Here is a 53,783-nt window from a genome sequence, read left to right on the forward strand (position 1 = left end):
GCCCTATGGGACTCCAAATCACGGCCGGTTGTGATACAGCCTGGAATCAAACCAGGGTCTGTAGTGACGCCTCTAGCACTGAGTTACAGTGCCTTAGACCGCTGTGCCACCCGGGAGCCCTAAACCCAATACAAAAGACCCATGGGTAGAGTAGACATACCGGCACTGCTAAAACCATGTAATGTTTTACAGCTTTGTCATTCTATATATCATTTTAAATCATCTTATTTAATTATTTCATATTTTAAGGCCACAGAGGACCAGATATGATTACAGACACCTGTGATAATCTGAAGTACCCAAAAAAAGGCCAGTAGATGTCACCTTATAAATTCCTAATAAACCGTGAACGTTACCAAAATTCTGGTAGTTTACTGGTAATATACCTTCCATTTGCAACCCTGCACAGGACAGGTGCATTGTGTCATGTGACCTCTTCACCACCTGGGGGTGCTGTTACTAGTATATCTGATATTCAGGCTTCTCATTATTGTTTGTCTTTATTTGTAGATGCAGATAGGATTATTTTTTGGTCATGAGTGATATGTAAAAAAAAAAACTACATAAATGTCTCTATTGAATTATCTCATAGCTCAAGTTCCTTGGCTTTCATGGAAAATCTGTAGATGTATCATAAAGAATTACAGCTATTGTATCATCAGAGGGACTAGCTTGCTTGCTATAGGGAGTACATGTGACTAAAAGCAGATATGTCACACTTATTGTTAACAGCGGGAACTATATCCATTCTCTGAGTTTCTGTAGTGCTAGCTGAGCAAATACCACAGACTGTGTAAAGGACCCATGGTTCACTAGCAGTGTCGGCATGTTTACTCTACCCATGGGTCTTTTGTGTTGGGTGAGGCCCTACATATAGACCACTTATACCATTTAAATATTACATACACCTTTATTTGACCGTGGGGTCCCACATACAGTCCAGCATGCCCACTGTCTCATGGAAATGGCTGGAGTTAGGGTTAAGTTCAGGGTTGGAGAGAAGGCTGGGGCTAGAGTGTACAGTAGATCATGGTTGGAGACAGGGTTAGCTTAGAAATAGCACAGCCCATTACCTCTGTTTAGTAAACACACAATTTACCCTAACAAAACTGGACACTTAGCACAAGTATCACTTATAACACAACTGACCAACGTCATATAAATGCAATCAAGATAATTAAGCATATTTAACAAAACTAATCAGAGAGCATGGCATGTTGAAATAGTTTTTTATGCAGTCTAATGAATATCATATAAAAAAAATTGCTAAACTAAAGAGTAATTTCAGTTACAAGACTATACCCAGGGGCGAAAATCTGATATCAACTTTGGGGGGGACAATTACATGAAGTTTTCTCAAGAGCAGTTCCTGAGGGGGACACCAAAAGTAGTGCTGTAACACATAGCCTACATTGTAATATGGTAAATGTATATTGAGGAACCAAAGAAATAAGGTGTTTGCCGTACTCTTAACTACCGGTACCCAGAACTACACAACTACTCACAACAGCAATACCATTGCCTTTAACAAATCTTAGTTCAGTCACCAGTTTAAGTTGAGAGTGGGGGTATCCATGGCATTTTCCAATTATGTTCCTATTTTACAAGTCAAAAAAATTGAGAACCTTTCATAATGTTGCCAAACAAAGACTCAACAAACTTACCTGAGACTCCGCCTCTGCCAGTCTGTCCCTGCATATCTGTCCCCAACTCTGCTGTCTGTGTGCCATCTGTTGCCTGCTCTGCCTAATGACATCATTGTGAAACATTTCCATTAGAATTTCATTTCTTTCTTATGAACATTTTATCAACTAGTCTTTGAGATATTAGGCTACTAGGGTTCTTACTTTGCGTTTTGGTGTACTGAAAAATACTCTGATGTCCGTCTTTTATTTTTCTGCCATTTTTCTACCTGGCTGGCTGGCTACACACACACACAGTGTGTAGGTTATTTACAGTAGGAGATGGGCTTCTATCATCTTATCTTTTATCATTCTATTTGGGCTTCGATCTAAAAGGTAGCTAGCAAATGTGAAACGGATTAAAATGACGAGTTGACAGCTGTATGAGTTCACCATTTACACAACATATGCTGCTACCTTTTGTAATTTTAATAGTTTGTTTCATATTGGCTGGCTTCCAACAATAGCTGAATTTGCAAAGCAAGCGAGCACCAATTCCGTTTCAGTGGTGTTTGCTATAATCTTTGCTACCCGGGTTAAATAAAATTAATAAATAAAAGTTCCCTTGCGACAATATAGCTTTTGCAACGAGACCATTAAATATATTTAAGACAATGGTAGAAGAGAGTGTAGTTCTGTTCAGTTTGGACTTCAGTTTATCGCTAACCTTATCACAGGGACTTTGAAGCACTAATTTACATCATCTGCATGCTGATCTCGGAATAAATTGACGATAGCAAAGATTCCATCTTTGACGAGGCCACATAAATGGAATAGGTACTAGCTAGCTTAATAGTTAATATTTGCGCACTAGCTCTGCATATTCAGCTAGTGTGTGTGCGCGATTGACTGGATTAACCTCACGTCAGTTACGTTCATTGAGTGCCTTTCAGACAGTAGACACGACCTCTCTGTTACCTTGCCAGTGGATCAAACCATTGTGAGGAAAAGGGTGGGGGGGTCGCAATCTTTTGAAACATAACGCGCTATTATGTGTCTATAATCAGCACAATTGCTTTCATTGCGTATTATTAATATTATTTAAATTACATAGTTATGTTTCAGTGATATATTGGGGGGGGACAAATCATATTTTTCCCAGGATGGGGGGGTCGTGTCCCCCCCGTCCCCCCTGAGATTTCCGCCCCTGACTATACCTTTCACTCATTTTGTACCATATCACATTAAACATACACTAGCCTTGACAAAATTAATTGTTCAATAGTTACAAAATATATATAAAACATATATCATTGGTAAAAATGGGAAATGGTATGTAAAGGGATGGTAAAAGATGGGGTGCCCAGACAGTGGCTGTTTGGTTAGTCAAGTGTACTTTAAAAAAAGGAATTACAGACATACAGATATCACCAATGGACTACAGTATGTGACAATATTGCATATAAAAAAAACAAGAATAAACAACAGGATGATGAGTTCCTTAAAGGCCCAATGCAACCATTTTTATATCATTATCAAAAATAATTTCTGGCTAACAATTAAGTAGTTTACTAAAATACATTTCCATTAAAATGGGCAAAAGTATATTTTTTAATTAAAACTATTTCTCAAGCAAGGAGTGGTCTGAGTGAAAACTAGCTGTTATTAGCAATGGAACTGCCATTGTTATTGGTCTATTAACAAATGTATATAATGGCGTTATCTATGTAGGACCTACCACTGCAGCAATGTCTATCTGGTAGTTTTTTAAGTGGGCTGTATTGTCTTTAAAATCAATGATGACCTTCGCCAGGGCTACTGATGCAGTGAGGTAGAATAAGGCTGCCAGTCCGTGGATTGCAAAGTCCTGGATAGACACAAATGAGACCCTTCGACATACACAAAATCACATACATGGACACTCACACAAAATCATATTAATTGACAAACATACTGACAAACTTACAAAACACTTACCCACTTGCGCACACAGACACATACACACACACATCCTGCCTCAGAGCTTACCGCTGCCACCCATCCGCCCTTGTTTTTGTGTCCCCTGGCGGTGAAGATGACGAGCCGGAGGAAGGTCATAATGAAGCAGAACACAGACACAAACAGCCCTGTGGGTTCTTTGTCTTTACATGGGTGTATGTCACCAGGATCCACACCAGACCCCCGAATATCTGTACACTCGCACGCACGCACGCACACACACAAACACAACCACAACAGCCTGCTCAATCACAACTAATCAAAACAATCCAGTCTCTACATACTACTCATCTGCACTCTACAAAGGTCTCCTGAAGCCTTCATTGACTTGGAATGACATCAAGTGCAAGGCTGTGTCCCAATAGTCTTCAATTACTCTTGTCGGGGATCACTGATTTGTTATGGCTGGAGAGGTAAAAGCAATATGGTGTGAATTCAACTCTTTCCCCCTTCAGTCAGTCTTCTTAGTTCCAACTGAAAACCAGGTAGTAATAATAATAACAATTGATTGGATGTATATATAAACGCTGCTGAAAGAAGTGAGAACTTATCTAAAGCAACTTCTACTGCAGAGCATATTCATTTGAACCATTTTGTGATAACAAGGGACTGACAAATGTCTGTGAAGTACAGAAAAGAGACAGACATTGTCTTTCATTATATCCAATCTTTAGATAAAATGATGATCTTTCTGTGATGTAGCACTTAGATAAGTGGCATCTACATCTTATGCAATGATGAGGCTATCATCTGGCACTAAAATGACCATACATTACATATGTAAAATGAACTGATTACAAAGTTAAAGCTGCAATCCTTAATTGAAACAATAACAAAGTGGTCACCCTGCCTGTGTTTTGGTAAAAAGCTGAAGGATGGGCTTGGAGAAATGTAACCACTCTCAAATTCAAAGCGAGAGCTATGTATTCAATGACTGACCATCCATAATATCAAAATTCCAGTTTTAACCATGTTTTGAGGCTATACAGTGTTTGTTTATAATTACTTTGTTTACAAACAGAGTATAATAAGCTTATATTTGAACTAAGCTCATTAGGCATTTATAAGTTATATTGTTCAAGAATCAATGCCGTTTATTCAATTTGTAGGAAAAATGTATGTAGCAACTAAAAATTGTAGCTTTAACTTTTTCGACAATTGACAGGAAAAATGTGAAAGAGATGATGCCTATTTGAGTGGAATAAAAGTTGTATTGTGAAATTAGGGATGACGAACGTTCAGGCAGCTGCACATACTCTATAATATTATAAGCTCTAGTCAGTGCGCCCAGTTCAATTCTGTTTGAGAGACTTTTTAAACTCTCTAAATGGTTAAATGAGTAAGAAATAGATGTAATTGTTTCAGTAGTTTGTGAGTGGGCAGTACATAGATACAGTATACAGTGCATTGGGAAAGTATTCAGACCCCTTGACTTTTTCCACATTTTGTTACGTTACAGCCTTATTCTAAAATGTATTAAATCATTTTTTCCCCTCATCAATCTACACAGAATACCCCATGAAACAGCCACATCTAATAAGTGTTCTGCTCTCAGCTGCGACTGGACCACTGGCATTGCTCTTTACTCTAGAAATATTGGAATGAATTCGCTTCACATTAACAGAGGGAGATAAAGAGATTTGATTGTTTCATGTAATATTTGGGTATGCATTCATGATGTAATTCAGAGTGCACTGTGAGAAAGGAGTATTACTTTAGAATGGCAAATACCTTGTATAGACTCGTACCAAGCACTTAAAGGCAAACTTGTGGATGAACCCTTGCCCAAGAACCCTTGCCCTGTGGCCAAGAATGCCAACGTAACCTGTATAAATGACTATTGCCCCATAGCACTCACATCTGTAGCCATGAAATGCTTTGAAAGTCTGGTCATGGCTCACATCAACACCATCATCCCAAGATAGCACTCACATCTGTAGCCAAGAAATGCTTTGAAAGGCTGGTCATGGCTCACATCAACACCATCATCCAAACACACTAAGACAGTCGTGAAGAGGGCACGACAAAGCCTATTACCATTCAGGAGATTGAAAAGATTTAGCATGGGTCATCAGATCCTCAAAAGGTTCTACAGCTGCACCATCGAGAGCATCCTGACTGGTTGCATCACTGCCTGGTATGGCAACTGCTCGGCCTCTGACCGCAAGGCTCTACAGAGGGTAGTGCGCGCGGCCCAGTACATCACTGGGGCCAAGCTTCCTGCCATCCTAGACCTCAATACCAGGTGGTGTCAGAGGAAGGCCCTAAAAATTGTCAAAGACTCCAGCCACCCTAGTCATAGACTATTCTCTGTGCTGCCGCACGGCAAGCGGTACCGGAGCACCAAGTCTAGGTCCAAGAGGCTTCTTAACAGCTTCTACCCCCAAGCCATAAGACTCCTGAACATCAAAGGGCTACCCAGAGCCCTCTTTTACGCTGCTTCTACTCTGTTTATTATCTATGTATAGTCACTTTAACTCTACCTACATGTACATATTACCTCAATTACCTCAACTAACCGGTGCCCCCGCACATTGACTCCATACTGGTACCCCCTGTATATAGCCCCGCTATTGTTATTTTACTGCTGCTGTTTAATTATTTGTTACTTTTATTTTGTATTTTTTACTTATCTATTTTTTACTCAACACTTGTTTTTTCTTAACTTCTTAAAGCATTGTTGGTTAAGGGCTTGAAAGTAAGCATTTCACTGTTGTATTCTGCGCATGTGACACATTGGATTTGATTTGATCCCAGACACCCTGGACCCAATCTAATTCGAAAACCGCCCCAACAGATCCACAGATGACGTTTCAACTCCTATGGGTTAAAGAGCACATTTGTAAATATTACATAGGCCTACACAGGCAACAACTATGATGGTTGGCAAGTCCGAGCCAACCAAGCTAGTTGGTGAAGTTAATAGTGACGTTTCCGTTGATGGCACAGGAATGGAAGAACTGTCCATGATCCTGGCACTGGTTGGTGACAGCCAGTGATTGCCTCTTTTTTGGTAGAGAATGGGATGTCCCACTCACATCTTTGCCAGCTGAAATGGCACTCCCGCGCTTTCTGTTCTCAATGTTAGGCTGCCAATAACTCTTGAGTGAGCTCTCACACCGATGGCCACTCATAGCCATTACCGCATCGGAAAGGTTTTGCATTCTAAAGTTGCGACCCAACCAGGCTGGTCGTCAGTTATTTTGTCATGTTTTGACCCAGTCGTTAATTCTATGTTCAATGTTGCATTGTGAAACAAATCATATGCATGTAGCTGGCTAGCAGAGATACAAATCATATGCATGTAGCTGGCTAGCAGAGATACAAATCATATGCATGTAGCTGGCTAGCAGAGATTGAATTATATGCATGTGGCTGGCTAGCAGAGATTGAATTATATGCATGTAGCTGGCTAGCAGAGATTGAATTATATGCATGTAGCTGGCTAGCAGAGATTGAATTATATGCATGTAGCTGGCTAGCAGAGATTGAATTATATGCATGTAGCTGGCTCGCAGAGATTGAATTATACGCATCTAGCTGGCTAGCAGAGATTGAATTATATGCATGTAGCTGGCTAGCAGAGATTGAATTATATGCATGTAGCTGGCTAGCAGAGATTGAATTATGATGAGCGACAACTCCTCCCGACACGTTAATCCTCAATAGGACAGTGGAGATCTAATTTCAATATTTTAACTATGTTGCAAAGGTCTGAGAAACAGACAGCAAGGTTTATACAAATCTCCGCTGTTGCAAACCAAATAATAGTCTAAAAGAAATGGGAGAGAATGTCTATATGTTTTTTTACAGTGGAGATAAAGTGTATAAAATAACTGGTTAGGCTGATGATTGCGCAGTGAGATGGAAATAGGCCTTCAGTGGTAACTTGTGGAATAGACACCAGATGAAACGCTTTTTTTTCTCTCCAATTGGTAGTTACAGTCTTGTCTCATCGCAGCAACTCCCGTACGGACTCGGGAGAGGCGAAGATCAAGAGACATGCGTCCTCCGAAACACAACCCAACCAAGCCGCACTGCTTCTTGACACAATGCCCATCCAACCCAGAAGCTAGCCGCACCAATGTGTCAGAGGAAACACCGTACACCTGGCGACCTGGTCAGCGTGCACTGCGCCCAGCCCACGATGAGACAAGGATGTCCCTGCCGGCCAAACCCTCCCTAACCCGGATGATGCTGGGCCAATTGTGCGCCGCCCCACGGGCCTCCCGGTCGCGGCCAGCTGCGACAGAGCCTGGACTCGAACCCAGAATCTCTGGTGGCACACCACTGCGCCACCCGGGAGGCCCAGAAATGCTGTTTTAACCTATCAGCATCCAGGATAAGACCCACTCGTATAATGAATTGGTAATGCCAGAGAAGCCAGTGTTTTGAGGATATATTGGCATGGGTGTTGTTAGGCTCGGGGTGTGGTATATGGCCAATATACAGTACCACGGCTAAGCACTGTTGTTATGTACAACGCTACGTAGAGAGCCTGGATGCAGCCATATACCACAAACCCCTGAGGTGCCTTATTGCTGTTATATACTGGTTATCTGTTCTGTAATTAGAACAGTAAACAAGTCGTTTGTGTCATACCCATGGTACATGGTCTTATATACCACAGCTTTCAGCCAATCAGAAAAATCTGAATTCAGGGCTTGAATGATTCGGTTTATAATTCTAGTTCTAGTATACCAGGGAAGTAATTACGTTATCAGAGTGCATGAAGTCAATGGCACACTTTATCCATTTTCATCCAAGGTGTGGAAAGTGAATGATACTCCGGTTACTTTCAGAAGTAATATGTGACGTAATTTCTGCTGGCAATTGTTACCATAGTACTTAAAAATTTGTTGGGCCATGGTGATTTCTGTTTTGTGAAATCTTTATCTAAAACCAAACGCTGGATGTCGCAAGTTCCGGGCCATATCAAACTGGTATTCATCCTTTCTTCACTGGCGCATTTGTTGAAGGGGAGAATGTGTGTACTCAATTCATGACAAGGAATGAGGCAGAAATGCAAAAATAATATACTTAATTTAAACCATGGTAGAAAGAATACAAAGGGTAAAAGGGCAAGGTGCTTAAAAATAGGAGCATATGTTTCGGCTTCTAAGCCTTCATCAGTGCTGTATCAGTGCTGTTAATAGAGTTTGGAAATTATTGTGTATGCAGCAGTGTCTACTTTTTCAGACCCACTTATTGAAATTGTGGAATTGGTCACATACAGTATCTCTATCTACTATTATCTAATCATGCATATGAGCAAGTGCTAAATACAGTTAATCTGGGAGGTATTCAGACCCCTTCCCTTTTTCAACATTTTGTTATGTTACAGCCTTATTCTAAAATGGATTAAATACAATTTATTTCTCAGGAATCTACACACAATACACCATAATGACGAAGTGAAAACAGGTTTTTAGAATATTTGGCAAATGTATTAAAAATAAAAAAACAGAAACATTTTATTTAAATAAGTATTCAGACCCTTTGCTATGAGACTCGAAATTGAGCTCAGGTGCATCCTGTTTCCACTGATCATCCTTGAGATGTTTCTACAACTTGATTGGAGTCCACCTAGTAAATTCAATTGATTGGACACTATTTGAAAGGCACACACCTGTCTATATAAGGTCCCACAGTTGACCGTGCATGTCAGAACAAAAACCAAGCCAGGTGGTCGAAGGAATTGTCCGTACAGCTCCGAGACAGGATTGTGTCGAGGCACAGATCTGGGGAAGGGTACCAAAACATTTCTGCAGCATTGAAGGTCCCCAAGAACACAGTGGCCTCCATCATTCTTAAATTGAAGAAGTTTGGAACCACCAAGACTTCGTAGAGCTGGCTACCCAGCCAAACTGAGCAATCGGGGGAGAAGGGCCTTGTTCAGGGAGGTGACCAAGAATCCAATGGTCACTCTGACAGAGCTCCAGAGTTCCTCTGGAGCTGGAGATGGGAGAACCTTCCAGAAGGGCAACCATCTCTGCAGCACTCCACCAATCAGGCCTTTATGGTAAACTGGCCAGACGGAAGCCACTCCTCAGTAAAGGCACATGACAGCCCGCTTGGAGTTTGTCAAAAGGCACCTAAAGGACTCTCAGACCATGAGAAACAAGATTCTCTGGTCTGAATGCCAAGCATCACGTCTGGAGGAAACCTGGCACCATCCCTACAGTGAAGCATGGAGACTAGTCAGGATTGAGGCAAAGATGAACGGAGCAAAGTACAGAGAGCTCCTTGATGAAAACCTGCTCCAGAGCATTCAGGACCTCAGACTGGGGTAAAGCTTCACCTTCTAACAGACAACGACCCTAAGCACACAGCCAAGATAATGCAGGAGTGGCTTTGGGACAAGTCTTTGAATGTCCTCGAGTGGCCCAGCCAGAGCCCGGACTTGAACCTGATCGAACATCTCTGGAGAAACCTGAAAATAGCTGTACAGCAATGCTCCCCATCCAACCAGACAGAGCTTGAAAGGATCTGCAGAGAGGAATGGGAAACACTCGCCAAATACTGGTGTGACAAGCTTGTAGCATCACATCCAAGAAGATTTGAGACTGTAATCACTGCCAAAGGTGCTTCAACAAAGAACTGAGTAAAGGGTCTGAATACTTATGTAAATGTGATATTCGTAAGTCGCTCTGGATAAGAGCGTCTGCTAAATGACTTAAATGTAAATGTAAATGATATTTCTGTTTTTTAATTTGTATAAATTAGCATTTTTTTGTTGTTGCTGTTTTTACTTTGTCATTATGGGTTATTATTGTGTGTAGATTGATTAGGGGGAAAAAACAATTTAATCAATTTTAGAATAAGGCTGTAACAAAGCAAAATGTGGAAAAAGTCAAGGGGTCTGAATATATTCCGAATGCACTGTATATTTTACATGTGTAGATCATACTGTACATGCTTGTACACGTATGTCTCTATTTTACTGTCATGACAGTTATTCAGCAAAGCTTAATGCAGGCCCTGCCTCCTCTCCAATCTGAGCTGCTATTCCTCGCGCACCTGGAACCAAATGCTTTAATTGAACTTTTAGCATGTATTACCTTTTATGTGGCATAAACACAACCCCTCACAATGTTTTAATCTGACTAGACTACTTCAAAAGTCTCCTGTAGGCATGTGCATGTTCATCCAGAATATAATTCCAGCATCTCTAAAAATGTCTTGACATTATTAATTAACTACAATACAAAATACGTGAGACAAAATGTGATCTTTTTGTGTCTGGAAAATGAATGTGAGAAATGGAGGTCAAAACACTTTTATGTGCAAATATTGACCTAATAACCGTCATATCAAAGTAAACTTGAATCACGAGATGATATGGTGTGTGGTCCTCCCACTACGACTCGGGAGAGCACACAGTTTATTAGGCTACAGATTAAATAAGTTATGATGAACTTCATAGGGTGGTGAAAGTGAACGGTGATGAGCTTGATGCTCCTTTGAATAAATATCAAGGGTCTTATTCTGGTGACATGATGATAGATGCTTGGCTGCTGTTTGACAAATAAAAATAACCTCATACTTTTATCATAATAATAGCATCATATCGGCAGTGGTGGAAAAAGTACTCAATTGTCATACTTGAGTAAAAGTAAAGATACCTTAACAGAAAATGACTCAAGTAAAAGTGAAAGTTACCCAGTAAAATACTACTTGAGTAAAAGTCTAAAAGTATCTGGTTTTAAATGTACTTAATTAAGTACAGTGGTAGAAAAAGTACTAAATTGTCATACTAGAGTAAAAGTACAAAGTAAAAGTAAATGCTATACATCAAATTCCTTATATTAAGCAAACTAGACGGCACTATTTCCGTATTATTTTTAATTACGGACAGAAAGGGGCACACCAACACTCAGACATAATTTACAAACACAGTAGGTGTGTTTTGTGAGTCCGTCAGATCAGAGGCAGTAGGGATGACTAAGCATTATATTGATAGTTGCCATAATTCTGTCCTGCTTGAGCATTCTAAATGTAACTCGTTATTTTTGTGTGTCAGGGAAAATGTAAGGAGTAAAAACTACATTATTTTCTTTAGGAATGTAGTGGAGTAAAAGTAGTCAAAAATATAAATAGTAAATTAAAGTACAGATACCCCCCAAAAAACGACTTAAGTAGTACTTAAAAGTATTTTTATTTAAGTACACCACTGCATATCGGCTATAACCGCACTGTATCTGCAAGCTGTTGGCTAGAGCACACATGCCAATACCAGAGTGGACCCATTCGCTATACCCACCCAACATTTTTTGTGGCAAAACCATCAATAGGGTTACAGTTGAAAATATGATGGAAAGCCATTTCATTTGTATTTTTTATTTGGTACATGGGAATTTAATCACAAAGAATATTTTTATGTGCACTACGTCATCACACACAGCTTTTTATCTGCAACAAGTCCATCTTTGGTGGGAAAATGTGCATATTGTTTTTATGCAGAGTTTAGAATATTCACATGAAAATATGTTGCCAATTGGATGGAAACCTAACTAGTGCTAAAGTAAATTGTTTGCATTCCAACCCATTCTGCCATGGGGCTGAGCAAAAATGCTGTAGTTTGAAAGGTAATATCTGCCAATTCTACATATTTTTCCCATGTGTTGGTAAGAACCTTTGGCAGTTTTAAAGCTAATTTCCTGCAATTCTACACATTTTGCCATGACTTATGCCAGGTTCGTGATATCTGAATGAGTGTGACTAGCAAAATCAATGACTGCCCGCTGGAGGTCAAGGACCCTGGGCACATGCCCTACTGTACGTGTCTGGTTGTTGATGATTAGGACAACTTCAAGGTTTAGATCTGAGTGACTATCAGTGACTGACATAACAAGTGGAAAACTGCTGATGCATTACCAAATGTCGAAATTGCACCTTGTTTATTCTACCTTTCTAACACTCAACAGTAAATTGAGTACCCCCTCCAAAAAAAAAAGTCGGTATTCTGCATATAGGCAGAGGCGCTTCGGTCATGACGTCAAGGTTAAATGCACGAATGAGAACTGGAATTTATCTGTGGAAAAACAGTGCCCTCTTGCGTGTAGAATGAATCTACACAAAGGAGGAGGCCGTGGTTAGTGACTCAGTGAGACCATTGTGCACTAGTGCATTTTTGCATTTGCCTAAGATCCTACAGACACACTGTTACTTTGGTGCTGCTACTGAAACGGCTATTTCTGGCACATTTCATCATTTCATCATTTCTCAACAGGCGCTTATCGAGCGCCGTGCGCTCCTCACGTTACCACGCAACAACCATCCATGGTCATGCAAGACCGCGCGCGTTGCGTAATGGGAGAATCTCGGTGATGCTGATTCAGAGGAGTAGAGGCGTATAACGGGGAGAATGGAGAATGGTGCAACGATAACCGACACATATGTCATAAATACGACCTCGCACAAGGACTGATGCACCTCTCAAATGCCTCGCGAACCGAGGCCCTACAACGACGTCAGAAGATCAGGTCTGGATACAATGTTTTGCTCTTTGTTGAATTGATGTAGATGATCTTGCGGACATAAAGCACATCCAAGACATTGGCACTTTGTCAATAATGATGCTGAATACAAGGTCGCTCGCTTTGCTATGATAACTTGGGCAACGCCACTTCGATGCGCTGTTTCTAGAGAATAAAGCAATCTGGAATCACGTTGTCACTCCACAACACAGTTATTGGCAATGATGCCAGATGACGTCAGGAGCTTGAACATGACAATTAGTATATTTTACATCTATATAACAAGAAACATGAATAATTTAGAAAGAGTCATCATAATGCAGACTTACGTCAGTGATTTGAGTCGCTCACAACAAGAGGTGTAGTCTTTTACAAGCATCTAGTCGGGTCCCTTTCCATCGGTTTTCCCGACTATAAACGACATTTCCCAAAGTGCAACTCGCGGCTTACCATGCAGTGGAACGTTGCATGGCGGCTGATTGACTGATATTGATCCAATGGGTGATTCCTGAAATATGTTTTAGGGGCGGAGAAAAGGTACATAACCTGTCCATTGGGCCAGGGGCGCAGGACGATGGTGAATGTTGATACTTGGAAAACGTCAAACCTAGAATTAGAACTCTGTATGGGCTGTGCGCATCGCCTGCCGCTTGGATGGTAACCCTCCCTACCCGTTGAGAGAGCGCCGAAACTGCAGTGCGGAGAAATGTAACAGAAGGAGGAGAATGATAGTAGAGCTTATGGGCCTGGGGACTGCTGTTAGTTGCGATGGAGGAGAGGTTGTGTCTTATGGAATGATATCTAAGGAAAGCCTATTGGAAACAGTTCGGGTCCCACCCTGTGATTCTAGCAGTAAGGTGAGAGCGCAAATTACAAGTAATTCATAGGCCCAACATTAGACAGTGCAGTGGCCTACTAAAATGTTACACCCTTTTCCTAATTCTAAATATAAATGTAGCTGTAAAATGTAGCCTAGTTACATACTTGAAAAATGATCACTGGGTTTTCTTAGTAGCTACTATGATAATGGCTTTTGGGTGTTGCAATTGACCAGTCTATTTTTTGTGATGAGGTTCGTTATAGATTTGGAAAAATATAAAGACATGGTTTAAATGTTGGCCTACTAAAACTGTTTTGCCAACACTGGGTGTGTGGTATTGGAGTCGTTCAATCCAAAGTCCCCTATGCAGGTGTACTTTACTTTAATCAACCAAGTGTACATTGACATTATTTAACCACGAGGTAATTGCATGACAGAGTTAATTAACTTGAACATTGCTTTATTACTTTGCATTGTTGCATTGAGTGTACCGTTAGCACATTAACTGTCTAGGGCAGTGGGAAGCTTCCACGCCAGTATAAGGCTCAGGATGTTCTCTCCTGCTTCTGCATTTGATTTGGGAATGCTTTTAGCCCAGCCGTTCTAATACAGGTAACTGCCAAAATAAACATTCTATCATGCTTAGGGTAATGTATAAAAATGCCCAGTTGTCCATTATTTTGGCTACCATGGCTAGAAGAGATCTCAGTGACTTTGAAAGAGGGGTCTCAAAGGAGCATAGGGAGTTTAAAGGGTGTGTGTGTGTGTTTGTCTCAGTCACCAGATCTCAACCCAATTGAACACTTGTGGGAGATTCTGGAGCAGTGCCTGATACAGCATTATCCACCACCATCAACAAAGCAACAAATTATGTAATTTCTTGTGGAAAAATTGTCGCATCTCTCCAATAGAGTTTCAGACACTTTTAGAATCTATGCCAAGGCGCATTGAAGCTTTTCTGGTGATTCGTGGTGGCGCAACACCCTATTAAAACACTTTATGTTGGTGTTTCCTTTATTTAGGCAGTTACCTGTAGGTATGCTGTCTGGCAGGCAGCGCAAGCCTAAAGCAGTGTTTCCCAACTACAGTCCTCTAGTACCCCAAACAGCACACATTTTTGTAGTTGCCCTGGACAGACCCACTTGATTCAACTCATTGAGGGCTTGATGATTAGTGGAATCAGGTGTGTCTGTCTGGGGCTACAACAAAAAAGTGTATTTGAGGACTGGAGTGGGGAAACACTGGCCTAGAGAATGCCAGCAAGTGTGTTAAATGAGGGGTGCTGCGGCGCTGTCCTTGGCCAGCACGGTGCTGTAATGAGTGGTGCTGTCCAATGTGCTGAAAAGACAGCTTCAGTCACACCTATGCCTATGGATTCCATTTGTAGCGAAATTGCATGCAATCTATCAAATATTTTTGCGCTTACTGTCGCTGTCCCTAGTGCTGAATCTGTAAACAACACATTTGTTTTAAACGCGTGTCCCAGTGCTTTCTGTGGTGCTGAATTGTTGTTAAGCGAGGATAGCGGTGCTGTCTGTGGTGCTGAAGTTTTGTTAAGCACGGATAGCGGTGCTGTCCATGGTGCCAAATTGTTTACTTATGACCACATAGACATATTTGGGGTTCAGAGGTGTTAGTGACATGTTGACAGTTTACCAGGAGGCTAAGGCTAAATCTGTAGGCCGAGGCTAAGTCTGCTGCTCTTCCTGACAGATTGGTTTTGTGGCCTCATTGTATTGTCAAGCTTGTACCCTGTTGTTTTAAAATTAGTTACGGTAGTCAGTTTAGATGATACTTTTTCATTGATAATGTATGTGTTGTATACTGTATTTGTGTATGTTGTAGCTTACATTACTGTGTTCTTCTTCACAGGTAAATGGCTGAATCAAGTTGGGAGCTGCTGTGTCTCTGTCTGGCCGGCCAATGCAGTGCGTAGGGACGGCCGCCCAGCCCGACGAAAACATGAACGGAGCGGGGGAGCAGGTGGACATCCTGCCCCCAAACTGCTTGGTAAAGGACCGATGGAAAGTGGTGAGTTTGGTTTTATCTTCAGAGACATTTTGACCATGTAATTGACTCTCAGCTGAGCGACTGGTGGAATAATTAAACAATTGATGAATGAAACACATGATGCAAGAGTTGAGAATCCCTGATTTAGAATGTTCCTTAACCTGATGAGAACTAGCCGGGTCACAGATCTGTTGGTGCTGTCTTGCCAAATTATATGGTCATTGTTAGGCGTGACAGTGACCATAAAAGTTGTCAAGACAGCGCCAACAAATCTGGGACCAGGTTAGTGGAGAATTAGCATTTTCTAAATGTTCACATCAAAGAACAGGCAGCAAACAGTAAGAAGCAGGCATCCACAATCCTCACTTTTCTACTGTGTTTATTCCACCCTTGCCTCTCCTCTGCCACCATTCCCAGCTGAAGAAAATCGGCGGGGGAGGTTTCGGGGAGATCTACGAGGCGTTAGACCTGCTGACCAGGGAGAATGTGGCTCTCAAGGTAGAGTCAGCCCAGCAGCCTAAACAGGTCCTCAAGATGGAGGTGGCTGTCCTCAAAAAACTGCAAGGTAAGGGCCTATGTGTTTGAGCAGTAACACACGATCACACGTACAGCTGTGTGTTTGTGTGGTTAAGTGGTAACGCCACTAATACAAGCATGTGTTAGAACCTCAAAGGTTGTGGGTTCAATCCTTGTGACCTTTGCCACTTTCTCTTCTCCTGCACTATATATCACCCTTTGTGATGAAATTCCACTCTCCTGTTATGAAAAAGAAACTGCAAGGGTAAGGGCAGGCAGATACCAGGGATGGATAGGGTTCACTAAGGACATGATCAATCAATGACAACATCACCTTGTACATGAATAAGCATGGCACGGTTAATTAAGTTGTCTGGCTATGGTCTGATGTGATGTGAGGTAAACATCTGTCTGTCTAGCCATTTGATTAGTGTGATTGGCAAGGTTGTAGGTGTGGTGATTGTTCTGTTCTGGGGTTTGATGAGTTAGGTGGTCAATCAGTTGACATGCCTGCTGCACTGGGGTTTATACTGCTTTGTGCAAAATTATATTTTGGCAGTGAGTGTTTCACATCGTCGATCTCTTAGGCAGTATTTATTTGGGGGGATTTCTGTGTCTGCCAGCTTTGCTTGTTCTGGTCTGTTGCCCCAAAAACAGATACAAAAAGAAAGTAATCTTAATCTTAAACCTCCAACTGAATCAGTTGTTTAACTGTGATGGTACAAGTAGATTCGTAGCTAGCTCATTTTATAATGACTGTATAATAACATTCACACTAACCTCTCACTTCTTTCACAGGAAGAAATCATGTATGTAAGTTCATCGGATGTGGAAGGAACGAGAAGTTTAACTATGTGGTCATGCAACTTCAGGTAACCATTTATCAGAACACTGATACAATTGCTTTAGGTTGAGAGAATTGTAGCCAAGGCTACAACTAAGTCGAAAAAAATGAATGAAAAATATTTCTCTCCCTCTATCTCCCCGCTCTCCCTCTCTCCGTCCCCCCTCTCCCTCCCCCTGTTTTCTTTCATTTCTCCCTACCCTCCCTCCCTCTGACCCCTCTATCTCCCTCTCTCCCCCCACCTTCCCCCTCTTTCCCTCCCCCTTCTCTCCACCCCAGCAGGGGAGAAACCTAGCGGACCTGAGGAGGAGTCAGCCCCGCGGCACCTTCACCATGAGCACCACGCTACGCCTGGGCAAACAGATCCTGGAGTCCATAGAGGCCATCCACTCTGTGGGCTTCCTGCACAGAGACATCAAGCCTGTAGGTGGCCCTCTCTGTAGCACTTTACCTAAAGCCTGCAGGTATAAGGCATTATGATGTGTGGTTATAATGCATTGTAAGACTAATTAATCTATTCTAGAGTCCATAGAGGTCATTGACTCTGTGGGATTCCTGCACTGACATCAAGCCTGTAGGGGGCACTGTACATGTCAGAGATAGAGAGAGGTGGGTGAGAGAAAGAGCAAAGATGTGTGATTTAGAGAGAGTGGTGTGTGTGTGTGAGAGAGATTGTGAGAGAGAGATAGGGTGTGAGCTAGGGTCATGTCTATACAATGACAGAGAGAAACACTGCTTTGGGCTTCACCTGTTGATATGCCTGTGATGTCCTCGACTCAACTCTGTTTCTCTGTTGTTTTTTCCCAGTCAAACTTTGCCATGGGTCGACTCCCCTCCACCTATAGAAAGTGCTTTATGTTAGACTTTGGCCTGGCTCGCCAGTACACTAACACTACCGGAGAGGTCCGACCGGTAAGTAGCCGTGGAAGGATTCTGTTCATTTCATTTATTATGTTATGTAAATATGTAAACCTGTTGAATCATTCTAGCAAGAATATAGGACATGGGGTATAAGGTTTGCTATTTTGGTGTTGAGTTAGGAGGGGTAGTTCACACAACCTGGGGGTAGTGGCAATGGGTTTTTCGCACAGGAAATGCTTGGTCCTCAGGGCACTGTGGGTAGGAGAATAGGAAAGCACAGGGCATGTGCCTTTTTGTGATGTGATTAATAGTTGGCTAGCCTGATACAGACGGATCTAGAGTTGGCTAGCCTGATACAGACGGATCTAGAGTTGACTAGCCTGATACAGACGGATCTAGAGTTGGCTAGCCTGATACAGACGGATCTAGAGTTGGCTAGCCTGATACAGACGGATCTAGAGTTGGCTAGCCTGATACAGACGGATCTAGAGTTGGCTAGCCTGATACAGACGGATCTAGAGTTGGCTAGCCTGATACAGACGGATCTAGAGTTGACTAGCCTGATACAGACGGATCTAGAGTTGGCTAGCCTGATACAGACGGATCTAGAGTTGGCTAGCCTGATACAGACGGATCTAGAGTTGGCTAGCCTGATACAGACGGATCTAGAGTTGGCTAGCCTGATACAGACGGATCTAGAGTTGGCTAGCCTGATACAGACGGATCTAGAGTTGGCTAGCCTGATACAGACGGATCTAGAGTTGGCTAGCCTGATACAGACGGATCTAGAGTTGGCTAGCCTGATACAGACGGATCTAGAGTTGGCTAGCCTGATACAGACGGATCTAGAGTTGGCTAGCCTGATACAGACGGATCTAGAGTTGGCTAGCCTGATACAGACGGATCTAGAGTTGGCTAGCCTGATACAGACGGATCTAGAGTTGGCTAGCCTGATACAGACGGATCTAGAGTTGGCTAGCCTGATACAGACGGATCTAGAGTTGGCTAGCCTGATACAGACGGATCTAGAGTTGGCTAGCCTGATATAGGTTGATGTGGAGTTGGCTAGCCTGATACAGACGGATCTAGAGTTGGCTAGCCTGATACAGACGGATCTAGAGTTGGCTAGCCTGATATAGGTTGATGTGGAGTTGGCTAGCCTGATACAGGCTGATGGAGAGTTGGCTAGCCTGATACAGACGGATCTAGAGTTGGCTAGCCTGATACAGACGGATCTAGAGTTGGCTAGCCTGATACAGGCTGATGGAGAGTTGGCTAGCCTGATATAGGTTGATGTGGAGTTGGCTAGGCTGATATAGGTTGATGGGGCGTTGGCTAGCCTGATACTGGCTGATATAGAGTTAGCTAGCCTGATACAGGTTAATGTAGCCTGATATAGGTTGATGTAGTTGGCTGGCTGATGGAGAGTTGGCTAGCCTGATACAGGCTGATGGAGAGTTGGCTAGCCTGATATAGGCTGATGTATAGCCTGGGCCACAGGGGAGATTCTTTCTGCTTTTCTTTTTGCTGACTCAGCCTCCACTCATCGATTAGAAGGGCAGGTCTGTACTGCAGATTTAGAACAGCAGCTAGACCACATACACACACACACACACACACACACACACACACACACACACACACACACACACACATATACAGTATACATATACACACACACACACTGTTGTAAATTCTAACATGCCGTTTCTAAGGTAATATCCCTAGACTACCTGGCAAATGGAATGGGTGTTATTATCAAGGTCAAAACTGTCATCCTCCACTCTTGAGGCAAAATGGTGATGCAGATTCCAGTTATTGTGTCAGAGATGCCAATGACCATAAGAAACTACAAATATTAGGAAGATATCACAGGAAAATGATACATTTAAATGATGCGAAGGGCTTTGTAAATGCATTAGTTCATAGTTTGTTACTGTAAATTACTGCAACATTGCTTCAAATATTATGTTCACAAAGTGTTGATGTTAAAGCTTTTACAGTTGTTTTGCTGCAATGTGATGCTGTCCTTTTTTCACCTGTGTGATTTTATGTTTTGCAGTTTTGCTGTTCCTTTTTGGCCTTTTCTGTTCGAAGCGCATGCTTGTGATCCGTCTCATCAGTAAGGTGCTTGATCCCATTTCAGTTTTTATTATCTCTCCCTGCCTGAGATATTTTCCATATCCTTCCTTGTCTCTTTTGAGGTTTTAATTTAAATACTTTATTTCCATCAATCTTTTTCTTTCTAGTTGTCCGTGTGAAATTCTTTTAGGTTTCGTGCTGAAAAGAGAATTTACCTAATTTTATTTTTCCAGCCCAGAACTGTGGCGGGATTTCGGGGCACTGTTCGTTATGCTTCAGTAAATGCTCATAAAAACAAAGTAAGTGTCTTTTTGGGTTCGAAAAATGCAATGCACTACAAATTAATTTAGACCTGAGGGTTTTGTGTAACATCAGTTTGTCAGGAAATCCAAAATAACTGTTGCAGATGTACTTCAGGAATTCTAATAAGTCATGAAAATAATTAATTGATTAATTAATTCTTTAACTTCTCAGGAAATGGGTCGCCATGACGATCTATGGTCGCTATTTTACATGTTGGTAGAATTTGCAGTCGGTCAGCTACCATGGCGAAAAATAAAAGATAAGGTGAGCTACTGTCTACTGCAGTTTCAGTTATTTCCAATATTTCTTTATCCTGGTCCAGTGGACCCAAAGGGGTGCACATTGTTATTTTTGCCCTAACACTACACACCTGGTTAGACTAAACAACTCATCATCAAACCTTTGATTAGTGGAATCATGTGTGTAGTGCTAGGGCAAGAACAAAAATCCCTCCTTTGGGTCCCCAGGAACAGGATTAAGAAACTACAGTAGAGAATGGTTACTGGTGTCTACTGGTGTCTTGCTGGGCTCAACTGATTTCTAATGGTTTCTACTGTATCTCTTGTGTGTCACCAGGAGCAAGTGGGTCAGATTAAGGAGCGCTACGACCACAGAATGCTCCTCAAACACATGCCTTCTGAGTTTCATATTTTCCTGGATCATGTTTTAGGCCTTGACTACTTTACCAAACCAGATTACCAGGTACGTACTGTTCACTTGAAATAGAAAAGGAGAGCCGCACACTCTAGGAGCTCAGATGAAATAATTTAATAACCAACGTTTCAACAGACACTGTCTTCATCAGGGTATAATGACAAACACTGCGGGTCACTAGTTTATATAGTGGCAAAGGACACACATAGGTGTCTGTAATCATGGCCAGGTGTGGCCTGATATCATTGGTTAATTGTTAGACATAAATACGTACTGTTCACTCCCTGCAAGTGGATTCACCTTGTTTATCCCCACTGAACCTCGCTTTTCCTGCGTTCACTTCAATAGCAGAGTGAACAAGACCTGGAAGTGTGGCAATGTGAGACTAACTCCCATACCATACACACTCTCTCAAGTTAAAGTAATAAAACTACAGTATGTAGAAACTAAACAAAAGTAAATCACTTTTAGTACTTAAAGTAAAGCCTATTATTTTATAGCATTGTAGGTTTGATTGAATTCCACCTTTATACCTTACTTTTTACACTTCTCTGTGATCCTCTTTGCAGTTGCTGATGTCGGTCTTTGAGAACAGTATGAAGGAACGCATCATCACAGAGAACGAGTCTTTTGATTGGGAGAAGGGAGGGACGGATGGAGTTCCTCTGTCCACCTGCACGTCAACGCCCCCTCAACAGAACACACGACAGACCCCCGCTGTGGTCGGGTAAGGGAATCAAAATGAGCTATTTAGCTTTATTACAAACGCATCAAAATAAAGATGAAGGCTGACGTTTTACATATCTCTAACCGATTGTGTTTTTTTGTTTGTTTCTTTGCGTTGCATGTAACTTATTTTTGAACTTATTTTGTACATAATGTTGCTACTGCCGTCTCTTATGACCGAAAAGATATTCTGGACATCAGAACTGCGATTACTCACCACGAACTGGCAGAATCCTTTTTTCCCTTTAACGAGTCCGACGAGCCCGACGTGAATGACATACTGCTTTCCCAGGAACAGGCCCAGATGCCCGACATTTGCGTAAAGAGAAGGCAGAGAAAAAGGGGCCGGAGGGCGGGCTGCCTTTTGAGAATTTGTAGGCGATCGAATAAACCCCCACTGCCTTCCATTCTGCTAGCAAACGTGCAATCTTTGGAAAATAAAATCGATGACCTACGCGGAAGATTAAACTACCAACGGGACATTCAAAACTGTAATATCTTATGCTTCACAGAGTCATGGCTGAACGACGACATTATCAACATACAGCTGGCTGGTTATTCGCTGTATCAGTAGTCTGTAATAGTCTGTAATTGCAATTGTAATTGTAGTCTGTAATTGCACACAATTACAGACTACAAGGGGAGGCACAGCCGAGAGCTGCCCAGTGACACGAGCCTACCAGACGAGCTAAACTACTGATATGCTCGCTTCGAGGCAAATAACACTGAAACATGCATGAAAGCACCAGCTGTTCAGCAAGACTGTATGATCACGCTCTCCGCAGCCGATGTGAGTAAGACCTTTAAACAGGTCAACATTCACAAGGCCACAGCGCCAGACGGATTACCAGGATGTGTACTGCGAGCATGCACTGACCAACTGGCAAGTGTCTTCACTAACATTTTCAACCTCTCCCTGTCCGAGTCTGTAATACCAACATGTTTTAAGCAGACCACCATAGTCCCTGTGCCGAAGAACACTAAGGCAACCTGCCTAAATGACTACCGACCCGTAGCACTCACATCTGTAGCCATGAAGTGCTTTGAAAGGTTGGTCATTGCTCACATCAACACCATTATCCCAGAAACCCTGGACCCAATCCAATTTGCATACCGCCCAAACAAATCCACAGATGATGCTATCTCTATTGCACTCCACACTGCCCTTTCCCTCCTGGACAAAAGGAACACCTATGTGAGAATGCTATTCATTGACTACAGCTCAGCATTCAACACAATAGTGCCCTCAAAGCTCACCAATAAGCTAAGGACCCTGGGACAAAACACCTCCCTCTGCAACTGGATTCTGGACTTCCTGATGGGCCGCCCCCAGGTGGTAAGGGTAGGTAACAACACATCCGCCACACTGATCCTCAACACAGGGGCCCCTCAGGGGTGCGTGCTCAGTCCCCTCCTGTACTCCCTGTTCACACATGACTGCACGGCCAGGCACGATTCCAACACCATCATTAAGTTTGCCGATGACACAACAGTGTTAGGCCTGATCACCGACAATGACGAGACAGCCTATAGGGAGGAGGTCAGAGACCTGGCTGTGTGGTGCCAGGACAACAACCTCTCCCTCAACGTGATCAAGACAAAAAAGATGATTGTGGACTACAGGAAAAAGAGGACCAAATGGAGCAGGTTGAGAGCTTCAAGTTCCTTGGTGTCCACATCACCAACAAACTAACATGGTCCAAGCACACCAAGACAGTCATGAAGAGGGCACGACAAAACCTATTCCCCCTCAGGAGACTGAAAATATTTGGCATGTGTCCTCAGATCCTCAAAAGGTTCTACAGCTGCACCATCGAGAGCATCCTAACTGGTTGCATCACTGCCTGGAATGGCAACTGCTCAGCCTCCGACCGCAAGGCACTACAGAGGGTAGTGCGTACGGCCCAGTACACCACTGGGGCCAAGCTTCCTGCCATCACAGGACCTCAATACCAGGTGGTGTCAGAGGAAGGCCCTAAAAATTGTCAAAGACTCCAGCCACCCAAGTCATAGACTGTTCTCTCTGCTACCGCATGGCAAGCGGTACCAGAGCGCCAAGTTTAGGTCCAAGAGGCTTCTAAACAGCTTCTACCCCCAAGCCATAAGACTCCTGAACATCTAATCAAATGGCTACCCAGACTATTTGCATTGCCCCCCCCCCATTTTACACCGCTGCTACTCTCTGTTGTTATCATCTATGCATAGTCAGTTTAATAACTCTACCTACATGTACATATTACCTCAATTACCTCAACTAACCAGTGCCCCCACACATTGACTCTGTACCGGTACCCCCACTGTATATAGTCTCACTATTGTTATTTTACTGCTGCTCTTTAGTTACTTGTTACTTTTTATTTCTTATTCTTATTCATATTTTACATTTTTTTACACTGTATTGTTGGTTAGTGGCTCGAAAGTAAGCATTTCACTGTAAGGTCTACACCTGTTGAATTAAAATTTGATTTGATTTGAACAGTGTATCCACTACTTATCAACAAGATTAAACAGCAGAAAGGAATTCAAATGGGACCACACTTAAGAACATTTTGGACACATTAATATTAAAACATCCAGCTAGCCAAGAGATTGTACAATTCCCATTACCTGTAGCCTAATTTACATAAAAAATCCGGAACAAATAGTCCAAAGCTGGGTTGTGATAATTCATTCAGGATTAGAATGCAACTATGAGAATTTGTAGCACACTGTTTGCATTTGAAATGGTACAGGATATTTTCGACAACACAAATGTATTTAATCGCCTGGTCGTTTTGTAAAAGAGAATGTGTTCTCAATAACTTACCTGGTTAAATAAAGGCAATCAATAAATAAATAGTAAAAACATCAGTGTATGTTCTGTGCTTTCCCAGGGTGGTGAACGTGACTCTGATTCCTGGGGAGCTGCCGAGGGAGAACACAGATGACGTTCTACAAGATGAGCACCTGAGTGACCAGGAGAACGCTCCACCTGCAGTACCCAGCAGGCCTTGCGAGGGGACACGACCCCAGGCGGAAGGCGAGGCGTGGAACGACACCGACTTCAACCGCAACCAACTCAGGATCAGCATCAGCAAGGTACAGGAGGGAACATCTAATACATCCTCTGTGTATCTCGCTTTGGTGATGGCAGCACTGTAAAACATGGCCTTACGTTCTTTAAATATACTCAAACGTTAGAAATAAATTAAAAGGGCTAGTTTACTTTCTTGTTGGTTTTCAATTGCCATCTATTACGTTCAGAGGATATAGACATACCTGGTTGTAGATAGAGCAAGACATATATTTCAGTTACTGTGTTTACCATGAATTTACAGTGCTCAAACATGGTAAAGCAAATAGTAACGCATTTACAGTACAATTCAAGCTGCTATATAGCTATAATACTTATTTGAAATTAGTCAACAGAATAGGTCTAACTCTTGACAGTGCTTTCTAGCAGTGGTAACCCTAGAAACCCTCATTCCCCCAGGGACAGTTAGCTGCGGAGGAGGAGCCTGCTAGAGGGGTGTGTCCTGAGGCCCCTGTGGGTGGAGCTCCCCCAGAAATGACTGGTGCTCAGGTCTGCGCTCTGCGGTACCGAAGGATCAACAGCCCAGAGTCAGACCGTCTGTCCGCCGCAGATGGGAGACCAGACGTCTACGATAAACGAGGGTGAGGGCTCTATACAGTGCAGACAAGTTATAATACACTTTTGTGCAGATGTATACTTTCTGTACACCATACATGCATGAAATTGATTTTATAAAGACCTTTTTGCATCAGCACCAGCCTTAAAATCAAATGAAATTGTATTAGTCACATGCGCCGAATACAACAGGTAGACCTTACATTGAAATGCTTACTTACAACAATGCATTTTTAAGAAAATACTTTTTTTTAAAGTAAGCGATAAGAGTAACAAATAATTAAAGAGCAGTAAATAACAATAGCGGAGCTATATACAGGGGGTACCGGTACAGAGTCAATGTGCGGGGGCACCGGTGTCGAGGTTATTGAGGTAATATGTACATGCATATGTAGGTAGAGTTATTAAAGTGACTATGTATATATAATAACAGAGAGTAGCAGCAGCGTAGAAGGGGGGGGGGGGCAATGCAAATAGTCTGGGTAGGCATTTGATTAGCTGTTCAGGAGTCTTATGGCTTGGGGGTAGCTGTGTAGAAGCCTCTTGGACCTAGATTTGGCGCTCCAGTACCGCTTGCCATGCGGAAGCAGAGAGAAGAGTCTATGACTAGGGTGGTTGGAGTCTTTGACAATTTTTAGGTCCTTCCTCTGACACCGCCTGGTATAGAGGTCCTAGGTTGCAATAAGCTTGGCCCCGGTGATGTACTGGGCCGTACGCACTACCCTCAGTAGTGACTTGCGGTCGGAAGCCGAGCAGTTGCCATACCAGGTAGGGATGCTCTCGATGGTGCAGCTGTTAAACCCTTTGAAGATCCATGCCAAATATTTTCAGTCTCCTGAGTTGGAATAGGTTTTGTCATGCCTTCTTCATGACTGTCTTGGTGTGCTTGAACCATGTTAGTTTGTTGGTAATGTGGACACCAAGGAACTTGAATCTCTCAACCTGCTCCACTACAGCCCCATCCATGAGAATGGGGGCGTGCTCAGTCCTCCTTTTCCTGTAGTCCACAATCATCTCCCTTTGTCTTGATCATGTTGAGGGAGAGGTTGTTGTCCTTGCACCACACAGTCAGGTCTCTGACCGTGTTGTCCTTGCACCACACAGTCAGGTCTCTGACCTCTTCCCTATTTTTAAATTTATTTTACCTTTATTTAAATAGGCAAGTCAGTTAAGAACAAATTGTTATTTTCAATGAGAGCCTAGGAACAGTGGATTATCTGCCTTGTTCAGGGGCAGAATGACAGATTTTTACCTTGTCAGCTCGGTGATTCGATCTTGCAACCTTTCGGTTACCAGTCCAACGCTCTAACTACTAGGCTACCTGCTGCCCATGTGTCGGTGATCAGGCCTACCCCTGCTGTGTCATCAGCAAACTTAATGATGGTGTTGGAGTCATGCCTGGCCGTGCAGTCATGAGTGAATCAATCAATCAATCAATGTTTTTTAAAGCCCTTTTTACATCAGCCGATGTCACAAAGTGCTATATAGAAACTCAGCCTAAAACCTCAAACAGCAAGCAATGCAGATGTAGAAGCACTGTGGCTAGGAAAAACTCCCTAGAAAGGCAGGAACCTAGGAATAAACCTAGAGAGGAACCAGGCTCTGAGGGGTGGAGATTATAACAGTACATGGCCAAGATGTTCAAACGGTCATAGATGACCAGCAGGGTCAAATAATAATAATCACAGTGGTTGTAGAGGGTGCAACAGGTCAGCACCTCAGGAGTAAATGTCAGTTGGCTTTTCATAGCCGATCATTCAGAGTTAGAGACAGCAGGTGCGGTAGAGAGAGTTGAAAACAGCAGGTCCGGGACAAGGTAGCACGTCCGGGGAACAGGTCAGGGTTCCATAGCCGCAGGCAGAACAATTGAAACTGGAGCAGCAGCATGACCAGGTGGACTGGGGACAGCAAGGAGTCATAAGGCCAGGTAGTCCTGAGGCATGGTTCTAGGGCTCAGATCCTCTGAGAAAAGAGAGAAAGTGAGAGAGAGAATCAAAGGGAGCATACTTAAATTCACACAGGATACCGGATAAGACCGGATAAGACAGGAGAAATACTCCAGATATAACAGACTGACCCTTGCCCCCGACGCATAATTACTGGAGGCTGAGACAGGAGGGGTCTGGAGACTCTGTGGCCCCATCCTACTATACCCCCAGAACGGGCCAACCAGGCAGGATATAACCCCACCCACTTTGCCAAAGCACAGCCCCCACACCACTACAGGGATATCTTCAACCACCAACTTACTACCCTGAGACAAGGCCGAGTAGCCCCCAAAGATCGTCGCCACGGCACGAACCCGAGGGGGCGCCAACCCAGACAGGAAGATCACGTCAGAGACTCAACCCACTCAAGTGACGCACCGCTCCTAGGAACGGCAATGAAGAGCACCAGTAAGCCAGTGACTCAGTCCCCATAATAGGGTTAGAGGCAGAGAATCCCAGTGGAGAGAGGGGAACCGGCCAGGCAGAGACAGCAAAGGTGGTTCGTCGCTCCAGTGCCTTTCCGTTCACCTTCACATTCCTGGGCCAGACTACACTCAGTCATAGGACCTACTGAAGAGATGAGTCTTCAATAAAGACTTAAAGGTCGAGACAGAGTCTGTGTCTCTCACATGGATAAGCAGACCATTCCATAAAAATGTAGCTCTATAGGAGAAAGCCCTGCCTCCAGCTGTTGCTTAGAAATTCTAGGGACAATAAGGAGGCCTGCATCTTTTGACCGTAGCGTACGTGTAGGTATGTACGGCAGGACCAAATCGGAAAGATAGATAGGAACAAGCCCATGTAATACTTTGTAGGTTAGCAGTAAAACCTTGAAATCAGCCCTAGCCTTAACAGGAAGCCAGTGTAGAGAGGCTAGCACTGGAGTAATATGATCACATTTTTGCCTCTAGTCAAGATTCTAGCAGCCGTGTTTAGCACAAACTGAAGTTTATTTAGTGCTTTATCCGGGTACCCGGAGAGTAGAGCATTGCGGTAGTCTAATCTAGAAGTGACAAAAGTATGGATTAAATTTTCTGCATAATTTTCGGACAGAAAGTTTCTAATTTTTGCAATGTTACGTAGATGGAAAAAAGCTGTCCTTGAAACAGTTTTGATATGTTCGTCAAAAGAGAGATCAGGGTCCAGAGTAACGCTGAGGTCCTTTACAGTTTTATTTGAGACGACTGTACAACCATCACGATTAATTGTCAGGTTCAACAGAAGATCTCTTTGTTTCTTGGGACCAAGAACTAGCATCTCTGTTTGTCTGAGTTTAAAAGTAAAACATGTTCCGCCATCCACTTCCTTATGTCTGAAACACAGGCTTCCAAGGAGGGCAATGTTGGGTCTTCACCATGTTTCATCGAAATGTACAGCTGTGTATCGTACGCATAGCAGTCATGAGTGGACAGGGAGTACAGGAGGGGACTGAGCACGCACCCCTGAGGGGCCCCCGTGTTGAAGATCAGTGTGGTGGATGTGTTGTTACCTACCCTTACCACCTGGGGGCGGCCCGTCAGGAAGTCCAGGATCCAGTTGCAGAGGGAGGTGTTTAGTCCCAGGGTCCTTAGCTTAGTGATGAGCTTTGAGGGCACTTTGGTGTTGAACACTGAGCTGTAGTCAATGAATAGCATTCTCACATAGGTGTTCCTTTTGTCCAGGTGGGAAAGGGCAGTGTGGAGTGCAATAGAGATAGCATCATCTGTGGATATGTTGGTGTGGTATGCAAATTGGAGTGCGTTTAGGGTTTCTGGGATAATGGTGTTGATGTGAGCCATGACCAGCCTTTCAAAGCACTTCATGGCTACAGACATGAGTGCTACAGGTCGGTAGTCATTTTGGCAGGTTACCTTAGTGTTCTTGGGCACAGGGACTATGGTGGTCTGCTTGAGACATGTTGTTATTACAGACTCAGACAGGGAGAGGTTGAAAATATCAGTGAAGACACTTGCCAATTGGTCAGCGCATGCTTGGAGTACACGTCCTGGTAATCCGTATGGCCCTGCGGCCTTGTGAATGTTGACCCGTTTAAAGGTCTTACTCACATCTGCTGCGGAGAGTGTGTTCACACAGTCATCTGGAACAGCTGATGCTGTCATGCATGTTTCAGTGTTACTTGCCTCAAGGCGAGCATAGAAGTTATTTAGCTCGTCTGGTAGGCTCATGTCACTGGGCAGCTCTCGGCTGTACCTCCCTTTGTAGTCTGTAATAGTTTGCATGCCCTCCCACATCCGACGAGCGTTGGAGCCAGTGTAGTACGATTCCATCTTAGTCCTGTATTGATGCTTTGCCTGTTTGATGGTTCGTCAGAAGGAATAGCGAGATTTCTTATAAGCTTCCGGGTTAGAGTCCCGCTCCTTGAAAGCGGCAGCTCCTTGAAAGCGGCAGCTCCTTGAAAGCGGCAGCTCCTTGAAAGCGGCAGCTCCTTGAAAGCGGCAGCTTATACCCCAAAGAGCAAGCAATGCAGAGGCAGAAACACAGTGGCTAAGACAAACTCCCTGGAACGCAGGAACCTAGGAAGAAAGCTATAGAGGAACCAGGCACAGAAGGGTGGCCTGTCCTCTTCTTGCTGTACCGGTGGAGATTTAAGAGTACGTGTGACCATTAAGGCCAGATCATTTTTTCAAGATGTTCAAACGTTCATAGATGACCAGCATGGTCAGATAGTAACCATGATGGCTATAGAGCAGCCATGCTCAACAGGCGGTCCGGATCTGGACCCAGAATGGGGTCAATTCGGACCGCAGGACCCGACACAGAAAGAAAAGAAGAGAGATAGAGGGGGATTATTGGGAGAATGCATTAGATCACAGTACACCAGATAAGACAGGCTGACCCTAGACCCCTGGCACATACAAGCTATTGCAGCATAACTACTGGGGACTGAGACACATGGGTCAGGAGACACTGTGGCCCCGTCCAATGTCACCCCTGGACGGGGCCAACCAGGAAGGAGTTAACCCCAACCACTCTTCCAAAGCTCAGCCCTCACACCACTTAAACCTAGAACCGCCTGACCTTTCAGCCTATAAGTACACGCTAGAGAATGTTGCCGGTCTTCCTCTTTAGCATATGCATCAGATGCATATAAATCTGCAAGATGCAGCAGCATTATATTTGTGTAAATACAGTGCACTTGGAAATTATTCAAACCCCTTGACTTTTTCCACATTTTGTTACGTTACAGCCTTATTCTAAAATTGATTAAATCATTTTTTCCCCCAAATCAATCTACACACAATACCCCATAATGACAAAGCAAAAACAGGTTTTTAGAATTTTTTGCAAATGTATAAAAAATAAATGGCTGAAATATCACATTTACATAACTATTCAGACACTTTACTCAATACTTTGTTGAAGCAACTTTTGCAGCGATTACAGCCTTGAGTCTTCTTGGGTATGACGCTACAAGCTTGGTTCATCTGTATTTGGGAGTTTCTCCCATTCTTCTCTGCAGATCCTCTCAAGCTCTGTCAGGTTGGATGGGGAGCGTCACTGCACAGCTATTTTCAGGAACTCTCCAGAGATGTTCGATCGGGTTCAAGTCCGGGCTCTGGCTGGGCCACTCAAGGACATTCAGAAACTTGTCCCGAAGCCACTCCTGCATTGTCTTGGCTGTGTGCTTAGGGTCGTTGTCCTGTTGGAAGGCGAACCTTCACCCCAGTCTGAGGTCCTGAGTGCTCTGGAGCAGGTTTTCCTTAAGGATCTCTCTTTGCTTTGCTCCGTTCATCTTTCCCTCAATCCTAACTAGATTCCCAGACCCTGCCGCTGTAAAACATCCCCACAGCATGATGCTGCCACCACCATGCTTCACCGTAGGGATGGTACCTGGTTTCTTTCAGACGTGACGCTTGGCATTCAGGCCAAAGAGTTCAAACTTGGTTTCATCAGACCAGAGAATCTTGTTTCTCATGGTCTGACAGTCCTTTAGGTACCATTTTGGCAAACTCCAAGCGGGCTTTCATGTGCCTTTTACTGAGGAGTGGCTTCCGTCTGGCTGCTCTACCATAAAGGCCGAAAAACCTGTTTTCGCTTTGTGATTATGGGGTATTGTGTGTAGATTGAAGATATTTTTTTTTTAATAAGTCAAGGGGTCTGAATACTTTTCAAATGCACTGTTTATAAAAAATATATATATAATTCTTTTATTTTATTTGATAAAGTGATGCTCCTTTGCATGCATCTGTAAATTACAAGATGCGCCCATCTCTTCATGTACAATGTAACAACTGATAGGCCTAATATTGTCACTCATCAGATTATTGTCCATTTAATATTGTCTATAGGCTAAGTCTTATTATGTGTGAAATTAGTTTTGGTATAGTTTAGGTGTAGTTTCGGTATAGTTTCGGTATAGTTTAGGTGTAGTTTCGGTATAGTTTTGGTATAGTTTAGGTGTAGTTTCGGTATAGTTTAGGTGTAGTTTCGGTATAGTTTTGGTATAGTTTTGGTATAGTTTAGGTATAGTTTTGGTATAGTTTAGGTGTAGTTTTGGTATAGTTTAGGTGTAGTTTTGGTATAGTTTTGGTATAGTTTCGGTATAGTTTCGGTATAGTTTAGGTGTAGTTTCGGTATAGTTTTGGTATAGTTTAGGTATAGTTTAGGTATAGTTTAGGTATAGTTTCGGTATAGTTTCGGTATAGTTTTGGTATAGTTTTGGTATAGTTTAGGTGTAGTTTAGGTATAGTTTTGGTATAGTTTCGGTATAGTTTCGCTATAGTTTTGGTATAGTTTCGGTATAGTTTCGGCTATAGTTTCGGTATAGTTTTGGTATAGTTTAGGTGTAGTTTAGGTGTAGTTTAGGTATAGTTTTGGTATAGTTTAGGTGTAGTTTAGGTATAGTTTAGGTATAGTTTTGGTATAGTTTCGGTATAGTTTAGGTATAGTTTAGGTATAGTTTTGGTATAGTTTAGGTATAGTTTTGATGGGCCGGCTGTGCAGACTGACTGGCATTGTTTGTTTCCCGCTCATCAAGTTGGATGCAGTCAAAGATATGTTTTGCATTATTCTAAAGTTCCACTGCAACACACAGCATGTTTTGGTTTCCCTTACAATACATTTGATTAGTAATAGTTTAGGTGTAGTTTAGGTGTAGTTTAGGTGTAGTTTAGGTGTAGTTTTAGGTATAGTTTTGGTATAGTTTTGGTATAGTTTAGGTATAGTTTAGGTATAGTTTTGGTATAGTTTTGGTATAGTTTAGGTATAGTTTAGGTATAGTTTTGGTATAGTTTAGGTGTAGTTTAGGTATAGTTTCGGTATAGTTTTGGTATAGTTTTGGTATAGTTTTGGTATAGTTTAGGTGTAGTTTAGGTGTAGTTTAGGTATAGTTTAGGTATAGTTTTGGTATAGTTTCGGTATAGTTTCGGTATAGTTTTGGTATAGTTTTGGTATAGTTTAGGTGTAGTTTAGGTGTAGTTTAGGTATAGTTTAGGTATAGTTTTGGTATAGTTTAGGTGTAGTTTAGGTGTAGTTTAGGTATAGTTTAGGTGTAGTTTAGGTGTAGTTTAGGTATAGTTTAGGTATAGTTTTGGTATAGTTTCGGTATAGTTTCGGTATAGTTTTGGTATAGTTTTGGTATAGTTTAGGTGTAGTTTTGATGGGCCGGCTGTGCAGACTGACTGGCATTGTTTGTTTCCCGCTCATCAAGTTGGATGCAGTCAAAGATATGTTTTGCATTATTCTAAAGTTCCACTGCAACACACAGCATGTTTTGGTTTCCCTTACAATACATTTGATTAGTAATAGAGTTACAGTAAATAAAACAGTCCTGTAACGGCTTCCTTTTACAAAAGAACGTGTAAAAGACAATGGTATCAACCTGCAAGGCGTTCAGTCAAATTATTAACTTGAGCGCCAACGTTAATGAATAGGCATAACACAAACTCATCATTACGCTATTGTTGTTTTAAATTAAATCAACCTCTTCACCCTCCTTATCATTCAGTTAGGTCTAATTTAAATTACATTATAAAGTAAGGTGCTCAAGTTTCGCCCATTCATCCATTTGTCATTCATTCAGTGAGGAGAGAGAGAAGCATTAGCGCCTGGCTGGGTACCAGTGTCCTACAGCACATTATCTTGGCTGATTGAGTTAGGAATAGGTGTGAAAAAAACAGGTAAAAATGCTCCAAATACTTTTCTGTTTGTGATTAAAAAGGTCTGAAAATTAGCAATGTAAAATACAAACATTTAGGAAGTCAGGGAAGGAGCAGGACATAGGTTTTTTTTTGGTTGATTCTTTTATTTATTTACAAAATTAAATTAAAATTAAAAGGCGGTTCTAGTGTTAAGGGATGTGAACAGACCACTAACTTACTACCCTGAGACAAGGTTGAGTATAACCCAGGAAGATCTCCCCCCACACATGTATTCACACACACACACACACACACACACACACACACACACACACACACACACACACACACACACACGTGCGCACACATGCGCACATACACACACACACACACTGAAAATGCATTAAAACACAACACACATACATACACACAGTCAAATTACCAAGGTTTTGGACAGTGATTGTTTGGTCTCCCCACCAGTTCTCGTATGGACATCCTGGGATCCCCGTCCCGCTACGTGCACTCCTCCCAGCCGGCCCAGATGCACTCCCTGGAGGGAGGAGGTGGGGACCGGCAGGGTGGCGGTGGGAGACCAGGCCAGGAGGTCTCCGCTGCCTCCGCAGCTGACCCCGAGGCCCACAGTAACGCCTTCATCCGGTCTGTACCACTCGCCGAGGAGGAAGACTTTGACAGCAAGGAGTGGGTGATCATTGACAAGGAGACTGAGCTCCAGGACTTCCTGGGTCTCCTGGGCCCGGGTGCCGAGCCCACCACCTCGGGGCCCACCACCGATGAGGAGCCCGAGGAGCTGAAGCCCCTGGATGAACTGGAGGAACGGAGGAGGTTACGGGGAGCTGTAGGTGGAGAGGTGGTGGTGAGGCCTAAGATGCGAGCAGGAGGCATAGTGGCACTTCCGGAAGGGGAGGGGTCTAATGGGGCTAGTCCTGGACACTCGGGTTATCACACTCTGCCTCATAGCCGTGGACACAGACCACGGCCACAGTCGGAGCACTTTGGAGCTCAAGGACAGGTAAGATCAAGGGACTGCGGGGTGGAGAATTGGTGTGTGTCTTGGTGTGTGAGTGTGTTTGTATGGGTTGGGGTCCATTTGAACTGAATTGAAATTCTAATTAAATTGAAATGTACTTGGCCACCTGTCTGTCTTCGTCTGCATCTGTGTTTGTCTTTCTGCGGGTATATGTCTATGTTATCTTGGGCCGTGGGCCATTTCCTGTTATTTCCTGTGTCGACAATGTAACTGGACACAATTTGAATGAATGGTATACTTATTCTTAATCTTCTAAGCCATTGGTAGTTACTTTCTGAAGGTCAATTTATGTACACCCAGTGTTAATTTCACCAGTTACAGTGCAGTACATAGCTTACTGTATATTTGGTTCATCTATCCACTGACTAAAGCCTATAATTACCAAGCTGTCATAAAGTCAATGGATAATGTTTTATTTATACCGGTAGTATTGTATTTAATAAGTCATCCAGTGTGTGCAAGAGGACTGCAGATTCCTATCTCCTATGAAGAATGAATTCCCTCCGTCCGGGATACACAGCTGTGCAAGTGAAACACACTTCATGAAGCACAGCAGTGTGGAGGAACAGTTATCTGCAATGGTTGAATTCTAGCCATAGTTTTAATAACATTCATTTTGGCAGCTACTGAAATGGGTGGAGCAAAAGTTCCTTGTAGTTTGCGTTTTTTATTGATTTAACCATGATTGTCTCATTGATACAAAGAGTTATTTTGCAAGAGAGACCTGTTCAAGATAGCAGCCATTTCAACCATTTTGTGCTGATGATGCAGGATAATGCTGTTGTGTGAATACATGTTCTGATAGAAGATATGTTATGGGATAAGATGGTAAACTGCTCCAGACAGCACACAAAAACTGTTTCACAAAACAAGTAGGGATATGTTTCTCCTCTCTCCTCTCTCTCAGCGCCAAGTCAATCTCAGCCCCTCGGAAACCCCATTAAATATCTTGCCAGAACAACTTTGGCCCTGTGCCTGCATATCCATATCCAGTAACAGTCGGCAAACACTGAAATGCTCCAACATCTTTTTTTATCCATTCAAAATAAAACCCAACCCAAACCATTGTGCGTCGGTCTCGTTTATCCCTCCCTAAAAAAAGAGATTGAAAAAAGAGATCCCTCCCCTTATATTTCTGCTGTATGTGCGTGTGTGTGTGGTGTGCTCACTACAACATGCACACAGACACACAGAGACCCAGACATTCCCCTGCCAGCAGAGATAGAGAAGAGACGGAGTCTTCTTGGCCACACCCCCGCCTGATGCCTTTCTCCTCCACTCTTATTGGTCTTTTTCAGTTGGAGGAGGACAGGCCCCACCCCCACCACTCTTTCCCGAGGCCCAACCAATTGAGGAGATTGGCGTCGTACGTGTTCTCGTCCTCTACCCTGGAGACGGAGCAGTATCCCCATGGTAATTCGGAAGCTGGGGCGTTGATCCAGAGAAGCCGCTCCGCCGAGAGCAGCCCCGCCCGTCTCCCCTCGCGGCGTCACATACCCCTGGTACCCGGCAGCCCCGGGGGGTCGCGACCCAGACACTCTGTCCTCAACCTGTCCCGACTCCAGATACAACAGATGCTGGCCAAACTAATGAATAAAACTAATGGATAAAAAAACCCAGTAAGGGTTGTAGCTAGCGTTTTGTGTAACCACATGCAGCGCTTTTTCCCGAACCACAACAACAACAATACATTCTGCTCCCTCCTCCACCTCGTCACAGAAATAAACACAATCCTGGCTATGTCTAAGTGGACTGGAGGGTTTGACAAAAGGGAATATTACAACAAATATTACTTTTTTATTTATTGTGCAATAAACTGGGGCCCGGCCTGTACCCTGTGCTCCGGATAAGCCTGTAGGATCGGGTTTCGTCCTTCTGGAGGAAATGCAGGCAAGGTCACTGGATACGAACCCCAGGCTCCTAAAATGGCCACTCCACGAGGCATACGGCTCAGTGGATATTGTGGATGTGGAGGGAGAGAATAGAGCTGGGAAGATAAACCGAAGATTATCAACACCGACCGATATTGTTCATTACGATAAGTAGCCTATACTAGAGAAATGTGAAGTTTGAAATGAAATAAGTTTACTAATATGGGTGATTGTATGGAGCGATTTTAGTGCCAACAGAGCCAAATTCATAGTTAGAAAATGTATGTAACATGCAACATTGGCTTCAGAAACCGCCAGAAGTTTCTGTTTACCACAGAGAGAGTTTGATTCTGTCTGTTCTCCTCTACCTCTTCGATTCCCACGGGGGGCCAGTACAAAAAAAATAAAAATGCATGAAATGTATGTATTCACTACTGTAAGTCGCTCTGGATAAGAGCGTCTGCTAAATGACTCAAATGTAAATGTAAATGTACCTGTCCTGGCTGGCAAAGTACCAGGATGTTGTCTCTGGTTTTGAATCTGAATTTAGAGAACTGAATTTGAAAATTGAATCTGAACGCATCTGAGAAGTTGAATATATGAAACTTTGATCAACTTGAAATGATAGTTTGTAAACTTCATACACAGACAATGAATGCAATATCGGAATATCTAAATATTAAATTTGAATATTCAATTAAATTGAAAATGAATTTTAAATATTCATTCAATTCAGTTTCAAATCATGAAAAACAAGTTCAATTTATGAATTAAATTATTAAATTTGTGCATTACAAATTCAAAAATATTCAATTCAAATGCAATATCCTAATACAAATAAAAAATTATGGAATTCAAATACAATTTCTGTTGGCACTGAAATCACTCCATGTGATCGTTAATGGCTACAACCAAGTTAGTAGTACTAGTAGTTTAAAGGAGAATAAAACAACTGTGGTGCAATTTTTAATAAACGTATCGTTCTTTTTATAGTTTTTGCATCAATTTAGGCAATTTATCGCGATATGGATTTTTGTCTATATCACCCAGCTTTAAAAGAGAGACAGAGGGAGAGATAGGTATTGTGAGAAAAGAGAAAGAGGAGAGAGAGAGAACGATCCACATGTTTCAAAAACTTGTACACCACAGACACTGTACACTCCAATTTACTGTACACTCCACTTTACTGTACACTCCACTTTACTGTACATTCCACTTTACTGTACACACCACTTTAATGTACATTCCACTTTACTGTACACTCCACTTTACTGTACACTCCACTTTATTGTACATTCCACTTTACTGTACACACCACTTTACTGTACACACCACTTTACTGTACACAACACTTTACTGTACACAACACTTTACTGTACACTGACATTTTGTTTTTTGAAAGATGCTGGTTTTATTCAAGCGCTGAGTATTGTAGCTTTGTTAGAGGTAGACTTTTAGGCAAAGAGTTTTCTGCTCATTTCTGCTCTGCCCAGGCTTTCATCTGCACATGCTTAAAGTGCTTTAGGACTGGCTTTTGTGTGTGTGTGTGTATTACCATCATCACCACAAACACTATTACCCTCTTCATCCTCACGTATTGTTCTTGTTTGATCAAGTTTAAGGTTTTGTTATTTAAAATAACAAAGCATAGCAAAATGTTGAATGGCTATTCCGGATGCTGCTTTATCATAGTCAATGTGCCAGGATGTTGAGATGAACAGAGATTCATTCTATATGATTGTTTACTGTCTGAGGGTCAATTATGGGTCAGTACAGGCAATAGATTGATAGGCAATAGATTGATAAGCAATAGATTGATAGGTAATAGATTCCATCATTTTAGTGGAATGCTGCTTTGTCTTACCGCATATAAATGTTTATAACATGTATGTAGAATGCCTATAACATGTCTATAATATTGTATTATTCATATGCACACAAACAATTGCATCTGGTTTTTTCATGTCAGTTTTGACAGTTTTACCAGTGTTACCAGCAATAATGATTCATTTTTCATAATTTTATAGTTTATAATGTTTATTGTTGTCAATCGTTTAATTTCTCTTGCCTTTGATACTGCTGTTTGGACTCTGGATAGAAGACACAGATCTTGTTGCTTCAAGAACATGCCTTCATTTTGCTGCACCAGTCACAACTATAGATTGTGTGAAATGTCCATATTGTCAATATTTGTTGCTCACTTATGTAATTGTTTAAAAGGAGGGGATTAAGGATGAAATTCAATTGAACCTGTCCTTGCAATGTTTATGCAATGTTTGTTTACAAACGTATCTACTTGTGAGAGGAGTCTACCTGGTAATAGTAGTAGATTTGACTTTTTTAGAAAGGAGAACAGAATTTCCAAACTCCTTTAGTAATAATTGTGTCATGACAGGATAGGAGCAGAAGAACGGAGACAGAGTAGAGGGAGCAGAAGAACGGAGACAGAGTAGAGGGAGCAGAAGAAGGGAGACAGAGTAGAGAGAGCAGAAGAAGGGAGACAGTGTAGAGGGAGCAGAAGAAGGGAGACAGTGTAGAGGGAGCAGAAGAAGGGAAACAGTGTAGAGGGAGCAGAAGAAGGGAGACAGAGTAGAGAGAGCAGAAGAAGGGAGACAGAGTAGAGGGAGCAGAAGAAGGAAGACAGAGTAGAGAGAGCAGAAGAAGGGAGACAGAGTAGAGGGAGCAGAAGAAGGAAGACAGAGTAGAGAGAGCAGAAGAAGGGAGACAGTGTAGAGGGAGCAGAAGAAGGAAGACAGAGTAGAGAGAGCAGAAGAAGGGAGACAGAGTAGAGGGAGCAGAAGAAGGGAGACAGAGTAGAGAGAGCAGAAGAAGGAAGACAGAGTAGAGGGAGCAGAAGAAGGAAGACAGAGTAGAGGGAGCAGAAATAGCTCATGCGAGGATCAAACTGGGATCCATTCTGCAGGGGAATGAAGGCCTTCAGTGCATTCGGAAAGTATTCAGACCCCTTGACTTTTTCCACAATCTGTTACATTACAGCCTTATTCTAAAATGTATTAAATAGTTTTTTCCCCCTCATCAGTCGACACACAATACCCCATAATGACAAAGAAAAAACAGTTTTTTAGAATCTTTTGCAAATGTATTTAAAAGAAAAAATGAAATATCACATTTACAATAGTATTCAGACCCTTTACGCAGTACTTTGTTGAAGCACCTTTGGCAGCGATTACAGTCTTCTTGGGTATGACACTACAAGCTTGGCACACCTGTATTGGAGGAGTTTCTCCCATTCTTCTCTGCAGATCCTATCAAGCTCTGTCAGGTTAGATGGGGAGCGTCGCTGCACAGCTATTTTCAGGTCTCTCCAGAGATGTTTGATTGAGTTCAAGTACGGGCTCTGGCTGGGCCACTCAAGGACATTCAGAGACTTGTCCCGAAGCCACTCCTGCATTGCCTTGGTTGTGTGATTAGGGTCGTTGTCCTGTTGGAAGGTGAACCTTTGCCCCAGTCTGAGGTCCTGAGCGCTCTGGAGCAGGTTTTCATCAAGGTTCTCTCTTTAGTTTGCTCTGTTCATCTTTCCCTCGATCCTGACTAGTCTCCCAGTCCCTGCCGCTGAAAAATATCTCCACAGCATGATGCTGTCACTATCATGCTTCACCGTAGCGATGGTGCCAGGTTTCCTCCAGAAGTGACACATGGCATTCAGGCCAAAGAGTTCAATCTTGGTTACATCACACCAGAGAATATTGTTTCTCATGGTCTGAGAGTCCTTTAGGAGCCTTTTGGCAAACTGCAAGAGGGCTGTCATGTGCCTTTACTGAGTGGCTTCTGTCTGGCCACTCTAGAAATAAAGGCCTGATTGGTGGAGTGCTGCAGAGATGGTTGTCCTTCTGGAAGGTTCTTCCATCTACACAGAGGAACTCTGGAGCTCTGTCAGAGTGACCATCGGGTTCTTGGTCACTTCCCTGACCAAGGCCCTTCTCCCCTGATTTCTCAGTTTGGCCGGGCGGCCAGCTCTAGGAAGAGTCTCTTGGTGGTTCCAAACTTCTTCCATTGAAGAATGATGGAGGTCACTGTGTTCTTGCGGACCTTCAATGCTGCAGACATTGTTTGGTACCCTTCCCCAGATCTGTGCCTCGACACAATCCTGTCTCGGAGCTCTATGGACAATTCCTTCAACCTCATGGCTTGGTTTCTGCTCTGACATGCACTGTAAACTCTGGGACCTTATATAGACAGGTGTGTGCCTTTCCAAATCATGTCAAATCAATTGGATTTACCACAGGTGGACTCCAATCAAATTGTAGAAACATCTCAAGGATTATCAATGGAAACAGGATGGACCTGAGCTCAATTTCAAGTCTCATTGCAAAGGGTCTGAATACTTCTGTAAATAACGTTTATTTTTGTATTTTTTTACATTTGCAAACAAATCTCAAAACCTGTTTTTGCTTTGTCATTATGGGGGTATTGTGTGTAGATTGATGAGGGTTTTTATTTATTTAATCCATTTTAGAATAAGGCTGTAACGTAACAAAGTATGGAAAAAGCGAAGGGGTCTGAATACTTTCCGAATGCACTGTATATGGTTCCAGAGGCGAGAGTATCATCCGCTTGCTTTAGGCCAGTGATAGTAGGATTTAACCATAGAGATCCAATAAACATTGATTGATGCTCAATGTTAAATTCAAGTCTTCCTTCCATCAAATCTAAGCCAATATGACACCCATGTCGATGAAACTTTGTAAGTAAACTTGATTGGAGGTACACAACATATTCCCTCCCTCTCATCATGATCCATTTGTATTCTAATTCCTAATTCTATGGATTTAACAGTACCCAACACCGCTCTGTCATTTCATTTGACCGTGGGAAAGGAAGAGCTATGCTGCGTAAACACCACAATGCAGGTTTAATTGAATTGAGACCATGTATAGATTGTATAATGAGCAAAAAATATCTTATAATACACTTGCCTTTTTGGTCTTCCATCAATTTCACTTTTTCAGAGATCTAATAATGAAACTCACTGAATGTATTTCTCAACCTCTGATTAAGCTCAGTTCTGAGGCTGTATGTATCCAGCATCTCAGAATACAAGTGCTGATCTAAGGTCAGGTACCCCCTGTCCATGTAATCTTATTAATTAGGATTTAAAATGAAAAATGTATCCTAGATCAGCACTCTTTATCTGAGACGCTTTGTGAATAGGGGCCCTGATCTCAGTCCAGTTCTCACAATAAACAATAATGGTTGCCACTTTGCTTGAACTATATTTTGTCAAGTCTGATTTGTATGTGATATGTCCTTGTGTACGTTGGTCTAGAGTTTATCTTCTGCACTTTGGTTTATTTCCAAACCAAAAAAGGATACTCATGGATCAGTGATTACCTTAGTGGGCTTGGTAACCATGTGTTAAAAACATGCATGTCAAACATTTTGTTTGGCTGGTAACGTTGAAATGCGTTTTGGGAGTTTTCCTGCCGAAGCATTTTCATGTAAAATTACATGCAATCATATACTGTAATGATGCTGCTTTAGCCTGTATTATGTTGCCCCAGTCTTGTGTGTACGTCAGAGGAGGCTGGTGGGGGGAGCTACAGGAGGACGGGCTCATTGTAATGACTGGAATGGAATCGGTGGAATGGTATCAAATATCAAACACTTGGAAACAATGTTTTTGACTCCGTTTCATTGAGGACTTTTCTATGAAAGTCCTTCCTGACGCAAATTCTTCCTAGGATGTATAATGATTCGCAGTACTTACATACCTGTGCTTATTATCTCCTGCAGTTCATTGCAGATAATGTATGTGTGCGGTGGGGTGGGTTGGCATGGGAATGTGTAAGATAATACAGTACCAATCATTATCTTCTAACACTTTGGAGTGAATGTAAAAGATGTCATCCATTATTTGAACAACATCGTGATCTGTGAGTGTCTTTCTCAGTAAAGGAGGACGGGACAGTCCCTATCGCCTTTTGTGAATATATTATAAGCATTTGTTTTTGTATCGCAATAACCCTGTAGAGTCATGTATTACATCATGTATTTAAAAGCATGTATATCAAGCAATTTTTTTCAATAAATGTTTAAAAACATGTATATTAGTACATTGCTGGATCAACAACATTGCAACACTTTGATGTCAGCATGTCATGTGATCTTGTATATCTGCTTCACACCTGTACATACATTTGGCAACACACTGTTTTTAATCATGGCTACACCTTGGCCACACTTGAAATCAAACCTGGTTTGAGCAATTTAAAAGAAAACAGAGAACATAACATGTACATACAGACAGTATGGACTTCCTGTGCCTTTTCTATCCATGGATGTAAACTATACTAGACAATCCTCAGAGGCTTGTATACAACCAAAATATGATTAAAGGATTTGGGGAAGTACTTTGCGGAAATGTTGTCTTTGCGTGAGCTGTTTTGATGCTATGATAGTAATTTTAAGCATATCTGAATTTTTCTAATAGATTCATATTTTTAAGGTCATACACTGGTTCTGCTCTGCAACTGTTTACAGGTGTCTGCGTTTATTGACGTGTACTAAAGTCTTTGTGACGGTGTTCTTCAAATATGTTTGTTCTGTTTGATTTCAGTAACACATTGTTAGATAATACATATGATATTTCATTATTATATACTGTATGTATTATGTCTTAGGCTTCAGGGAAAGTGTTTCCTGTTCTTTGATACTCATGTACTACAGCCAGCCTCTCTCTTTGTCATATGTTATAGGCCCAGGAGCAGATCAACACATACCAGGGTGGCAGTGTGGAGGACCAGAGAGAGAGACCTGACCTTACCATGCTGGCCCAGCATCGCATACATCGGGTGGACTTCCTCTCTGCCATGCTCACCGCCACCCTTCCGCCTCTCCAAACCGCTTTTGAGGTTGGTTCCGGAACCCTTGTTGAGCAGGATCGTGATGGGGATATGAATGGGGCCGGGGTTGGGTACAGCGGTGTCGGGAGCCCCAAAAGCAGCGAGCACAGCCAGGAGGGTGATGATGGAGCGCCCTCTACTCTCCTTGCAGACGAGCCTCCTCTGGACTACCCTCACCGGGTCTCTGCGGGAGTGGGGTTGGGGGGTGATCCGGACCTGGAGCTGGAGGAAGGCTCCAAGACCCTGGTGCTCTTCTCCCCTGGAGACATGAGGAAGTCCCTTGCCGTGGTGGGTGATCTGCCCCCGGACGATACCGGGAGCCACCAGGGGACCCTGGCAGCCGTCACACCCCAGTGTGAGAGAGCCCTGGGAGCTCTGGGAAGCCTGCTGGACGTGTCTGAGCCAGGTACTCTGTCCTCCCAGCTGAAGTCCGAGCCCAAATCGTCTTTGACAGCCGTCACTGCCATCCTGGTCAATATGGCGTCCAATGTGGTTGCTCCCACTAGCACCTCCCCTCCTTTCACCAAAGTGGAGCGAACATTTCTCCACATTGCCGAGACCACCCACCATAATGTGATGAGCTCCTCGGGGACCCTGCAACCCAGGCTGCTGCTCCCCGGGCTGGTTGAGGAGCCCACAGCTGAACAGGAGGACTGCTTGGAGGGAGAGAAAGAGAAGGATGTCTCCGATGGAGAGAAAGAGAAAGGTAGGGAGAGCAGATCCGATGGGGACCTTTCAGAAAACGTTGTTGAGAAGGGGACGGAGAGGGAGTCTGAAGGTGAGGTCCCAAAGACATACAACGTACACAGGAGGGAGAGTGGGTCAGAAGGCGACGTCTATGAGAAAGTCGAGGAAGGGGACGAAGAGAGCAGGTTTGAGGAGAACATTCCAGAGAGCGACGAGGAGGATGAGAAAGATGAGGATGAGGAGAAGAGAGATGGTAGGTCCAAGGAGGACGTTCCAGAGAGAGAAACCCCAGGTTCCCCAGATGGAGACATGGCTAAGGACGAGGATGAGGAAGAGGATGTTGCAAAGAAAGAGAATGAGGAGTTAATCCCTCTAGAAAAAGAGAAGGAAGAAGAGACGGAACTTGGGGCGGAGGCTCCGCCAGAGATACAGTCAAACCTCTCCTCTCCCATTCTCTGTCCCTCCGAAGAACCTGAAGCCCAGGATGTCCTGGTCGTTTCCACAGAAACCAAGTTATACTCTGAACAAGAGGATACCCCTATTGCCATTTCCCCTGAGAAGGCGCCTGCCCAAGACGTGATGTTGGCAGAGATGGAGAACCAGGTCCAGCTCAAACAAAACATTGAGGCTTCTCTACAAGAAGAACCTAAGGACTCTGGTGATGCAGAAACATTGGCAGTGCACCAGGTGGAGAGCAAAGAAGTGGCAGAGACTAGCAAACAAACCAGGCCTCGCAAACTGAGCCGAATCCCGGTTCTCTCCCGGTCTGAGGAGGACACTGGCTCGGACCAGGACCAGTCGGCAGCATCCCAGTCACTCAAGGCTCGTCAGAAGGCCAAGCGACCTCACCTAGCCCGGCTGGTCATGGAAAGGACACAAGGTCGTATGCTAAGACTGGCTTCTGTTTCTTCAGCTTCGTCTGCGGATGATGGCTGTAAAGCAGCAGCAGAGACTCAGTCAGAGGAAGACACCCATGATGAGGACGACTCTCTGCCCAGGAAGGAGAGGGGTGTTGGGGGGGAAAGGGAGAGGCGTGGGGGGCGTCAAAGAAGCAGGATACCCCGTCCTGTCACGCCTGTTAAGCTGCAGGGTCCCTCTGTTACTGCATCTGATGCCATCTCCCAAACTGGCACCAATGCTGGTGTCCACAAGCCACAACTTTCAACTGTATATACTAGGTGGGTTCAATTATAACATATCTGACAGGAAACACATGCTCTTATCAATTCTCAATCTATAGGGGCTCAAGCAAAGGCTGCCTTCTGTCGACTGTGTTGTTCACCCTGTCCTTTGAATAATATTCTGAATGGATAATAATATTCATATTATTTGAAAGACTCCATATTATAAACTCAAAGCATCATTCTAGAACAGAATTGAGGATTCAAAGCATCATTCTAGATCTCTGACTATTTCTGTGTTATGTCTCTGTCTTTCAGGCATCAATCTCACAAACCCAGGACCCCAAGCATGAATGTTCCACTGCACCAGAGGTCCCAGACTCTGCAATCCCGACCTGGACCCGGGGCTGACTCCTCCCTATTCTCCACCTCTCGAACCCCCCTGCGTGGGGTCATCTTCCGAGCCCCTCATTCTGCATTCCCCTCCCCCCGTAGCCTCAGCACCTCCCCCCGCAGCTACTCCACCTCCCGGACCGACAGCCCCTCCCCTCAGCGCCCACGGCGGGGGGCTGCAGTCACAGAGGTCCGTAGGCAGCTCATATCTGTGCGGGCACAGACTGCACTTCCGCTAAAACCCAGACCGCCTCAGACCGAGGACTCCTCCGCCACTGGGATGCCCAGAAGGCAAGGCAAATTTTACCCGTCGTCATCTACATCCACACCCACTAAGGGGAAGTCAGATGCTTCTGAGAGCAAGACAGCCACCAGATAATATAGGCTAGCCCAGGGCAATCTATCTATCAGTCTATCCAAACTGCACTTCACACACCCCTTTATCTACTGTATGTCAGAGTAACTCCACAACCACAAATGTGTTTGTCGCAAATTGTGCAAAAACGCTTTGTTTTAACTCTCAGCTTAAGAATACAAAGAGGGGTCTGCTTCAAATTACAATTAAGCCCAAGAACAAAAGAAGTAATAGGGAGCACTAGGCAGCGGTGTGACCCCCAATGCCGCACAGACTAGGGAAGTAGGTGTTACTAACCTCCTGCAGCTGAGGCCTCCCTGCTCCAGTCTAGGAACATGTTCCTTAGCAGGGTTCGAATTACACATTGACTCTTGACGGCTCTGCACGACAATGGTGCCCAACGTCCATGTCGTTGACAAATGTGGGGTCCCTGATTTGTTATGGGGGGTCCCCCCTGTAATTAAATCCTGATCCTGGAGGAATCTAATGGAGTCTGACTCAGTACAGCAGCCCTCAAAAGCCTTAATAAGACCTGTTCTAAGACCTGTTCTTATCTGTTCCTCCCATCACAAACGCTTCCAGGGACAAAACAAGAACTGTAACAGGAGAGCAGCAGCCTCATCTGATCTTACTGACTAGTTTGCTTAAAGAAGTGCTTCAAATTAGAATGATCATGTGTGATATGAACATAATATATAGCTAAATTATAGGATTCACTTTATATAGGTCAGACCTCAGAAGTAATTTAGGTGGCACTTTATTTGACGCTCCTTCTTATGAAGGGTTATCAACTGTTGTATTGCTTTACAAGCATTCATAGCAGCTTAAAGATTAAGTCAAATAAACTGTACAATAAAGCAATAAGGTGCCAGAGACTGTTATATATCATTAATATCTCTCTCATGCCTTATTACCTGTATTGTAAAGTTTCACAATGCTCAATGACTGCATCTATGAGCTGCATTCATGTTTTTAAAGCGTTATAACACAAAAGGGGGATCAAGTAAAGTTTTACCTTCATGTACATAAGAGTCAGATCTGAAATGGTGTTTGATTATAAAAAGGCAATATGCAGTTTACACTTGGAGTTATTATTTCTCTCTCACACCCAATCAGGGACTATCACAGCTGGTAAGTCTGCATTTGGAGTGAAAAAGTGTGCCGTATCTATGATAACTATTATAGAGTATTTATTATACAGTCTTATTAAGCCCTACAAATGCATCTATAAAGTGCTATGAATGTGCTTATTAGAGAGTATAACACTTCACGAGGAACTGCTTCAAGTGTTACTAAATGTTCCCTACAGTAGACCTATATCGCCATTTGAAATAACGGTAATACTACATTAAGTAAAGTATTACAGAAATAAGTGTTATTATTACTCTTTCTTTGTTCATTGAGATAGAACAGGATTTTGGGGGGAATCGAAATGAATGCGTTTTGCAAGATAAAGTCGATGTATCTACATGTGGCTTTGTAATGGTCCGCATGTGTTCTTGTCTACCTCGGGAGATGGTTTCACACAAGGGGCTTTTCTTTAGGGGAATTCACTGGATGTACCCAGAGATTAACATTATGTCCCAATGGCACCTTATTCCTTATATAGTGCACTATTTTTGACTAAAAGTACTGCACTAAATAGGGAGTTGAGTGCTATTTGGTGCGCATATTAAATCAGAAACAAATTTGAAGATAGATACTGTGGAATGTGTCCAAATGAACATGATTTCTGTTAATTTTGTATTACAGCTAATACGCATGAATAGGGGGTGCTAGCTATACAGTTTCACAGAATCTGTACTTCAGGTGTAAAATCATCAGTCAATCATTCACATTTCAGAGATTTAGCTAATTTCAGTTACAAAGAACTATTATTCTGAACATATGTGTCCCCTTACTACATGCTGCATATTAAAAACGTCACTGTAGAATATTATTTATTTTGCACTTTAAGTGTCACTGTTTATTTGTCTTTTCTCATTGTTAGTCTGCACTTCACATAAAACGTGTTACCATTTAACTTATGGAAATCATAATTTCTCTCAACAAATGACAAGGATAATGCAACTTACAATATAGCGATACATCTACAATAGTACAATGCAACGTTTTAAAATTAATTTATTTTGGTTCGTACAATACCCCAACAACTTTCTGACATCACCCCAAAATGTCTTGAGCAATTTAGTAAGACATGCAATCAGGTAGAGCTGCTATGTGATGTGTCAATCATTCACAGTTTAATAAGAAGCCATTTCATTGGCTCACACCAATAAAAGTTTGCTTTTAATTGGTCCGTCTGTAGTGTGCACCAATCAGCACTTCTAAGAAATGTGCCATGCATTTACCATGCCTTGCCATTGAAATATACTGGTGTTCCATAATAATTTACCCATAGTGTATTGTACATAATATAGTTACTTCTTGAGACAAAAAGTTGTCTTTATTTTTGTTTGATAAATCAAGTATTTAGAAAAAAAATAGTAATTGCATTTGTTTCATTTACTTTTATTTTCAGAAGTGTCAAATTGTTGGATGAGACCTCAAGCTTTAACAATACTGCTTCATTCAAACTAACAAGTCAAAATGTGTTTAACATTTGTGTGGTGTTAAATATACAGCATTTGTTTAGTTTGACATTATTCAAAATAATGTTTGGTGAGAGAGAGAACTTATGGAAAGTTATCAGAACAAATACATGCAGCAATGGCAAACTACAACATTCATAATTAAATATGGTATGTAAATTGAAGTGCAACGAAATGCTAACCAATCAAGGGTATTACGGACTACATGTACCTACATTTTAAAGGACATCAAGATAAAGTATCTGATGTAAACAGTAAACTATTGTACATGTACATGTACTTAATCTTTAACTTTGATTAAAGATCTATCTAAAAACAAAAGTAATGAATCGATGAATACATAAAATGATGGTAGGAAGAGGGAGAAATTATATTATTCTGTTATGGGTACATTCAAGACGTTTTCTGTCCTCAATCCACGTTTACTTATCTGGACTATTGATCTTCCCAATCTAGGACGGGTTTTGCATGAATGTGTTTCATGAATTAAATCATTATCAAATAAACTGCTTATTATATGAACTAGCTTGCTGACAAGTTATCCATTTCATCAATGATGACCGACAATAAAGACCTGCTTCGTTCATGTTGGTATTGACCATTGTCTTGGTTTGACTTTTTTTAATCTAATTGTCTATTTGAATGTATTATCATACTTTTACTATTTATTCACTGTCAGGTGATGTTGTTTAGCTCACCAACATGGATACCCTCCATGTAGATGTTTTGCATTATGGTGGCATATTCATTTCATATTGGTTTTCCAAACTGGTATTACACCTTTTATATATGTAACATGCACAACATTCTAACAATTGTTGCAGTGAAATCAAACAAATGGCTAATATTCTATGTTTAGATGTTCTATGATTTTATTAACATGAAAAGGAAAGAGTGGCACCTATTGAAAAAGATGCACCTTTGCTTTTGTTCTGTTCACATCATAGTCAAGTACAGTCACGTCTAATATTATTGGCACCCTTGATAAAAATGAGCTAAAAAGACTGTATTAAATAAATAATCAAAATACTGAGCTATATTGTAAACTAAAAAAATGGGGAAATTATCTTATTTTATACTAACACAGTTGCTCAGAGACAGACATTTTCTTTAACAAGTCATTTTAAAAAAGGTTAAAAAAAAAGATATGGCATAAAATGATTGGCACCCCTGTTTTCAATACTCTGCCACCCTCCCCTTGCGAGGATAACGGGACTGAGCCTTTTTCTAAAATATTTGATGAGATTAGATAACACATTGGGAAGGATCTTAGACCATTCCTCCACACAGAATCTTTCCAGATCCTTGATATCCTTCATCTGCACTTATGGACTCCACTCATCAATTCAAACCACAGGTTTTCAATGGGGTTCAAATCCGGAGACTGAGATGGCCATTGCAAAATTGTGATTTTGTGGTCAATTAACCATTTCTTTGTGGATTTTGATGTGTGCTATGGGTTATTGAGTCAACCAGGTTTTTGTCTAAAATGTCCTGGTACTTGGAAATTGAATATCATGATGCCGTTGCTCTTTAAACCCTTTCAAACTCTGAGTGGTTGTTTTGGATATATCATTTGAAAGCTAAAGTCCTTGTCTTTTTGAAAATTGAACTTAGGTCTTACTGCTGGCAATGTCATAAGAATCTTCCCCCACCGCCCCCCTCCTCATGAAGGCCATAAATCATGTGCTATGGTCATATTCATAGTATATGCAATGTAGGTCAAGTCACCAAAAGTGCAAACATTTAGTATGCTTGGAAAGGGTACATCCTGATGGTCATTGTAAAGCGATGCATTTCCTTCTCCATCCACATTACTTTGTGTGCATCCTCCACATGCGCCGTTGTTCTAGCTCATTGTTTACAATAGGAAAAGTAAATAGGAAAATAAGTTTGACGTTTCCTCACCTGTCTGTGTCTTCTTTTTTTCAACAAACTCCAAAAATGAAAAGCCCTGATGACTATGGTCATTTTAAGATATCAGGCTTGAAAATCCATTTGGCCATTTTGGCACAGTCACTCAAATCAAATCAAATCAAATGTTATTGGTCACATGCACATGGTTAGCAGATGTTAATGCGAGTGTAGTGAAATGCTTGTGCTTCTAGATCCGACCAAGCAGTAAAATCTAACAAGTAATCTAACAATTTCACAACAACTACCTTATACACACAAGTGTAAAGGAATGAATAAGAATATGTACATATAAATATATGAATGAGCGATGGCCGTGCTGCATAGGCAAGAAGCAGTAGATGGTATAGAGTACAGTATATATAGTTGAAGTCGGAAGTTTACATACACATAGGAAGGAGTCATTAAAACTCGTTTTTCAACTACTCCACAAATTTCTTGTTAACAAACTATAGTTTTGGAAAGTTGGTTAGGACATCTACTTCGTGCATGACACAAGTAATTTTTCCAACAATTGTTTACACACAGATTATTTCACTTATAATTCACTGTATCACAATTCCAGTGGGTCAGAAGTTTACATACACTAAATTGACTGTACCTTTAAACAGCTTGGAAAATTCCAGAAAATTATGTCATGGCTTTAGAAGCTTCTAATATGCTAATTGACATCATTTGAGTCAATTGGAGGTGTACCTGTGGCTGTATTTCAAGGCCAACCTTCAAACTCAGTGCCTCTTTGCTTGACATCATGGGAAAATCAAAAGAAATCAACCAAGATGAAATGAAACAAAAATAGATCTGTTTGGCCATAATGACCATCGTTATGTTTGGAGGAAAAAGGGGAACGCTTGCAAGCCAAAGAACACCATCCCAACCGTGAAGAACAGGGTTGGCAGCATCATGTGGTGGGGGTGCTTTACTGTAGGAGGGACTGGTGCACTTCACAAAATAGATGGCATCATGAGGGAGGAAAATTATGTGGATATATTAAAGCTTGGTCGCAAATGGGTCTTCCAAATGGACAATTACCCCAAGCATACTTCCAAAGTTGTGGCAAAATGGCTTAAGGACAACAAAGTCAAGGTATTGGAGTGGCCATCACAAAGCCCTGACCTCAATCCCATAGAAAATTTGTGGGCAGAACTGAAAAAGTGTGTGCGAGCAAGGAGATCTACAAACCTGACTCAGTTACACCAGCTCTGTCAGGAGGAATGGGCCAAAATTCACCAAACTTATTGTGGGAAGCTTGTGGAAGACTACCCGAAATGTTTGACCCAAGTTAAACAATTTAAAGGCAATGCTACCAAATACTAATTGAGTGTATGTAAACTTCTGACCCACTGGGAATGTGATGAAAGAAATAAAAGCTGAAATAAATCATTCTCTCTACTATTATTCTGACATTTCACATTCTTAAAATAAAGTGGTGATCCTAACTGACCTAAAACAAGGATTTTTTTATTAGGATTAAATGTCAGGAATTGTGAAAAACTGAATTTAAATGTATTTGGCTAAGGTGTATGTAAACTTCCGACTTCAACTGTACACATGAGATGAGTAATGTAGGGTATGTAAACATTATATAAAGTGGCATTGTTTAAAATGACTAGTGATACATTTATTTCAACAAATGTTTTTATTATTAAAGTGGATAAAGATTTGAGTCAGTATGTTGGCAGCAGCCACTCAATGTTAGTGATGGCTGTTTAACAGTCTGATGGCCTTGAGATAGAAGCTGCTTTTCAGTCTCTCGGTCCCAGCTTTGATGCACCTGTACTGACCTCGCCTTCTGGATGTTAGCGGGGTGAACAGGCAGTGGCTCGGGTGGTTGTTGTCCTTGATGATCTTTTTGGCCTTCCTGTGACATCGGGTGGTGTAGGTGTCCTGGAGGGCAGGTAGTTTGTCCCCAGTGATGCATTGTGCAGACCTCACTACCATCTGGAGAGCCTTACGGTTGTGGGCGGAGCAGTTGCCGTACCAGGCGGTGATACAGCCCGACAGGATGCTCTCAATTGTGCATCTGTAAACGTTAGTGAGTGTTTTCGGTGACAAGCCAAATTTCTTCAGCCTCCTGAGGTTGAAGAGGCGATGTTGCGCCTTCTTCACCACACTTCTGTGTGGGTGGACCATTTCAGTTTGTCCGTGATGTGTACGCCGAGGAACTTAAAACTTTCTACCTTCTCCACTACTGTCCCATCGATGTGGATAGGGGGGTGCTCCCTCTGCTGTTTCCTGAAGTCCACGATCATCTCCTTTTTTTTGTTGACGTTGAGTGTGAGGTTCTTTTCCTGACACCACACTCACCTCCTCCCTGTAGGCCGCCTCATTGTTGTTGGTAATCAAGTCTACCACTGTAGTGTCGTCTGCAAACTTGATGATTGAGTTAGAGGCGTGCATGGCCTCGCAGTCATGGGTGAACAGGGAGTACAGGAGAGGGCTGAGAACGCACCCTTGTGGGGCCCCAGTGTAGGGGATCAGCGGGGTGGAGATGTTGTTTCCTACCCCCACCACCTGGGGGCGGCCCGTCAGAAAGTCCACGATCCAGTTGCACAGGGCGTGGTCAAGACCCGGGGTCTGAAGCATAATGACGAGTTTGGAGGGTACTATGGTGTTAAATTCTGACCTGTTGTTTGCCTGCCCCCTGTTTTGTAAATAGACTTCTGTAACTGGAACTGTCTGCATCTGGGTCTTATCCTGAGTTCTGATATCGAGTGCTGATCATTGTAGTGTATACTTACCCCTGGGCTCCATGGTGTGTGTTGTTACCTCTGGTGCCCAGAAAAATCAAGGCCTTTATACAATTTTGAAAACATTATAATACATTCACAACAGAATATCTACAACACAAAATCCACGTGTATGTGTGTGCATAGTGTGTATGTTATCGTGTGTTTGTATGCATGTGTATGTTTGTGTTGCTTCACAGTCCCCGCCGTTCCATGAGGTGTATTTTTATCTTTTTTTTATTGAATTTTACTGCTTGCATGAGGTACTTGGTGTGGAATAGAGTTCCATGTAGTCATGGCTTTAAGTAGTACTGTGCGCCTCCCATAGTCTGTTCTGGACTTGTGGACTATGAAGAGAACTCTGGTGGCATGGTATGCATGGGTGTCTGGGCTGTGTGCCAGTAGTTCAAACAGACAGCTTGGTGCATAGTAACAATGGACAGTGATACTCCCTTCTTCTACTCCAGTCACCTCATTTTGGTCCACATGGAGTTTTGGAGTACCTGAACACAGAGGTATAGACAAAAAGGAGGTTCGGAGCAGGCCTCTATTAGTTCTGAGTGATCAAGTGTGTTTTTGGTAACAACCGACCACTTCCAA

General features: G+C 42.5%; 1 protein-coding gene across 4 annotated transcripts; it reads left to right on the top strand.

The window, feature by feature from the left end:
* Positions 1-12,693: 12,693 nt before the first annotated feature.
* On the top strand, positions 12,694-49,139 carry LOC106608363 (tau-tubulin kinase 1). 4 transcript variants are annotated; one of them, XM_014206270.2, is made up of 15 exons: positions 12,694-13,105; positions 15,792-15,950; positions 16,347-16,494; positions 17,244-17,317; positions 17,569-17,712; positions 18,097-18,201; positions 20,466-20,531; positions 20,707-20,799; positions 21,112-21,237; positions 21,759-21,916; positions 24,789-24,993; positions 25,388-25,569; positions 34,092-34,641; positions 43,247-45,258; positions 45,520-49,139. In XM_014206270.2, exons 2-15 carry the CDS (start codon positions 15,843-15,845, stop codon positions 45,971-45,973), a joined length of 4,425 nt encoding a protein of 1,474 aa, XP_014061745.1. In that variant the 5' UTR covers positions 12,694-13,105; positions 15,792-15,842; the 3' UTR covers positions 45,974-49,139. The 4 variants fall into 4 exon arrangements, with proteins under 4 accessions (XP_014061745.1, XP_014061758.1, XP_014061750.1 ...); XM_014206283.2 differs by having other exon boundaries at positions 17,572-17,712; XM_014206275.2 differs by lacking the exon at positions 12,694-13,105 and adding an exon at positions 13,192-13,956.
* Positions 49,140-53,783: the final 4,644 nt, after the last annotated feature.

Source organism: Salmo salar, chromosome ssa01 (genome assembly GCF_905237065.1).
Source record: "Salmo salar chromosome ssa01, Ssal_v3.1, whole genome shotgun sequence".
Lineage (NCBI taxonomy): Eukaryota > Metazoa > Chordata > Actinopteri > Salmoniformes > Salmonidae > Salmo > Salmo salar.

Bases quoted from the DNA above. Each gene is read 5' to 3' on its own strand.
- LOC106608363 (XM_014206270.2), top strand. From the start codon at position 15,843: ATGCAGTGCGTAGGGACGGCCGCCCAGCCCGACGAAAACATGAACGGA. The intron at 17,713-18,096 runs GTAGGTGGCCCT...GTTTTTTCCCAG, and splicing joins TGCACAGAGACATCAAGCCT to TCAAACTTTGCCATGGGTCG. The intron at 25,570-34,091 runs GTGAGGGCTCTA...TCTCCCCACCAG, and splicing joins GACGTCTACGATAAACGAGG to TTCTCGTATGGACATCCTGG.